The sequence below is a fragment of the Cricetulus griseus genome, chromosome 4 (assembly GCF_003668045.3).
Source record: "Cricetulus griseus strain 17A/GY chromosome 4, alternate assembly CriGri-PICRH-1.0, whole genome shotgun sequence".
Lineage (NCBI taxonomy): Eukaryota > Metazoa > Chordata > Mammalia > Rodentia > Cricetidae > Cricetulus > Cricetulus griseus.
Genome location: NC_048597.1, coordinates 169421640 through 169493307, shown reverse-complemented (window position 1 = coordinate 169493307; position 71668 = coordinate 169421640). Strand labels below are relative to the sequence as shown.

The window sequence follows — 71668 nt, the reverse complement described above, 5'->3', positions numbered from 1 at the left end:
TTTTCATCTCCCAAATGCTAGGATACAGGCATATAGTATCATAGATCGTGTGTGTGTGTGTGTGTGTGTGTGTGTGTGTGTGTGTGTGTGTGTGTGTGTGTGTGTGTGTATGTGTGTGTGTGAGTGTGTGTGTGTGTGTATGTGTGTGTGTGTGTGACTGCAAGTGTGTGAGTGTGTATGAGTGAGTGTGTTTGTAAGTGTGTGTGACTCTCCACTATAAATGACGGAGATTTGCTCCAGAGTCACAAATTGAATTTATCTTAATAAGTTCAATCAGCCCTTTTTATTGTATTTGTTGTTATTATTATTTTGTGTATGCCTGCGTGGGTACATGTGTGTTTGTGTTACATATGTGAGTGCAGGTGCAGGTATATGCATGCTGTAGCACACATGTAAAGATCAGAAGACAACTTTTGTGAATTGGTTCTCTCCTCCACTAGAATTAAGGGATTGAACTCCAGTTGGGGAAATAAGTACTTTTATCAAATGAACAATTTCATTGGCTTGCCAATCTTTTTCTTTACAGTGTTTTTGTTTTCTTCTTACTATGTATTTTAAAGGTACATATCAGACTAATCATATATGTATTAAAAATATTCTGTGAACTACTTAAAAGTAGTACCCTCAGTTCTTGGTGGCCTGCCAGAAAAAGCCCCAGCCTGCCTAGCATAAACCACACAGTCAGTGCCCTGCAAGCTCCATGGCCCCATCTTCTGGCTCTCTCCTCTGCACTTCTTCAGCTGTACTCAGTGCTATGTATTCACATAGCTCTGCACTCTACCCATCTGGCTTCCTGGAAACAGCAGTGTGTCAGTTCCCATGACACACCCCTCCCTCCTACCTGCCCCGATTTTCTTTAGACATACGATTCCTGTACATAGCTTAGCACTTGAGGGAGCATCACTGTACCCTGAACTACAAGAGAGGCATTATCTGATCACATGATCCAATCATAGTCCATGTTCTTCCTGTCATGCAAGTGGAGACCAGTTCTGACTAAGGGATGCAAGGGGTTCCTAAGAAAGTTGTCCTTGCTCCTGCCAAAGAGAGCAGAAAGCTTTCTCATGCTGGTCCCTCCTCAGGACAATTTTCCAATGTACTTGGGACAGCAGGGTACAGAGGTTTGTCTGAAAGAATATGAGCCTTTGATGCCACAGAGTGCCAATGATCATACAAGGCATGAAGGACAGCTTTGTGTTGGTCTATACTCTTTAAAAAGTTTTACTACCTTTTATCTATTTATTTATGGGGGCACAAGTGCCAGAGCACACAGTGGAAGTCAGAGGGCAACTGTGGGAGTTAGTTCTCTCCTTCCACAGTGAGGCTGAGTTCATGGGACAAACTCAAGCATATGGACTGGGAGCAACAGTGACTCACATACTATTGAAAGAGCCTAAGCAGTTAGGGCCAGTGCCTGATTCCCCCAGATCATTCTCTCCCTTGGTTCAGCAATTGTGGAGGGCTTGTGTTTACATGGTGGTACCATGAAATGGACACTCCTTAAGTCACCACATGGAGAACAGCTGCCCTGACAAGCTGCCCATCTTGCATGAGCATGTGCATTCCCAAGAATACACATCTCTGTGTGGTCAGGAACTGAGATTCTAAGTTGTGTATGTTAGTAGAACATAATTTAGCCTATCTTAATAAAATCTTTCCAGAAATGGGCTTCACATATTCCAATATATCAAGGTACAGTTTTATTGTTTATAAACAGGTCCACTGTGGAATATTCTGGAACTCCCCTTTGTTATATAACAAAGCATCTTTGGGATTTTTCTACATCAGTATAGAGCTCACTCATTTTTACAAAAGATTTACAAATTACAGCATGAATGCACTTCAGTGTAGTTAGGAGGTATATTTCCTTAACATTTTGAATAGATCTCACATACATATGTTATAAAATTTAAAGACTTCTAAAGAGTATATGTGGTGGAGGGGGGACCCTCCCTCCCACTGATGTCCTGAGCCAACAAATTCTCCTCCAAAGATAACCACTATTTTCTGTTCCATGTATATTTCCAGAGATATGTTGCACACAGGATGTTTATAAACTCCCCTTGCTTGAGATCCCAAAATGATAAGGTCACATTTCAAAGTTAAGTGCAGGTCCACCAACACAGATTTTGAAAAGGAGATTGCAGGAAGCCAGTTTTTACTCACCACCCACCCACAGCCTACAAAAGATAAAGGAAACATAGGCAACTCAAAGTTTTTAGAGAACTCTAATAGTGTGCTGAGTCATTGCTACCATCCCTCACCTCACCCTTAGGGCATATGTCACTTACCTCATGCTAATATAAAGGATTTTACTGGAATAACCTAATATAACATATGTTTCTTCCAATTTAATAAACACGATGAGCTAATGCCTCAGTTATGCCTAGAATGCATGGAGAGAAAAATAAAACTCTGATGCAGAAAATCTATGGGTAGAGATGGGATGCAGTAGAACTAACAACAATAGATCAATGAACATATTTTCTCTAGCCAAAAATAGTAAAACCATGCCAGGGTGGCTGGGGGTGTACTTGGTTGGTAGAGTGCTTACCTAGTATGCACAGAGCCCAAGGCTTAATCCCCAGCACTATATAAAGCTGGGGGTGATGGTGCATGCCTATAAACTCAGCACGAACTCAGAAGGTGAGGCAGGAGGATCATAAGTGCAGGTTACGTAGTAAATTATGCTACTGCACACTTCTCATCCCAGAATATAGAAGTTTAAATAAGGTCAGCTTGTTTGTGCTACACTTTGAGTACCAGGTGACCCACAGCTACATGCCAGAATCCTGTTTTTAAAAAAACAACAATAAACATGCAAAGGAAGCTGCACAGATGGCTCAGAAGTTAAGAGAGCTTAGCTTACTCTTGCAGAGACCCTGGCCTTGGTTCCCAGCACCCACGTGAGATGGCTCACAACCACTGTAACTCTAATACCAGGGGAATCCCACGCCCTCTCCTGGCTTCTGAAGGTACAACATGCATATCATACATACACAGACAAGTAGACACACACAAATAAACATAAATATGCATACACATAAAAATTTAAAACATGCAAAGTTTCTAGAGAAAAGTTGCCTTGGGTCCTATTCCTTTTTTTTTTTTTTTTTTTTTTGTTTTTTTGAGAAAGGGTTTCTCTGTGTAGCTTTGAAGGCTGTCCTAGAACTCGCTCTGTAAACCAGGCTGGCCTCGAACTCACAGAGGTCCCCCTGCCTCTGCCTCCCTAGTGCTGGGATTAAAGGCGTGCGCCACTAATGCCCATTGGTTCCGATTCATTAATGCTACCTAGAAACATGAGTAAACTTCATCAGAAAGAAGGTGGAGGCATGTCACCAGAAAACTAGAGTTCAAGAAAGAATGATAAATAACTACAAGGTAATACATTCAGCTATGGAAATGATGCTGCAGAGATGAGACCTCTCCCTAGGAACACCAGGAGGGCTCTCCAAGAGGGGCAGGGTAACTAAAAGATTAAGATACTTTCTGATTCTACTCCATAGTTGAGTCTTGAAGCTCACTGCTGGTGAGCACTCTCTCTAAACACAAAGGCTTATTTCTCACCATCCTTTGCAGCTGATCTAGCCTTCTAATCTCCTTCACTGGAACCTGAGGTGGGTTATAGTTAACATGCTGGATGCCTAGCCTATAAACACCCTGTGAAAGTCTTTGTTTTCTTTTCTCTTTTGCCACATTGATGAAAATGATCAAGAGAATTAAAGTAGTGGCAGACAGAAACAATGAAACAGAAACTGAAACAGTGGCCGTAGAGGGACACTGCTTACCGCCTTGCTTTCCACAGCTTCTCAGTCTACTTTCTTATTGCAACTCAGGACCACCTGCTTAGGAATACCACCACCCACAGTGGGCTGGGCCCTCCTGTTTCAATCATTAATCAAGAAAATGGCCTCAAAGACAGATCTACAGGCTAATCTAATGGAGTCATTTCTCTCGGTAGAGGTTCCCTTTTCCTAGATGACTGGAGCTTGTGTCAAGTCGGCATAAAAACTAACCAGGACAATGAGTACTCTATATAATGTTTAAATGATGATGGAAAAAATAAATATACATTTCTCAGAGCAATACCAAATGTTAAGTGACTTGTGAGAACTCATGTGTGTCTCATGATTTAGCTTGTTTAATTTTTAGTATCAGTTTTGGTTTGGTTTTCATTTTTTCTGATTACTGAGAGGGATAAAAAACTGAGACATCTACATTAAAGGTGATACTGTACATATTTCAAAAGTTATTGTTCTTGTAAAAAGTGTGTTGTAGAATATTAAGGTGTGTTACATTTGTTCCTGTTGTGGAACATTTATTTAATAATGTAAAGATGTGTTGTTTTTGTTTACGCTGCATTTGTTTAACTCTGTGAAACTGTGACCCATTGCCTGTCTAAAACACCTGATGGGCTAATAAAGAGCTGAACATCCAATAGCCAAGCAGGAGCAAAGATAGATGGAGCTGGCAGGCAGAGAGAATAAATAGGAAGAACATGGAGGAGGGAGCATGGAGATAGAACAAGAGGAGGAGGATGCCAGGGGTCAGCCACCCAGCCATGGAGTAAGAGTGAAAGTAAGATATACAGAAGTAAGAAAAGGAAAAAACCCAGAGCCAAAAGGTAGTAGGGATAATTTAGTTTAAGAAAAGCTGGCTAGAAACCAGCCAAGCTAAGGCCTGGCATTTTTAATTAAGAATAAGCCTCCATGTGTAATTTATTTGGGAACTAGGTGGAGAATCCCCAAAAGACCCCCAAAAAGACCAAAGACAAAAAAACAAAAGAACAAAGAGCAAAAAAATTAAAGACTAAAAACAACAACAACAACAACAAATGTGTTCATCTATCTAAAAAACCAACTAACAAATGTGTTCATCTAAATTGGAATAACCACTGTGGGGATATGAAGTCTAGCAGCTCCTTAGCCACTGTGAAGTCTGTGACTATTTGACCATTGCTTCAGTTCATTGAGAAAAGAAACATACTATTACACTATTACCAATGCATATCTGTATTAGTCAGGGTTCTCTAAAGGAACCCTGATTGTGTGTGTGTGTGTGTGTATGTGTGTGTGTGTTGTATATGTGTGTGTAGTGAGTGATTTATTGGAATAGCTTACAGGGTATGGTCTGGCTACCCCCAATAATGGTAACATAAAGTCCAAGAATCTAACAGTCATTCAATCCACAAAGCTCTATGTCTCAGCTGGTCTTCAGGATATGTTGGAATCCAGAAGTAGGCTGAAATGCCAGTAAAGGAATGCCTCACCAGCAGGATATATAAACTTGTCAGTAAGAATGAGGTCAAGCAGGCCAAAAGCAAAAGCTTCCTTCCTCTTTGTCTTTTATAGGATGCCGTGAGGTGTGGCCTCCAACCTCAAATGATCCAGTCAAGAAAAATCCCCCACAGATGTACCCAGCTGCTTGGGTTTTTAGTGAATTCCAGATGTAGTCAAGATGATAACTAAGAATAGTCATCACAATATCCATGACTCACACAGGAAAATCATTGCATGAGGTCCCCTTAGAGGTGCTCCAAGGGTCTCTTAAGATAAGACTCAATTTCTGCTTCACCCTTAGAAGGTTTCTGGTGTTACATTGTTTACAAATGAGCATGAATTGGCCACATCTGAGTAGAAAAGTTTTTCACCAGTTACACCCAGTTCTCATGGAGAACCATTGTAAGGCCCATTTAAAGTTTGCTAGTGCTACTGAGACAGATTAGAGGGACTGCCTCTCCCTAGCGCTCTGGGGCAGGAGTTAAGCACTTTTAAGCATTGTTAAAAACCATCAACTACTGTGAGCTATTAGAATTGTTAATTCTGTGTTGAGCTTTTGTTAAGTCTTTACTGTAAACGCCCTTTGAATGCTTTCTGTGAATGGCTAAAACTGTCAAGAGCAGGCATTTGACAGGCCATTCCGCTATGCCTGGCAGCCCCGAATGGGGGAACTGTCAGCCATTCCGCCCCTTTATTGGCAACTAGCCAGATTGCCACAATGGCAGCCTGGTGAGTCTGGACACTTTACAATTTCTCTGAGGTTATTTTACCAGATGCAGAGGGTCATTATAATGACAACTGAAGAACTCTGCTCAGAACCACTCCAGACAGTCTTGGAAAGCAGAACTCCAAGCTAGACAAGGCTTGGTGAATTCTAAGTGACCCTGCAGCCATTTTCACCGAGGCCAGAAGGGAAACACCTCCTCTGACCTGAGGCTGGTGCAGAGTCCTTCGCTTGCTTGAAGGACTGTGCCAGGATTGATACAAATGCCACTCTTTATTTGTTTAAGGGCTATGAAGGTTGCAAACACCCTTGCCACACTCCACTTGCAGCTTTCTATGCAGGCTGTGTGGCTCAGTTCTTCAGCTGGGAAACACTCTCCTGTGCTGCCCTCTGGTGTTAAAACATTAGAAAAGTCTTTTCTTGCCACATTTTGCTCATCATTAGAAAAGGCAGGCTGAGAGTAGCACAGGGACGACAGCAGAAGTAGCAGGGTGGTGGTGGTGGTGGCAGCAGCAAGAGCAACAGTAACAAGAGCACTGAAACAACAGGGGTCAGAGGTGGTGGAAATAGAAAGAAGGCAAGAAAAGCTAGAGAGCCAAGACTGAAGAAAGACAGAAGGTTATGAAGAACCAAAGAAGAGAAACTATAGAATAGGTTCTGGTCACCGGAGGAGGTCTAGGGATCTGCTGTGCATTAAAGACAAAGAGATACCCTAGTACAGGAAAATGGAACACTAGTCACTATCTAGGACGGAGTCTTAACACTCTAGTTCAGTGTTATGCTAGCCACCCAAAGTTGAAGTCCGTGTCACTGTAGGTCAGTGTTTCTCAACCTGTGGGCCATAACCCCTTTGGGGGTCCAATGACCCTTTCACAAGGGACACCTAAGACCATTGGAAAACACAGATATTTACATTACAATTCATAACTAGCAAAATTACAGTTATGAAGTAGCAACAAAATAATTTTATGGTTGGGGGTTACCACAACATCAGGAACTGTGTTAAAGGCTTGAAGCATTAGGAAGGTTGAGAACCACTGTTGTAAGGCAAAAGTCCCAGCATCTTACACCTGCTCAAGAACTGTCATGACAGCTATTGTCTGTGCCTGCTGGGTGCAGACTGCTGCTGCAGCTACTCACTGCTCCTGGAAGCAAAGGATCATAATAGGAACCAGGTGTCAGTGCTTGTGGAGGTTCCGACCTGAGTGCCTGTAACTACCAGTGGAGCTCCAAAAGCCTGGAACAATAGGCCCCTAGCTCTCAGGCTTGGGAGACTCTGTCTGCTTCTGTCCACCTACACTCCCATTCCTGCGCACACAAGGATCTGGGATTTCCAGAACCAGAAGAGCTAGCTCATCCTTGCCTATCCACAGATCCTATCTAAGTGAAGAAAAGGCCCTCCAGCCAGTGCATGAAGGCTGTCTGCCAGCATCTTACCTGACTTATTCATATGTGATGGAATTCTTGAGCCTCATCCTTCAGTTTGCATGACTCACTCAGTTTTTAATTTAAGCCACAGGCTTCAGGCAAAGCATCTTGTAAGTATTATGTGGAAAGTATTTCTTTTATTATTTTTACTGTGGGCCTCTTAGTGACTATTGTCTCTAAGATGTCCAGAAACTTACTCATTTGGTGTGTGGGTGGCTTAATGGGTAAAAGCACTTGCCTTGAAAGTCCAACTGTCTGAATTCAATCCCCAGACCCATGTAAAGGTAGAAGGAAAGAACCAACTCCTCAAAAGTGTTCTCTGACCTTCACATGCCCACCCTGAAATAAATGCCACACAAGCACCATGTGCTCATGCTGGTACACACACACACACACACACACACACACACACACACACACACACACTATGCACGCACATAAACTTTAAGAATTTAAAAGAAGCCAGGCATTGGTGGTGCACGCCTTTAATCCCGGCACTCGGGAGGCAGAGACAGGCAGATCTCTCTGAGTTCGAGGCCAGCCTGGTTTCCAGAGCGAGTACCAGGATAGGCTCCAAAGCTACACAGAGAAATCCTGTCTCGAAAAACAAACAAACAAAAAAAACAAAAAAAAAGAATTTAAAAGAAACTCACTAATTTGGTGTCTAACAATAGCAACACAACATTGTTTTCCCTGTGATACTCATGAGTCACAACTTTGTACTGATTACTCTTCTGTGCTGTGTTTAACAAGAGACTTGAAACAGAAATTCAAGCAAGAGCTTCCTCGTTCCAAAGTGAAATGAATCAGAATTAATTGAGTCCAAAGATGGGTCTTTCCAGGGATGGAGCAGCTACAGAACTCCAACAGCAAACAGGTTTTGAAAGGTAAAAGTGTGCCAAGATATGGCAACTAATCCAAGGAAGTCAGCAGTAGTGCAAAGGACAGTTGGAAAAACAGCTAAAGCCTGATGTTCCATACCACCTCACAGTAATTGTCAGGACTATAAGAGAGAGGCATGGAATAGAGAGATAAATAGATGCTGCTATTTGTATCTTAAAAACAACAACTGTGGGCATCATTTCTAACACAAGGAACAATCTTGGAACAAATAGGAACAAAAGGTTTCTGAGACAATTAGATAGAAATAACTCTACCCACATTTGAATACACAAGTTAAGCCATAAAGCATCACCTGGCTATACAAATTCCACCACCAGGAAGTATGCTGTCACAGCCATGTGTTCCTTGAGAAGAGCAGGAAAGTTGAGGGTTAGGAAGAGCCCGCCAGAGGGCAAAACCAGAGATAAGAACAATGACAAGAGAATTTTCCTAAAAGAACAAAATCTAGAAACTTCCTTCACAGCCAGAAACAGTCTCTTGGTAATGTGTGTCTAGTAGTATTTCACAAATATGTGAGATGCTGTGGCTGTGGGTTCTTGTTCACCCCACACACACACTTTTTTTCTTTTTTCTTTTTGTTTTTTGTTTTTTGTTTGTTTTTTGAGACAGGGTTTCTCTGTGGCTTTGGAGGCTGTCCTGGAACTAACTCTTGTAGACCAGGCTGGTCTCGAACTAGCAGAGATCTGCCTGCCTGTGCCTCCAGAGTGCTGGGATTAAAGGTGGCGCCACCACTGCCCAGCTCATGCCTTTTCTAGATAGTTTTATTGGCATTTTCCTGACCTTGCTCCATCACTGCATATTGGGTAGGTGGGTTTATCGGGGTGATGAGAAAATGGCTGCAACCTGGCTCTTAGTTCATAAGGAAATTCATTCAGATCAATTAGGGAAAAACAGCTTTTGGGGCAGTACGTGGGATTGAACTCAGGCCATCACACATGCAAGGCAAGCACTTTACCACTAATCTGCTTCCCAGATTTTGATATGAGTGACATAACTGAATAGTATTTTCTGTGTCTCCCTTATAGAAGGATGAGTCTATTTGGTGGACAGACTGACTGCAGCAAAGACCCCCTACTCTCTATCAAAGCCACTACTCTCTTTATCTTTCCCTTTGAGGTCTCAATGTAGCTGAGTTTTCTCCATTGTAATGAAGTAATATGTGTACTTTCTGACAAAGGTATGATAGATCTTGAGATGAGTGAAGTGGAACCTGGAACTTCAATGGTGATTTTTTCATTGGCATACAGAGCATTGGATATTAATGCAATTTCATCTCCTTTACCCTACTGCTGCTACCCCTGACTCTCCCTTGTATCTCCCTTCCCCCAAGTCTCTTTTCAGCTTTCATGTGTTTCTACAAATGTCCTTTGGCCCTCCACCACCCCCACCTCCCTATAATGGTTAACTTTGCTTGTCATCTTGATGACATCTGAAATCTACTAAGAGACACACTTCTGGGCATGTCTGTGAGAGCATTTTCAGGAAAGATTAACTGAATGTCGAAGACCCTCACTCAGAGTGGACAGTATCTTCCAGATAGAACATAATCCCCTGCCTACCTTATTTTCTTGATAAGCGTGACCATCCCTCCTTCTGCCTCCATCCTCTGCTGGCATCCAACTCTACCTTCTTTGGCCTCTCAACATGGACTGAATAACTGACTCTCCGGGAAGCTTCCAAGTCTTCAGAGAGACTCTTGTGGCATCCAGCATCATAGACTGATGCTCCCAGGCTCTCCAGCACACAGATGGTCATTGTTAGACTACCCAGCCTCTATCATGTAAACCAATCTAATAAACTCCCTATTGTAGCATGTGCAGTCTGTTGGTTCTGTTTCTCTAGAGACCCCTGCCAAATGCAGGTTCCAAATGCAAACAGTGGGTGGGAGCCTAGATACCTACCCAAGAAGACCTGCTGAAGAAGCAATTAAGTATCTTGGGGCTAGAGAGATTGCTCAGCACTTAAGAGCACTTGTTGCTCAATCATGAGGGTCAAAGTTCAGATTCCAGCACCCACATCAGGCTGCTCACACTCTCCTTTAGCTCTAACTCCAAGAGATCTGATCCCTTCTTATGTCTTTCTCTGAGGGTTCCTGCACACATATGTGGGCAGAAACACATACCCACTCATAATGAAATAAAAATATTTTTAAAAAGAAATTTTCGGGCTGGAGAGATGGCTCGAGGTTAAGAGCACCGACTGCTCTTCCAGAGGTCATGAGTTCAATCCCCAGCAACCACATGGTGGCTCACAACCATCCGTTATGAGATATGGTGCCCTCTTCTGGTGTGCAGATATACACGGAAGCAGAATGTTGTATACATAATAAATAAATAAAATCTTTAAAAAAAAAAAGAAATTTTCTTGTTGAGTCATGTTTTGAAGATATTTGTTGCAGTTTAGAAAACATTAACTGATAAATACCCTAAATCATACTTCCTCAACATAATTGTTAGTATTCAGGCATCTGTACTGGGCGATCTTTGGGATTCTGACAGGATATGCCCTCAGCTGCAGCCACTAAGAGCACCACCTGTGCATATTCACTATGTTCCCTTTTAAAAGGGCTCTGCCCACTTCCCATCCTTCTTTCCCTGTCTGTCTGTCCCTTTCCCTCCCCCTCTTTCCTCTCCCCACCTTTCCTTTCTCCTTTCTCCTACTGCTCCTGTCTCCAGAGGCTGGTCTCCCCTCCCTCCCTGTCCTCTTTTTATGAACTCTTTCCCTAATTAAAAAAAAAAAAAACCCTCTGCTTGAACCTTGTCGCATGGCGTCTTTCTCTCATGTACTGCTTTTCTTAAATTACAACAATAATCAATAATTATATGTGCATACATATATATATAATACAATTATATATATGCTTACATTAATTATTAATACTAAATACCCTGTAGTGAACCTTTCTTTTTGTTTTTTCCCTTTTAGCTGTTGTTTCAAGGTAGACTAGGATGGCCTTGAACTCACTATGTAGCCTGTGATGACCAGTAACTTCTGATCCTCCTGTCTCTACTCCTCTCCAGTATTTGGATTACAGGTATGTGCCTCTCCACAGAGTTTTTGTTTTGTTTTGTTTTTGGAGGGAGTGTTTAACTTCTTTTTTATTATGGGTCTCTGGCTGGCCTGGAATTTGTTATATAAACTAGGGTGACCTCAAACTCAAAGTGATCCACCTTCCTATGCTTCCCAAGTACTGGAATCCTATGTGTGTTCTAGGAATGGTGGCACACACCTAGCATTTTCATAAAATTTTATAGAGAATCAAACCCAGGGCCTGTGCATCCTAGGTAACAGTCTCCCAATTGTACTACATTTGCTTTATTTATTGATTTACTTCCTTTTGGTGCTGGAGAAAGAAGCTAGAGATTCATACTAAGCATATACCCCTGAGCTACACCCCTGGTCCCTATTTGTTTTCTGCATAGCTTAGGTACCACACATTATTTACCAGTTTCCTATGGATAGACATTTAGGTTGTTACTTATTTCTCGATACTCTCCTGTGTTCTTTCCACTGGAATTCTGCAAATGCAAAGCCTGGTCAGCTTCATGTCCAGCACAATTCAGTTCAACCCACTAGCTTATAATTTCTTTTAGTTTTTTGACTAATTATAAAGCAAATATGTGCCCCTATTATTATCCATTGTCTACTATTGCAAAGTATATATTGGAGAAGATATTTAAGTGATTACAAGGCAAATATTTACACTGGTAGGAAGACTATAGAACAGTGCCCTCAGGGCTGGAGAAATGGCTGAGTGGTTAAGAGGATTTAACTGCTCTTTCAGAGGTCCTGTGTTCAATTCCTAGCAACCACATGGTGGCTCACAACCATCTATAATGGGATCAAATTGCTTTTTCTGGTGTACATGAAGACAGAGCACATAAACACATGAAATACATGAATAAATAAACCTTTAAGAAAATAATAAAGTTTGCCAGAAGCTGTAAAGATGGCTTAGTGGTTAAAAACCCTGGCTGCTCTCCCAGAGGACCTGAGTTCCAAGGACCTGAGTTCGATTCCCTACACCCATACAGCTGTTCATGCTTGTGGTACACATCCATGTAGACAAAACACATACAATGTGAAAATAAAGAAAAAAAGAAACAAACAAACAAACAAAAAAAAAAGCTGGGCGTTGGTGGCGCACGCCTTTAATCCCAGCACTCAGGAGGCAGAGGCAGGTAGATCTCTGTGAGTTCGAGACCAGCCTGGTCTACAAGAGCTAGTTCGAGGACAGCCTCCAAAGCCACAGAGAAACCCTGTCTCGAAAAACAAAAAAAAAAAAAAAAAAAAAAAAAAGAAAGAAAGAAAAAGAAAAGAAAAAAAGAACCATGTCCTCACACTCACAGCATGAATCACAGTGAAAGGCCTCTGGGCACAAATCTCAGCTTACCACCTAGAACATGGGACTTCCCTTGGAACTTCAAGCAACTCACTAAATTCTCTCAAGGACTAGCTTTCTTGAGAAGTGAAGATTGTTGTGAGAACTAAATGATATGAAGTGGTCTGTGCATGGTAAATTTCAGTTAGTGTATACTGGAGGTTTTTCCAAAATACATAATTTTCTCAATTACCAAGGAAAGCAATATTTTACCTCTAGTTTAAAAATAGGACATATGTCATAACTGTCTTTATTGTTAAGATGGAAACTTTTTGTTGTTGTTTTGAGAAAGGGTTTCTCTGTGTAGCCCTGGCTGTCCTGGAACTCACTCTGTAGACCAGGCTGGCTTCGAACTCACAGAGATCCTCCTGCCTTTGCCTCTGCTGGGACTAAAGGCATGTGCCACCACCACCCAGCTGAAAATTATTTTTCTAAAGGCTGAATCAGGGTGAAATATTTTTCCTTTCCAAAATGACTTTACATACTTCTTCTATCTATCTGGTTTCTAATTACTTTTGTGTGTATGTGTGTGTTCATGTTCATGTATGTGTGCATGCTTTGACACAAGTGTGGAGCTCAGAGGACAACTTAAGGAACCAATTTTTCTACCACCTTGTGGCCCCAGGGATCCAACTTGTGTTCTCAGAATTGGTGGCCCACTGGTTTCTTTTCAGATTGAATCACTGATACTGTCCCATGTCAATAGATGTGTAGTGACTGACTTTTGTTTACAGGTATTTGCAGAATGCCCAGTTTATTACATGGATGCTGAGATGCAATACAAATTCTGGTCCTCATAATTCCATAGCAAGTGCTCTTAACCAATGAGCCATCTCTCCAGTTCCTAATATTTATGCTGTGTGTGTGTGTGTGTGTGTGTGTGCGCGTGTGCGTGTGCGTGTGCGTGTGTGTGTGTGTGTGTGTGTGTGTGTGTGTGTGTGTGTGTTTGTGTGTGTGTGTGTGTGTGTGTGTGTAGACTTACATGGGTGGAAGTCAGAGGCTATCTTGCAGGAGTTGGTTCTCTCTGTCCACCATGTGAGCTCCAGGAATCAATCTCAGAATTCAAGAGATAAGTGTTTTTACCTGCTTAGCCATTTTGCAAACCCCATTTTGGCTTTTTTTGTTTGTTTCAACAGAGCCTCTTGTGACCCTGGATGGTCTTGTACATAGTGAGGTTGGCCTTGAACACATTAACCTCCTGCTTTCACCTTCCAAGTGCTTAGATAGCCATCATGCACCATCATGCTTGGTTTGCCATCTATTGTTAATAAAGAGAGAGTCTTTAAACTTTGTGAATACTTATTTGGATTTTGTAATTAAACCACTAGAACTAGAGTTCTCCAGGGCAGATCCTACAATGGAGGGACAGGAAAGTCAGTTGTTGATGAAGCCTTATTCATGCTAAAACAATCCACACCCTCACTTTGCAGTGGGTGAAGGGAGGAAGTTGTAGGAGTACAAAAGTAAATGCCATTCTTCTTCACTTGGATTTCAGAAGTGAAACTGGCTGGCTGAACTGCCCTTATTAGGAAATGACTGGTGAGTAGATAGTTGCACTGTTAAACCAAACAATTCGATCCTTTGCATGGAGTGTGTGTGAAGGGAAGAGATACAAGAAAGAGTTAATCAGAGTGGTTTTAGAACAGTTATCTTTATAATCACTCTATTCTCTTTCAAACCAGATCTCAGTATACTTGTAAGTTTATAAAAAATCAAACTTAATTAATGTTTATAAAACTAAATAAAAAAAATATATAATGGAACTTTCACTTCAACTAGAAAAACTGAAATCCCAGTTCAGTTTCTAAACGTAGTGTTTCTGAATCAGAGTCCCAGATGAGCTTATCCATTGTTCCCTGGAATTGGGTTAAAAATACGTTGTTGATTCCAGTGAACCTTATATTCAACATGTCCTCTTTCTATAGACCAGTGAGCAAAGGCCTGGAGGACAGACAACTTCTTAATTTCTGTGGTATTGAATAAATTTCATCTTAATAAAATTTTTGTAGCTCTCCTGGTCTACAGATTGAATTTCAGGACAGCCAGAGCTGTTACACAGAGAAACCCTGTCTCAAAAAAGAAAACTACACAACAACAACAAAAATTTTCAGTAGCTCTCATTATATGTAGCTTACTTTAGCAAAAGTCTAGGAATAAAATAGCATTAATTTTGCAACAGGTATATATTTGCGGTGTACAACAATGAAGACAATTGGTCACCAAACAAAAACAAGCACTCCCATCCTGTACTGGGGGGGGGGGCACATTTCCACTGAACTTTCTCCATGGTGTCCTGAACTCTCTGATAGCAAGGTTCTAAAATATCAACCTCAGGAGAATTGTGATTTTGAGATTAATCTGGGCTACCTAGTGAGATTCTGTCTTAAAACTCACATTATGGGCTGGAGAGCTGGGCTCCGCAGTTAAGAACTCTGGCTGTTCTTTAAAAGTACACCCACATGGCAGCTCACAACTGTCTGTTACTCCAGCTCCAGAAGATCTGAGACACACACATGCAGGCAAAACATCCACACATATAAAAATAAAAGGAAAATTTAAAGCACACTATAAAGCCAGGTGGTGGTGGCACACACATTTAATGCCAGCATTAGGGAGGCAGAGGCAGGTGGATCTCAGAGTTTGAGGCCAGCCTGGTCTACAGAGAGAGTTCCAGGTCAGCCAGGACTGTTACACAGAGAAACCCTGTACTCTAAAAACAACAATAAAAAACAAAAAAAATCAACAACAACAAAAACAACAAAACACATTATAAAAAAATACCTGCGTAGTATCCTTTGTTGAAATTGACAGTTAGTTCTTTGTTTTTTTTAAATGTTTTTGTTGTGGGGTGGGGTTGAGCTTTTTTTTTTTTTTTTTTTCAGAAATAAGGAAATCTAGCCAACCTTAACAACAGAAAATGTGTATCAGGCCTATAATCACAGTGAGGCAAGAGGATCACAATTTCAAGGAACCTTCCTGGGCTACAGAGTGAGTTCATGGCAAACCTGAGAAACTTAATGGACCCTGTCTCAAAATGAAAAATAAAATAAAATAAAAAGAAGGTTGAAGATGTAGCTTAGTGGTAGAACATTTGCCTAACACACACACACACACACACACACACACACACACACACACACACACAGATCCATACCCTATTCAGTGTTGATTCTTGAAAATAAAGAGTTCTTTTGTTTTAAAGGCATGTTTTTATTAATTATATGTAGGGGCGTGTATCTGCATGCATGTAGGTATGTGTACATGTGTCCAGGTGCCCACAGCTCTGGCCTCGGATTCCTGGAGCTTAAGTTACAGACAGTTGGGAAGCACCAAGACATACTGGAAACTGAATTTCCAGTCCTCTGGTAGAGCAAGTCCTCTTAACCTCTGAGCTATCTCTCTAGCCCTGAAAAAAAAATTTATGGTAAATGGAAAGCCCAAGCCCATGTAGGTGTCTGTGGATACATTTATACCAATGGGTTAACCCTCCAATACTTCCAGCTAGCCAGCCTCACTGCCAGTTTGAGTACATTCTCTCCTTAGTCTTACCAATACTTCAATGGCATCTGTCTTATCGGGGCTCTGCTGGTTTGGAAGCACAGTTCTGTGGCCAGCTATTTTGTTCTAGGGCAGATGTTGAATTTTGTCCTGGCTCCCTTTTGCTCTGATAGTTTGTAGAACCACTGTGCTCTAGCCAATATGGAAATCTAGATGAATATTACAAAGACAACTTTCGGTTAAGTATCAAGGAGAGTGAAACAATACAACATTGTTGCTGTGAATTTTTTTTATAACATTTTATTTACTTATTTGGGAGTGAAGTTGTGTACCACTTCTTATGTGTGGAGTTCAGAGGACAACTTGCTGGGGCTGGTTCTATAGTATGGGTTCCAGAGATCAAACTCAGGTCATCAGGTTTGGCAGCAAGAGCCTTTACTGGCTGAGCCATCTCCCCAGCCCCGAAACACTACAATATTTTAAAAGATTATTGATTCATTTTAGGACTTGCCTTGTGCTTGTCATACAGGTCTGATTTCTATTCCCAAATAAGAAAGAGAATAAGGTCAAATTACATCTTCAGAATGTTGGCAAACCTCAGATCAAAGCTTGAAAAGGACCTTGGCAGGGAAGAAAGTGTTTGAAAAACAAAAACAAACAAACAAACAAACAAAAAACCCAAAGGAGTTCTGGTCGGCTCACGCTGGCACCATTACTAACACACGCTCTCTCTCTCTCTCTCTCTCTCTCTCTCTCTCTCTCTCTCTCTCTCTCTCTCTCTCTCTCTCTCTCTCTCTCTCTCTCCAGGGTCTCACTCTGTAGCCCAATGAAGCTGGCCTGGAACTTACAATGTGACACATGCTAGCCTCAAACTCACAGCAATCCCTTTGCCTTAGCTTCCCTTTAGCACTGGGATTACAGGCATAAACCCCTACACCTGACAGGAGTTGTCACCTGGAAAAAAAAAAAAGTTAGCTTTAGATCTCAGTGAGCAGACACTAATATTTTCCCCAGACTGAGTGGCTAATGCAGGCTGCTTTGTCGCACAGTCAGGTCACCCAGGCACAAAATACCAAATGTCTAATTTAAAATCCAAGGAGAGTCCAAGAAGCAACCTGATGGGACATCCCTCCCTGTAGAATAACATTTTGGAAGCCCAGGGAAGCTGCAGATGACATTACCGAGACTCCACCCCACACACAGAGCCCCTGGTGAATATGTTAGCTTGATGCACCACCCCCAGGAACCCCTTCTGTCACATTCTTTCTCTACACAGGTACTCTTAATACTAATTACTCAGCAGAGGCTTAACACATGCCAGCAGAGGCTCCTGAGGGCATCCTTGATCTCATGACCGGAAGAAACCTTCATCTTTTACTTATATTTTCATTTTCCATGATGGTGAAAGGTACAGCAACTTCACAACAGTCTTTTCCAGTCTTGCCAAGGCAATTAATCCCAGAATTATCCCTTGAGGACCAATTCAAGCTGAAGATGCAATAACTATTAATTCAAAGGCAATGCATTGTATATGTTTTGTGGGTCCCCAAACTGATACCCACTCCTATTGTACTTTTGTTTTTCTATTAAACAAAGTACTTTATGCTCATTGGCATATACAGACCATCATCATCACTATTTTTGTGTTTGGGAGCCATTACTAAATGAAACAATGGCTAGCTGAACACAGCACTGACACTACAACAGTAGATGTAACAACTGGGATGGCTACTAAGAAGCATATGCAGCATGGATACCCTTGATAAAAAGGATGATTCATATCTTGGATGGGAAGGGACAAGATCCTGCAAGATTTTATTATGCCAATCAAAAGAACAATGTAAAATTCTTGCACCGTTTATTTCTAAATTTTATCCTTTGTAATTGTGGGTCCAGACTCATCACTAACAACTAAGTAACACAAATATGGAAGCCATAGATGAAGGGCACGACTGTAATAAAACCAACGAGAATTTTTCAAGGGACATGTGAGAGACATGATGTGTAAGATGATCTATCCTTCATATGTATCCCTTAGGTAATTTTTTGTTGCAAAAAGACAAAAGTGTAAGAAATTTGATGAGAGGGTGTCAGAACACAGTCCAAGAATGGAGTCGTGTGAGAGGAATTCTGAGTGCTTGTCAGAAAACTCTAAGAAAACAAGACTAGAGTCTTGTGACCTCAGTTTTTTCAAAACACAGAATTGTTCTTGGAATATGCTTTCATGCCCTCTCAGGTGTTTCAGATAAAAGTGAGTTACTTCAGATTATTCATTACAACTGGCTATTTTATTTGTTTAAATGCCTCTATGGAAAAACATGTTTTTGCCACATGCAGCTTGTCCTTGTGATTATATACTCTGGTGAATTTTCTTAACCCTCAGGGTATAAATTGATGGCTGGATACAGTTTCTGCATTTTTAGGCTCCATTATTCTAAGTTCCACTGCCTTCAAAGTGGTAAATAGGAGAGAAAAAATTAACTGGGGGAACTTAATGAAACTAGGTCAAATGTAGGAGAGTGAAAAGATGTCTGCTGTTCTGTTCCTCCAGTACTCAGCAGTTCCAAGAAGCGAATCAACTGAATCCATCCTGACCAATGCAAAACAAAAAAATAAAAAACACTTCCTTTATCTTTTCTTTTGTTGCAAAATAAGCCATCTCAAAACTTCCTGGTTTAACCATAGGACAAGAAATGGTTTTTATTTTTCATTAGTCAGGGAGTTTGGTGGGGAATTCTGGTTCTCAGCTCAATCAGGCCTGGAGGGTCTAGGATGTAATGGTTCACATATCTAGTGATCCAAAAGCTATTTGTTCTAAGGGCCCATGGTTGAATACAGAGCAACTGATTAATGTCAGATGGAGTGATGTCTTTGCATCTGTTGGCCATTAGGTCATTGGGAGTTATTTATGTGACAGTCAGAGAATGCCCAGTAACAAGAGAGGATAGCCCCTGTTACCATGTTTCAAGCATCTCTTATATCACATTTGCTAATACCCCATTTCTAGGCTAGGAAAAAGAGTAGTCTGTCTCAGCTATTGACATCATTGGGGTTGCTTTCCTGGGCCCAATACTATAACCTGAAGAGGAGCTAAAACCAAAGATCTAGATCTCCCTAGGGTCCTCCAGGCTATGTGAAGAAATCTAGGCCTTGATCTCAAGAGCAATGGGAGCCATGAAATGTTTTAGAAGGAAAAAGATCAATTTTGGGTTGCAAAGAGAAGAGCAATACTTCTAAGTTTTGACAGGAAGGATAGTGAATATACACTTTAGTCACACAGAATGTTGGATTAAGGGGAAAGCTTTTTATTTTCTTGCCCCTTTCTCTGCTCCTTCTCTCTCCTCTTCCAATAAACCTCCCATGTGAGCCCTTTGCACTGTGTGACTCCTTCCCACCATTTCTTTTTTAAATTATAACAAAGAGGGTGGGACTTGGATTTGATTGAATACTGAAAGATCTAATATTACAAAAGGCTAAATGGAGATTTCTGAGAACTAAGAAGGGGAACTTAAGGCTATATAAAATTTTTTTGCTTTCAAGGGAAAAAAAAAAAAAAAGGCCAGGCAGTGATGGTGCACACATTTAATCCCAGCACTCGAGAGGCAGAGGCAGAAGGATCTTTGAGTTGGAGGCCAGTCTGGTCTACAGAGTGAGTTCCAGGACATCCAGAGAGGGCTACACAGAGAAACCCTGTCTTAATAACAAAACAAACAAACAAAAATCACAACTTCAGACTGGAGAGCTGGCCCAGTAGGTAAAGCACTTGCTGTGCAAGCATGAGGACTTTAGTCAAATCCATCAAACCTCAGTGCTATGGTAGGCAGAGACTGGAGGATCTCTGGGGCTTGCTAGCCACTAGTGTAGTTCCAGATTCAGTGAAAGACCCTGTCTCAAGGGAATAAGGTAGAGAAGGATAAAACAGGACACCCAAGTTTCTCTTCTGGGCTCCATGCCTATATGTCCACCTCTCAAACTAAAATTAAAAACCCTGTGATGGCTATTCTTGGTTGTCAACTTGACCATATCTGGATGTACTATAATCCAGCAATGGAGAGTAAACCTGTGATTGGATCTTGAGGCAGGAAGACAGCATGCCTTTGATCTGGGACTTGAGGATAGAAGACACGAGCTTTTGATCTGGATCTTGAGGCAGAATGACACACACCTCTGATCTGGATCTTATGGTGGGAAGACATACCTTTAATATGGGCTACACCTTCTGCTGGAAGCTTATATGGAAGAAGGAAGGTTTAGTTCTTCTTTGCCTGCCTGCCCTCACCTTGATAGTACACCCATTCCTTCACTAGCATTGGAGCCTACTTCTTTGGGATTCCAGCATACACAGAAGACCTGCTGAAACACCCAGCCTTGTGGGACTGAACAACTAGTAGATTCTACTAGACTTTCACAGCCAGTTATTGTTGGATTAGTTGGACTGCAACCAGTAAATCATTCCAATAAATAACTTTTACATATATAGAAAAAGATTCATTCCACAGGTTCTGTGACTCCAGAGAACCCTAATAAAACCCCAACAACAAAAAGGTTTTCTTTTTTGCTACCCCTTTAAAATCACCATTCCATATTTTTCTAGTTTCAAGAGTGTAATTTTGTGACTGACTTGTTCACTCAACAAAATGTCTTTATTGTTATAGTATCTAATGCCAAGTTGTTATGTAATCAATTCTGCATCCCTCTTTCTTGCTAATCATGTATCTGATAACATCCCCCAGGTACATGGCATGGCTATCCTACCAGTTAGTTAGTTGGGTTCCAAACCTGACATCGTTCTTAATTTCCCTCTAATCTACACAACCAGAATACCATCAAATCTTGGCAGCTTCACTTTCAAATCTGACTACTTCTCACCTGCTGTAATGACATCATCTACTTCGGGACACCATCTTCTTCTTCCAGGATTAGCCCCCCCCCCCCCCCCCGCCAGACAGGGTTGCTCTGTAACTTTGGAGCCAGTCCTGGAACTCACTCTGTAGAACAGACTGGCCTCGAACTCACAGAGATCCTTCTGCCTCTGTCTCCTGAGTGCTGGGATCAAAGGTGTGTGCCACCACCCCTGGCTATTGCTTCCCTTTTAAATTCTCTAGCTTCATGATCCACAGTTAGCCTCTGTGCCACAACTAGAATGGTTCTTTAACAGTTTTAAATCTGTTTTTGCTCAAAACTTTCCATTGGTGTTAGTAGTGACTGGCAAAGTAACTTTTATGTCTACAATGGACTGCATGGTTGAGCACCCGGTTACTTCCTTATGCAATTTCTACCTTGCCTCTCACTGAGCCATAAAAGATGGTTTGCTATGAGGGTTGTTCCCTGGTTACTGTTAGTATTCCTCTTCCTATTAACCTGCCAAACATGTTCTTACCCTCAGAACATTCAAATACTGTTTCCTCTGCCTGAACATTCTTTCTGTAGATATCCACTAGACATGGCTCATCCCTCTCAAGTTAGTCCATTTTGGTTTAAGGGCACCTTATCAAGGAGTTCTTCTCCAGAATCTAAAAATAGAAGTTGTCTGACAAAACTGTTTAATCTTTACCTTGCTTTGCTCTGCATAGCACTTATCTGATACCATGTATTTTGCTTTCTTTCTCCAGAACCAGTGAAGATCACTGAAGGCAGGAAATGAGTTTTGTCTATTGCTCAGCAAATACTGAGGCGAGTACCTGGCCAGGCATGTACAAGGAATTTGGAATTTTTGATTGTGTAATTTATAAAGGGAAAGACAGGCTGGGAACACATGCAAGTAGATTTCTAGATTTTAAGGCATTCTACATTTTCTGTTACTTATATGGTAAGGTAATCAGTGGAAGTGGTATGTGAATACAGAGTTAGAGATTCACAGAGATAGTGAGGATCAAGCTGAGTAGAAGAATAAACTTTAAAGCCACTGTTTAGAATTCATTTTAAATGAATAATTTAGTGATTCCAATCTGTTCTATCAGATCATTTTTTTATGGCAAGACACAGGTATGAACATTCTAAAGTCTCTTCTGGGTAGAGATCTTAGTTAAGGAAAGGGAATATTGGGGGGACTGAGAGACTGGGGTTGCAATGATATGTCATTGAATCTAGGATAAGGAAGGAAGTAGAGGAGGTTAATGTAGAAGAGATAAAGTAGAGGCTTTTAGCAGATTGGAGTTTCTGATAATGTCAAAGAGTTATGTTACAATTCTTGAGCAATGATAAAGTCAAAGAAGAATTATGTTACAATTCTTGAGCAAGGCAGGAGGAAATGGCTCAGTGCCCTGATACACACTAAAAACAATGTAATTTTTAAAAATTAAAAAGAAAGGCTTCAACAGGGACTGAAGAGATGGATTAGTCAATAAAATGTTTGGTGCCAAAGAATAAGGGCCTAAATTTGGATATCCAACACCTAAGTAAAAAGTCGAGTGCTATGCACACCTGTAATCCTATGCTGGGGAGGTAGAAACAAGGGTATTCCTGGAGATTGCTGGTCAACTACTTTTGCTAAATAGGTGAGCTACAGATTTAGTGAGAAACCCTGTCTCAAAAAAAGGAAGGAAGAAAGAAAGAAAGAAAGAAAGAAAGAAAGAAAGAAAGAAAGCTGCTAAAATGCCAGATTTTTGGCTAGGGTTGGAAAGAGAAAGAAAGAAAAGAAAGGAAAGAGGAAGGGAGGAGGGAAGAAGGAAAGAAAGAAGAAAAAAACTGCTAAAATCCCAGGTTTGGGGCTGGGATTGGAAAACTAGCATAAGGTTCAACGTTAAATAGACCTTATTAGACTCTGGATCAAGGAAGATGGTTACAGGGAAGTTAAAACACAGAAGTGCACTCATAAACTGATGTTCACCACAACCAAGCGTCGCAGAAGAGAGGTGTTTGTTGTTTTGTTTTTTGTTTTATAAGCGGTGCCAGGATTCGGCACATAGCCTCTACCTTTGAGAACCTGGGGAAAGAAAATTTTAACTCCTGTGACCAGGGTGGGGTTGAAGATGGAGGTGGTGCTCCAGGGATTGCAGCAGTCCCCGGGGGCAGGAAAATCTCAGTCTAATAAGTTCAGAGGAAACGTGATAAAAAGCGGGAATGCTTGATGAAGACTGGCACTTTTAACTCCTCTCTTTAACTTACTGGAAGCAACGTCCAATCTCCGCATCCAGAAAACAGCAGACGTATTTAGCGCTGCTTTTTTCAACTCCCCGCGAAAGCTCTCCCACCGGAACTCCTCTGTGTCTGTGCTTTCCCATTGGCTGAAGCGTCCGCCCGCCTTAAATAGCTTCCGCCCACGGTTCCAACCGGAGGGCGGTCCCTAGGAGTCACTTCCGCCTCGTCCCCCACTCCCCCACCTCCTTCCCTTTTTAGCTGCTTCCGGCCTCGGGCCCCGCCCCTATCCATGGGGCCCCGCCCCTGCCTGCCCCTCCCCCGCCCCGGGCCTGCGGCCCGGCCCCCGCGGCACCGCTTCCGGTGTGGGCCCCGCCCCGGCTGTGGCCCCCAGCTGCGGAGGAGTCCGAGGCTCAGCTGCTGCGCCGGGCCTGAGCGGCTGCCTCCTCACCACCCGCGAGCCAGGAACGCCGCGCATAGGTGAGCGGCGCGGGTCTGGGTTCTTTCAGCCGCGGCGGGAGCCGGGCTGTGGCAGGTGGAGGGGACCGAAATGGGAGCGGAGGCAGGTGTGTAGGGGAGATGCGGGCCAGCGAAGCAGGGGAACCGCTGAGGAAAAGTGAGAGTGCCGGGAGGAGCCGGATCCTCCCGGTGCCCAGGAGTGGTTTGAGATAAAAGGATGGGAAAGGTAAGGGACCCCCGGGGAACCTCAGGGCGAGCTTAGGTGGGGTTGGGGTGCTTGGAGAAGAGCCTGGAGATTGGCAGAGAGGGCTTGGTGCGAGTAAAAGTGATAGGGCTCCATTGGGAGGGGGGTAAAGAATGGTAAGAGGGGTTCGAGAGGGTCGGGGACAGAGCGGCTGGAGACGAAGGTAAGGGAGATGGTCAGCAAGGCCGGGCTCAAGCGGCAAGCAGTCGTTGCGCCCGGTTTGGAGGTCCGGGAAGTTTAGAGGACAGAGCGAGGAATGAAGGGATGAAGTGGTTTAGATTTCTGAAGCGTTAAGTTCTCTAAATGTTGGTAGTATTGTTTGGATCATTGGCTGCTTAGGGGTTGGGATGAGATGGGCTCTGTGAGGGAGAATGGCCAATTGAGTTGTAGAACCGAGTCATCTCTGTCTTACTAAATAAAGAGGTTATGGGATACCTCCCCCTCTGCTGAGGGCAGCCTACGGAGGAGATGGTACCAATCAGACAAGAAACATTTTACAGTGACTGGCAGGAGTTGGTTGAAATATTCCGGTTGTGTTGGTTTGACTTCAATGATTATATATTTTCAAATGACCTGTGAATTGCTTGTTACTCTTCTGTGGTGTGTTTTGTTTTGTTTTGTATTTTTGTCCCCAAATTGGTTTTTATTTTAAATGAATACTTCTGCCCACCGGGTGTAAATCCTTTCAGGCTTCCTTACGGAATAAGAACTAAAGCAGAATGAAAGTATTGCTGCAGGCATAACTTATACTTTCTAAACTGCTAAGAGGAAGTACAGGCAGTAAGAGGCAAATTGGAATTTGAATCTTTTAACCGCTTCTGAAAGCTACAACCAAGTGCTTCTAAGAAACAAATTGGAAATTGTCTACCATGGCTCTAGTTGTTTTTTGTTTGTTTGTTTTTTTCTGAGCTGTAAAAATTGTGCCCCTATAAGCATGTAAAAATTTATAAATCAAAGCCATTTTCCTTGTTAAGGATTACCTCCCCGTGAATTTTTAAAGATGGCAAAGATTACCTTTTCTTGTTCATTTCAAGATGATTTCATTTCTCTTCCAACTCAGTCCTAAAACACTGGGACAATGGAAATATCAAGTCTCAACCTGCACAGTGCAGCTTCCCCTTTCATGTGGCAACAAAATTGCACACCCTGTTGCCAGTGCTCTTCACCCTAAAATTTGCTCTGGCATGGTAATCCGTTCACTTAGGAAGACCTGTGAGAAAATATAATTTAAGTGAGGTTTGTTGAAGGTGGGAGCCTGGGAAGGGTTAGAAGTGGAAGGGTGTGAAAGGGGTTTGTGTTTGGAGACCGGTGGGTAAGAATGCAGATAAACCTGCCCCCAGAATACTTTGGGACTGGAAGCATTTTCTTACTGTATTCATAGAATAAATATAGTTGAAGTGAATCAGAAAGAAAGAGGATGTGAGGAGATTTACCTGTGGTTTATTTAAAAAAAAAAAAAAACATTGACTTGTTTAGACAATATTGGTACCTGTTTTAAATTAATTAACTTTAAAATCTCCAGAGGAATTCCCCCCACCCCTGTTTGTTTTTGAGGGATGCTTGCAATTTGAGACTCTTGCCTCCTTGCATGTTTCCTTCTTTCATGTTGTTGAAACCCGATTCTTTTGGAGGCTATAATGTCCACTTAGCCTGGTTCAGTCCACTCAACAAGCTGACTGGCAATTTGATCTGGGAAATTTGTGAAGTTTTAAAGCAAGGGCAGCTTGCTTAGTCTTGTTTTTTCCATCAGAAAAGTCATTGTCTGTGTGCTATAATTCTGTGTCTAACTTGAGTAGGAATCTCCTTCTCCAAAGGGCTTGGGAATATAAGCCGTATTCTTTCTTTTGCAGTCAGGCCATTTTTTTTGTCCTTGTTAACTGCAATTTTTATAGTTATTATAACAAATTTCATAATTCACATCCCTGTACAGTGCAAGCCCAGTAGATAACTGTGTGATAATGTAGAGAGTAAAAGATGAGAGCTCAGTTGTTAGCAGACTTAAATATATTCTGGATTTCCTTTTTTTTTTAAAACAAACAAACAAAAAACCCCTTAAGTCTACCATTCCTGAGATTTGTCTCCTATTTCCCCTCTTTGATACTGTTCTCTTCTTTATAACTTTCCCTCCCCACCCTCCAAACCCCTACAACTTACTCATCTTGAAAATCAGGTTTAGGAGCATTTAGTTCAGAACTTTACTGGAGAAAATAAAATCTTTTATACCTGTTTTACATATTTTCCCCCCTTGTGGTTTTGGTTACTCACTTAAAATATAGACCCAGTGTGCCTGCTGGGCTGTGCCCAGGTTGAGAGCCATGCCAGTCTGTGGGTGAAGCCTGAGACAGTAATGGAGCCTCTGCAGCAGCAACAAAAGCAGCCACACCAGGCTCCTCTACAGATGGATGCCAGAGAGAAGCAGAACCCACAGACAAGAGAAGCACAGTTCCTGTATGCCCCCAAACTAGCCACCCAGTCTACTCTCCTTTCTGTCACACCTGGGAGACCTTCTGGTAGCCCTGTTCTGGGTCCCTTAGCTAGAGTTACGACAGCCACACCAGTGACCCAAGTATTTGAGCAGAGCAACATCAACTCTGAGCCTGAGGAAGAGGAAGGAGGTTTGGAAGACGAAGATGGAGATGAAGATGTTGCAGAAATGGTTGAAAAAGAGGCCCAGGCTGCATCCAAATATTTCCATGTGCAAAAAGCAACTCGCCAAGACCCCAGAGCAGCACCCATGTCCAGCCTGCTTCCAGCACCTGGACTCCCACCACAGGGACAAGCAGCTAAGGAAGACCATACCAAAGATGCTTCCAAGGCCCCAGCTTCCGTCCCCACAGCTGGGCAGCCGAGCTGGAGTCTGGATGAGCAGCTTAAGCAGGTCAGTCTTTGTGTTATGGGAGGCCATTTGTTCTACTTATAGGTCAGCTATAGGGGGTGCTGGATGGGCAAGAGCTGGGACTATGCCTTCTCACCCCATGTCACTGCCCTATGTATGAATAAACTGAAGTTTTTCTCGGCATTTGTCTGTTTGAACTGAGGGTGTAGCTCCATGATAATGTAAGGCACTAGATTCAATCTCTAGGATCCCAAAAATATTAAGCGATGGTTCTTTTTTATTAAAGCATTAGAGTGTAAAAGTTACTGTTAATATTGTTTGTTCCAAGTTTCTGTTAAATAATCTCTCATTTATTTATTTATTTATTTATTTATTTATTTTTAAGGAAAGAATGAGGTAGCTAGCAGCTGTGTCTCATTAGGACTATCTAAAAACAAAGTGGTTGGTTCACACTTGTAATTCCAGCATTTAAGAGGTGGTAGTAGAAGAGGCTCACCATGAGTTCTAGAGTGAAACCATGTCTCAAAAACCAGAAGATAATATAATAATAATACTAGTAGTAATCATAATAAAAAAATGTGGTATACACCTGTAATCTCAGTACTTGGTAGGCAGAGACAAGCAGATCTCAGTGAGTTCAAGGTTAGTTTGGTCTGAATACTAAGTTCCAGGCCAGCCAGGACTGTATAGTGAGACCTTGTCTAAAAAATTTTAAATAATGAAATTCATGGTTCTAATAAGTTTTCCTAGTAGGAATGTAGAATAATTTTCCCTACAAATTTCTTCGCTCCAAGTAAACCAAAGATCATGTATGTTCTTTTGTTGTTTTGAAGTTGAATATAGCTGCTAAAAAGCACTTATGTGTATTTCTCAACAGAGAGCCTTATAAACATGATTCTGTTTTATCTTTACTTTATCTAGTTAGAAAGAGGGAAGGGCTGGACTGTGGTGGTACACGCCTTTAGTCCCAGCACTATCACATGTCAGAATCAACTTTAGGGTGTTTTACTTGTTTCTTTGGGAGGGTGGGGCTAGAGTTTGATGATGCTAGGAATTGGGCCTCTGGCATGCTAGTAGGAAGCTTTTTATAAAGGCAGACAGTGGAGTCCTAGTAATGAATTGTTTTGGAGGGTGGGGCCTAGGGGATCTCTTCTCAACTAAGCCTTTGTCTTTATAATTTCATTGTGACCTACACTTCGGGTTTTTTACTATTCAAAGTCTGAGAATAATGGTAAGTAGTTCCAGGGTAGCTTGTTGGTAATATAGACAGGATATTCATGATAAGGCCACTAGAGCCTAGATATTCTGAGTTTACACATACACTGTCTGTGTAGTCCAGTAGTGCTACTTAGAAGCCATTTGTGAAGAGCTGTAGCTTTAAAAAGGGCACCTGGGAAGTCAAAGTTGAAAAGGTCCTTTGGAAGCCGAAAACTAGGCATCTTTGACTCAAGGTGCCCTGTGCAGTTTACCTGAGTTTTATAACAGCAGTGTCAACAGTAGGGTCTAATCCCATTGCTTCTGTGTCTGTTCAGTGATCTTTTGGTAGCATTCTAAATTGCTCTGAGCCAGTGTTTTATCAACTGCAGGTTGAAAATAATGAAGCTAAGTATGGTTTATACTCATAAACTCAAACAGGAGGGTTATGAGTTTGAGGCCATCCTGGGGTACAGAGTAAAAACAGTACTAATACTGCTAGTAAGAAGACATTTCTCAAGGATGTTGTAAAGAGAGCCAGTGAAAGATGTGAATGCCTGTCTGGTGCCACATGGTAGATGTGTTGCAGGAGTCGTCTTGTACAGTTGTTGTGCCTTCCTTGTCCACATCCTAATGGGCATCCCTGTGAAGCAGAGAAGGTGATGGGAGACACAGATCACCCAAGATCTCCCTTAGCAGCAAAGCTAACACTAGAATCAGCATCCCGGCTTCCACGACAGCAGCACCCTGGCCACCAGCCCAGATCTGCCTCCTGGCTGATTTCTTTGGTTTAGTAAAACATCTGTGAATTGCCGGCAGCCCCTGCACTGCTGTGTGGTTGGCACAGTTCCATGCTGGCCGCTGAGTCAGCTCATAGCAGGAACCGCCCTGACAGCGCTGGGAAAGTTCAGGCCCGAGGCGGCTGCTGCCCCCGCCTTGGCAGCTGGCCAGCCTCTGTGTGTGTGCGGTCATTCCTAGAAAGTGCAGCCGTGTGTGAGGAACAAGTGGAGCTCCAGAGCCTGTCTGTCTTCAGGAAGTGCAGCAGGTGTTGAGGTCAAGCCATTAGAGCTTTGAAAACAGAAACTCTTCAGGACTGGCGTGTGCATGCACACGTGTATGCTGTGGCAGGGCGCCCAGCCCAGTGTTCTGTATGGCAGCCGCCCCGTGGCTGCACAGCTCAGTGCTCTGGAGGCTGCCTGTTGACAGTGCAGACCCTTTGAGTTCATTTAAGTTTCTGAGACATACATACTAAATATAGACTGTTTGGCAGAACACCTGCCAAAAATGTTTTCATAAATGCCAGAGTAGCTAAGGCCTTCATACTAAATTTACCTTCCTTCTGAATAGAGAACAACTCTGTCAGGAAACAGTGAGTAACAGTGCCTTAAAACCTTTGGCCATTTCTTGTTCCTCTTGTAAATTTAGTTTTTCAGTTTTGTTTGTGGGCTCCTCTGTTTTGTTTTGTGTGAGTGTTAAATTTTTACTACATTTTACTGATTTTGTGTGTATATATGCCATAGTGGTATATGGAGGTCAGAGGACAACTTGTAGAAGTCATTTCTCTCTTTACACCATGTGGGGCTCAGAGATTGAACCCAGGCTGGCTTAGTGACAGTTGCCTTTATCAGATGAGCCATCCTCCCCACCCTCTTCCCTTATTTTAAATCTTGCTTTAACTAACTTTTGTGTGTGTGTGTTGTGGTATAAGTAGGTATATGTGTGTGGGTGCCTCGGAGTCAGTTCTCTCTGTCTACCATGTGGATCCTAGGGATTGTACTCAGGTTGGCAGACTTGGTGGCATGTTCCTTTACCTACTGAACCATCTCACCAGCCCTTAAACATGTTTTTAAAGAAGTAATGTATGGGGGGGCAGGAGAGGGAGAGAGAGTTTAGTTAAGCTTTGAACAGAAGAATAAAAATGTAGCTTGGAGAGAGCCTTTAAAAAGCCATCAGACCATGAGGCTGGCTGTTTTTGTTCTTCAGTCTTTTGTTCTTTAAGTAATTAACTTTTGGAGAGAAGAAGTTAAGTAGCACTTGCTCCAGCAACAATTCAAAGACCTTTTACAGTTGACACAAGATCTTAATTGTTAATGAATTATAGTGTCCTTTATTCTAAACAATCTATTTGGGCAGAGTCTTTATGCCAGGGCTATCTGCTGCATGTCTCTCCTTGAAGAGCCAGGTGTTTAGCAGTGGTGCTGCAGTAACTTAGCTCTGTGATGCAGATATTCTAAAACAAATGTTGTTTTTCAAACATTCATATACATACCAAAGTAGAAGAGGTGATTTTTAACCCCCTCTGTATAGCATAGTGTAGAATTATCAGGAAGTGTTTCACAGGAGTTGGTGAGGGACTGGGTAGGCATTTGCAAACCGAGAAGCTTAAGAGGGGCACAGTTATCCTTTGTTTCTGAAATCCTGTTCTTACAGCACATAGAGTCAAAATTACCTCATGGATTCTCTTCTCAAAGAAAGTCTTGCAAAATATTTGCTTCTAAGGCCCAGCTCATTCTCTGACACCAGGGTGATGGGAAGATGGATAATACTATGGACCCAAGCATTCTAAAACCCGTCAGATTTCTATGGGCAGAGTAAATAATTGTAAAACAAGACAACAAAGAACTGAGTGTCCTTTTTCTCAAAGGAGATCACACAGCCAACTTTGGGGGGTGGGGTGCTGGTCTTTAGGGGTGGTCTGCTGCTGCCTGGATAGTGGATGTTTCAGCAATACAGGCTTTGTCTTGAGCCCATTAGTGGAGCCAGGTTTCCTTTCACAGAACAGGAAGATGAGGGATAGTTTGATAGGCATGTAGGGACTAGAGTTTATATGTCTGGTTTTCTGCATACTTTGCCAGACACTTTCGTTGCCCTGTGTGGCTTTGCATTGCCAGCTCAGTGCAAAACACTGAAATTTACTGGGTTCATTGCTCAATAAAAATTGACCCCTCCTCAGTCCCTTGTGTTGTACAAGGCTTTGTTCATAGGTGGTTTCTGGGATGGAAGAGTTTTATTTCAGAAAACTTGCGACTGAATAATTCCCCACCCTTCTTAAAGCTGGCCGATCTCTTAATGAGAACAGGGCATTGTCAGATCTGAACATCTGGGAGCTGTTTGCTGTATCTTCAGCCTGTGACAGCACCTCTGCAGGATAGAAGCCAAGGAAGCTCCAAGGCAGGTGGGGAGGATCATTTAGTTTGATGTGTACTGGTAGACAGAAAGGAGCATGACTTGGTTTAGAGTTAGTTTTTTTGTTTAGCTAAATCGTTGAATTTGTGTACAGTTAATAAAAATGCCGATTAATGGCATACAGAAATGGAAATTGGGCTTGAATGTGATTCAGTTGGCAGAGTGCTCACCCAGCACACATAACCCTGAGCTTGAGCCCCAGCATCCCATAAATGACATGGTAATAGACTTCTGCAGTCTAGCATTTGGGAGGCAAAGTAGAGCTTGAGGACAGACTGTGCTACATGAGACTTCGTCTCAAAAAATCTAATTAGTGTTGTTTTACCATGTGAGATTAATTCCTACTGGGTAATTAGCTTACAGTGTGTCATCTCTCTTTTTCTTCTAATGCTCTGACAAACTGCTTTCCAGGATCTATCCCCCTATTGTGTAGGCCTATCATTAGGCCTGCTGTGTTCTGGGTACATACTTGGTAAGTACTTCATGAAAAACATTTGAAGCACTTTGCAAAACTTGTTTAAACTGTTGACTGGAAAGGAAAGGTGGTAAGCTCTCTCCGTTTTCTCTGTAGTGTGTCTACATGCCCCAGTTTCTGGAATCATGGTCTGTCTAAAGCAGTAGCTCTCAGTGGGAGCTGATTCTTCTTTACTGCTCCATTGACACTTAGCAGTGTTGTAGTACCTCCAGAAGCAGAGGTGTGCTCCTAGCATCTAGCGAGAAGAGCCATGAAGGCTGCTAAACACCACACAGAGTATTGAACAAGACTTCCTCACTCCCAACAAAGAATTTTCTGGTCAAAAGTACTAAGGGTAAGAAGCCCTTGATGTTCATGCATGGTTTCATTAGGCAGAACCACTGTGCTTTCAAAGATTGTCATTTGTGCTTTACTCTTACTAGCTGAGGCGTTTGACAGCCTTGAGTTTTCTTCCTTTCTGGTTATTTTTGCTGTTGCTTGCCTATATATTTTTTCCTTTGGTTTGATTTGATTTTTGAAACAAGGTTTTTCTGTGTATTCTGGCCTCCAACTCAGAGATATGTCTGCCTCTGCCTCCCAGGTGCTGAGATTAAAGGAGTGCAACAACACTCCCCGATTCTTTCCTGTTTTTAAAAATCTTACTAATTAATTAATTGGGGGTAGGGTCTCACTATGTAGCTTTGGCTGGCTTAAAACTTGCTGTATAGACCAGGCTGGCCTCCAATTACAGAGATCTATCTGCCCCTGCCTCTTGAGTACTAGGATTAAAGGTGTGTGTCACCACACATGACTTAATTATAATCTTAATGTCCATTTTGAGTAGTCATTACAGTGAATACATTATACCTGGGAGAGTTTTGTGATCTAAACCTTAAGGTCTCTTATTTGGCTGTCCCAGCCCAACCCTGTGTACTCTCCATGATATTTATCGCAGTTTATGAGAGAGGTTGGTTGTCCTTCGAGACGTTAACCCACAAAGATTAAGGCAGATACTTGACACACCTGTTACTAGCAGATTTGATTATTAGATGAGTCTTTGTTTGAGAGGCAGGAGGTGTGGATCTAGATGCTAGCTCTGTCGCTTGTTTGTTACAGTGCTTTGAACAAGCACTTTAACTGCCTGCACTGGACCAATGCATATATCTGTCATAGGGATGAGAGTCCTCTCCCACCATCCTTTGGGTTGTTTTATAGATGCTACAAAGATAGAAGAAAAATAGAAATGTGAATGATCTTTGTAAAATGCATATAATGTCCAAAGTTAGGGTGAATTGTCATTAATTCCTAGATACTTTTTTGGTTTTGGTTTTTTGTTTTGTGTTTTTCGAGACAGGGTTTCTCTGTGGCTTTGGAGGCTGTCCTGGAACTAACTCTTATAGACCAGGCTGGTCTCGAATTCACAGAGATCCACCTGCCTCTGCCTCCTGAATGCTGGGATTAAAGGCATGCACCACCGCCCGGCTAATTCCTAGATACTTCTTAAGGCTCTAATTTTTAGTACTTACTGCCTTGGTAGGTAAGATGCTTGGTAAATCCTAGATATTACTTGAGGACAATTCCTTTAGGTTTTCTAGGGCTGTGGCCAAACATAGTATTCTAGAGTCCCCTGAAACCTTCCAGGCTTGTGGAAACATAAACCATGGTGTTTTGCTCTGCTTTTCGTATTAGCATAGGGGTGTGTGAGTGCTCAAGAAGTGATAGCTGGCTTCATTTGGTTCTCACCCCTCAAAGACTGTGTCCTAGGTGCTACTCTCTCCTAGACTTCTGGGGACTTGTCCATCAGTGAAGACTTCTATTTCCTGATTCTTTAGACTCCTCTCTTCTGAAGCATTCTCTGCAATTAAACATCATCTCTCAAACTTTAAAACAAAAAAGCTGTAGTATTCAAATTCACACATCATGTGATTGTTTAAAAAAAAAAAAAAAAAAGCCTTGCGTTTGCTTTTTAAAGAAGGCCTGGATTGCACATTTCCCCAGTCATGGTTTCTCAAAGGACTTGTACACCTTACATTTCATTTTGGCACACTTGCCAACACACTCCAACCAGAACCCTGACCCTTCCATTTTCCTTTGCTAAAGTTTCTTATGACTGCCATGTTGCCTAGTCTGGGCTTCCCTGGCCTCATTTGATATTTGAGAAGAGGATTGGATACTACTGACCATTCCCTTGAAATATTTTCTTCTTTCTGTTTGTTTTTGTTTTTGTTTTTTACACCTGTAATGCTTTCTTTTTACCTGGTTCTCTTATTCTAAACCTTGTCTGTGTCATCCTTGAGAGGCTCTTTTACTTGGGTTTCATTTATGTATATGAATGAAACACACATTACTTGAATCTCTGTTTCTAGTCTGAGATTGGTGTATATAATCCCAACTGCCTGCTTAACATTTTCATTCATTTCCTGCTCACAACTGGCAGTGGTGGTTTATGTCTTCAGTCCCAGCACAGAGGCAGGGGGATCTCTGAGTTTGAGGGCAGCCTGGTCTACAGAATGAGTTCCCACAGAGCCAGAGCTACACAGAGAAACCCTGTGTTGAAACACCAAAATAAATAAATAGATAGATATCCAAAACAACTAAAAACTTTTTTTTTTTTCAAAGACAGGGTCTTAAGTCTCAAGTAGCCCAGGTTGTTCCCCAGATTGCTATATAGCTGAGGCTGCCCTTAAACTCCTGATCGTCTTGCACCCATTCCCCAGTACTGGTAAAACCGAACTCTTAATGTTGCTACCCTCCCTATATTCATTTTTTCTTTGATTTTTCCTTCTCAGAAAATGGCCTTGTTAGGCACTTAGTTAGTCATTTATACTAGAAACTTTGGAGTTGGGTTATTTCATACCTGCTCTCGTCATCCCCTATTTCTAGCCCATCACCAAAGCTTATCAATCTTCTCATCTAAATATCTAGAATCCTGCCACTTATCCGACATCACCTACCTGCCTCATCCAAGTCTGTGCCCATCCCACTTTCTAATCTGCTCTATATAGCCTGTAATAATCTTCTAGAAACCAAATCAGATTGTGTCACTGCAGTAATGCCCTCTATATATGTCAGGTGTTCTAATCATAAAATTCAAAATCTGCATATCTAAGACCTGCCTCACCATCTGTAGTCTTGACTTTAGTAATCTGTCTTGTCACTGTTTTAAGCACAGTGGCCTTTGCTTATGGTGATCATTCTGCTTGGGCATTCTTACCCACTCAGAAGTCTTATCTTTGCCCTCAATGCAGGATCAGGTTCTCTCTCTATATGCTGTCATTGAGCATTGTGGTTTTCATATTTTTATGTTTGTATTGGTTGGTTGATACCTGATTCTTAGGCTAAATCAGTGGTTCTCAACCTTCCTAATGCTAGAACCCCCCACACACACACACACTTTTTTTTTTTTTAAGGCCTTTAATTTTATTTATTATGTATACACTGTTCTGCCTACATGTCAGAAGAGGGCACCAGATCTCATTATAGATGGTTGTGAGCCACCATGTGGTTGCTGGGAATTGAACTCAGGACCTCTGGGAAAGCAGCCAGTGCTCTTAACCTCTGAGCCATCTCTCCAGCCCAGCTACGACCCTTTAATACAGTTCCTCATATTATGACGACCTCCACCATAAAATTACTTTTGTTGATACTTCATAACTAATTTTGCTACTGTTATGAATCGTAATGTAGATATCAGAAACACAGGATATTTGATATGTGACCCCTGTAAAAGGGTTGTTCAACTGTCACAGACTAGATGAACTGCTAGACTACAAGGTTGGTCAGCTCCATGAGGATAGGAACCACACTTATTTTGTATTCCAGCAGACAATATAGTCATAACATAATAGGCATTCCATATTTTGCTGCTTCTACTGTCTCTTAATGTACTCTGCTTTGTTTTTTTTTTTCATTTACCCTGCTTTTATGTGACTGGTTCCTTTTCTTGCTTGTGGCGTAGGATAGGTGGGTAGGGAGATGGCAATGTTAGGGTGTCTGCCTCATCTGTTCTAAACTTTTTTTTTTTAGATTTATTTGTTTATTATATATACAACAATGTTCTGCCTGCATGCATGCTTGCACACACCATATCTCATTTCAGATGATTGTGAGCCACCATGTGGTTACTGGGAATTGAACTCAGGACCTCTGGGAAAGCAGCCAGCCAGTGCTCTTAACCACTGAACCATCTTTCCAGCCCTGTTCTAAACTTTTTAAAAAATTATTATTACATTATTTTCTGTGTTGGGGCAGAGAGCACATGTGGAGATCAGGGGACAGCCTGTGGGAACTGGCTCTCACCTTCTACCTTGTGGGTTCTGAATATCAAACTGGGCCCAGAGACAAGTGCCCTTTCCTACTGAGGTATCCTGCCGACCACATTTTTTAAAAATAGAGCATCTATTCAGAGGATTTTCTTTTCTTTTCTTTCTTTCTTTTTCTTTCTCTCTTTTTTTTTTTTTTTTTGGTTTTTTTTTTTTGTTTTGTTTTTCAAGAACTTGCTCTATAGACCAGACTGACCTCCAACTCACAGAGATCTGCCTGCCTCTGCCTCCCAAGTGCTGGGAATAAAGGCATGAGCCACCAATGCCTGGCCAGAGAAATTTTTAATAGCAAAATTAAGCTGAAGGTACAGTGATTATTTCTCCCTGTCCTTCATCACTATCAAACTTTGCATCAGTATGTTTATTATCAAGGAAATTACATTGACACATTATTATTACCAAGTTAGTTTGTACTTTACATTAGGGTGAATTCTTTTTTTTTTTTTTTTTAAGAAATTATTACAAGGGCTGGAGAGATGGCTGAAAGGTTAAGGGCTGCTATTCCAGAGGACCTGAGTTCAATTGCCAACAACCACATGGTGGCTCACAACCATCTATAAAGAGATCTGGTGCCCTTTTCTGGGCAGAACACTATGTATATAATAAATCTTTAAAGAAAAGAAATTATTTCAAAATAGATTTCATGTAATTTTGTGTGTGTGTGGGGGGTCTGAATATGTACATCCCATGGTGAATATGTGGGGATCAGAGGGTTAACTTGCTAGAGTCCTTTCACTGTATAAGTCCCAGGGATCAAACTTGATCATCAGACTTGGTGGTGACCATCTTTACTCTCTGAACCATCTTGCCAGCTTTTGGGATACATTCTTATTGTACATTCTGTGGGTTTAACAAATGTATAATGACATGTGTATCCACCTTGATACAGAACAACTTTGCTGCCCTGGAAATCATGTGTTGCACTGTTTCAACCTTCCTTGCCTGCTGGCCCCTGGCAATCACTGACCAGTCTATTTTCTTGAGGTTGATATGATCTGCTGGTCTTATTTAACAAATACATCTTTTGCTATAAATACTTTTCTTGAATCTATCTCAATTTTGCTGTATTCTACGAATTTTGACCCTTGAAAACTGGCATGCTTTTGAATCTGAAATTTAAGATACTCTCTCAGCCTTATGTATGACTAGTTTCTATAAATGTCCTTGAAAACAATGTGTGTTCCCTACTTGATAAATAGTGCTATCTTTATTGGATTGAGTTTGTTAATTTGTGTTTACTTAGGTCTTCCTTATATTCTAAGTTTTTTGTATGATCAGGTTTTAAGAGAGCTTAATTAAAATATCCTAATACAAAATTAGACCTTTTGTTATTATTTGATTATTGGGATTTACACATGTAGATTTGTTTCTTGTTCTTTTAAAATTCAGGATCTGTGCATGCCAGGCAAGTGCTGTACCACTGAGCTACACATCCAGAGTCTCACATGTGGATCTGTTATTACCCTCTTGTTATGATTCTGATTTAAGAATGCTCTTCTTGTTTTTCTCCATTCCTGTCTTCATTTATTTAGTTGTTGTCTTTATTCTTTATCTCTTACATGGTTTTATAAACTATACTTTTTATTCTTTTATTGGTTACTTTTTAATTCTTTTATTGGTTACTTTTTATTTTTTGAAATATTGGTTTCACTTTTCCTAGATTGGTCCTTAATTCTGAGACTTGAGTCATGTTCCTGCCTTAGCTTCCTGAGTAGCTGAGATGACTGGCATTTTTTAAATTATATTTATTTAGAGTGCAAGTGTACAAATACATGCCATGGTGTACACGTGGACATCAGATGTCAACTTGTAAGATTCATTTCTCCCTTTGTACCATGTGGCTCCTAGGGATTGAACCAGGTTGTCGGGCTGGAAGGCAAGTGCCTATACTCACTGAGCCACGTCCCACCCTCCATTTACCCTCAGTACATTTTTATTGGTTACTTTTAGATTATAATTTGCATCCTTTATCTTCTTAGCAAACCGTTGTGCCTAACAGTTCTGTTTTTAGCTTCTGATACTCCAGTTCTGACTAGGAGCCTCTTGGGATTTGTGCTTTAGTTCCAGTTTGTTTTCGATTTTCTTCAATTTTTTTCCCATTAACAGTCAATTCTTTATAATTACCAAGTTTATTTATGTTTTTCCTCACCACTACTTGTATTCTACTCTCTAGCTTTACTTTCCTTTATTTCTTTACTGAGTTTCTTTGTTTGGGGTTTTTGTTGTTTATGGTTTTTTGAGACAGTTTCTCTGTAGTTTTGGAACCAGTCCTGTAACTCACTCTGTAGACCAGCTGGCCTCAAACTCAGAAATCCACCTGCCTCTGCCTCCTGAGTGCTGGGATTTTAAGTATACTTAAAATACTGATATTTTTAAGATACTGAGTTTTTAAGTATGAACTGTTTCTTCATATCTTTATTTTGCCCTTTGGTACATATTCATAGCTCTTTAGATCCTGGGTCCCTGCACTGACCATTGTTTTGTTTTTCTTAACCCTGTTTTTCTTGTTGGAGAGTGTGGTGTATTGTGAGTCTGTTGTTTATCTTTGTAAATCTTGGTTTTTAAGATTTACTCTACTATCTGATGCTTGACAGTAGTGTTCTAGTTCTGGGTTCTCTTCTGTCTGTCCCATTTGAACCCTGCTCTGTCCCATCAGAGCCCTGTTCTGGTTTGTGGTCATTTCCTCTCCTTCCACTACCACTGGGTTATTTTGTTTGTTTGTTTTTTGTTTTCTTGGTCAAGTATGTGTGTGTGTCATCCACAGGAACACTGGCCAACTGGCCAGTAAGCCCTAGGGATCCTTCTAACTCTACCTCCCCAGTGCTGGGAACACAAGCATGTGCCACCACACCTGGCATTTGTGTGTGGGTTCTGGGGATCCCCGTGCTTTCAAAGCAAGCACTTGAAATATATATATTTGTTCGTTTCTTTTTTTCTTTTCTTTTTTTTTTTTTTTTAAGACATGGTCTCTCTACATAGCCCTAACTGTCCTTTGTAGATCATACTAGCCTCTAACTCACAGAGATCTGACAGTCTGCCTTCTAAGTGCTGGAATTAAAGGTGTGCACTACCAGAGCCTGGTCAAAATTTTAACAGGAGTATTTGTACTGTATCATTCTGTTTTCTAGTATCTTTTACAGCTTTCACATTTTCACATTCAGTTTTTTTGAGACAAGGTTTCTCTGTGACTTTGGAGGCTGTCCTGGAACTAGCTCTTGTAGACCAGGCTGGTCTTGAACTCACAGAGATCCGACTGCCTCTGCCTCCAGAGTGCTGGGATTAAAGGCATGCGCCACCAACGCCCGGCCACATTCAGTTTTCTAATTTCAAATTCTCTCTTCATCTCTTTATTCCACTTTTTAAAAATTGTCTATTTTAATCATCATGTTTATATTTTTTGGCGTTTAAAAAAGAATTCACTTCTTTTAACTATTATTTGTATTCCTTTTTGTTGTTGTTTTTGTTTTTCAAGGCAGGGCTTCTCTGTAGATTTGGAGACTGTCCTGGAACTTTCTTTGAAGACTAGGCTGGCCTTGAACTCAGAGATCCTCCTGCCCCTGCCTCCTAGTGCTGGGATTAAAGGCATGCACCACCATGGCCTGATTTCGTATTCCTTCTTTTACATTTTAAGATGCCTTTAAGTTTTTGTCTGCTTATTTGTTTTTCGAGACAAGGTTTCTCTGTGTAGCCCTGGCTGTCCTGAACTCTGCTCTGTAGACCAGGCTGGCCTCAAACTCAGAGATCCACCTGCCTCCACCTCTTGAGCACTGGGATTAAAGGCGTGGGCCACCCCCAGCTAATTCCTTTAATTTTTTAAACTATGAATCATAGCATTTGTTACAACTTTTTTTTTTTTTTTTTGTTATGGAAACTTTAAGCATACAAAAGGAGTGAAAGGACTTTGCTTAACTTTCTTTAAATATCCATATTTGGCCATCCCTATGATACATGCTTTTAAGTTCAGATACATGTTTTTCCTTTGTCCTGTCCTCCTGCATAAGTGTTCATTTCCTCTTGTGATTTGCTCTGTTGTCTTGGAAACTCATGTTGTAGGAGTTTATTTCTGGAAGACTTGTCTGCTTAAGGATGTTTGTTTTGACCTCTGCTGGGGCTCCACCTGCTTAGCTGGTTGCTTTGGTGTGGCTGGTGTGGATTTGGAGTGAAGATTTGTGCCTAGTAAGAGGCACTTCATTACTTTCAATGAATTTTCTGTGGTGATGCAAAGTCCCATGCTGTTGATCTGGTGTGCAGGTTTTCCAGGGTAATAGTAGGTGTAATCTTTCATGGTTTCTTCTTTTTATGTAGTTATTTCAGTTCTGGTTCTTGACATGCCTGAGACCTGCAACTTGAATTCTAGGTGTGGGGGGATGATTAAATCCCAATCCTCAGCCCTGTTAAAAACTATAGCTGGGGGCCCCAGGCATGGTAGCACATGCCTTTAGTCCCAGTATTCAAGAGGCAGAGGCAGGCAGATCTCTAGGAGTTAATTTTGGCCCTCAAGGATCCACATTGTGGAAGGAGACATGGGTCAAGGCTCGAGTGCCCCCCCAACAATAAATATATAAAAAGTAGTAAATGATTAAAAAAATAAAATTTAAAAGCTAGTTGGGTGACATTCTTTAGCCCTTAACATTAGCACTTGCTCCTGTTTCTACTTGTGAAGCCCTTCCTCTGTGTGGGAGGTGTAGAGTTAAATTTCATCTAGCATTTCTATAGGTTTTTGTTTGTTTGTTTGTTTGTTTGTTTTAGAATTGGGGGAAGTCAGCAGAGTTCTTCCACATCAGATTATCCTTGCTATAGAGGTTTAATTTGTTTCTTTTTCTTTTTTCCTCCCCCCACCCCTTTTTAAAAAAAAAACCAAAAAACAAAAAAAAACAACTAGGACTTCTTGACCTGCCCTGTGACAATTACTGGCTTTATTTCATTGAGCTGTATGTCAGGCAAGCCCTGCCATCATACCCATTTGTTCTGTTTTATTGACAGCTGAGGAAAGAGGGAAGCAGGCTGTCTGTGGTCTCACCAGAGGGAGGCTGGGCAGTGAACCCAGGCTCTGGCTTGCAACTCAGTGCTCCCTTTTGAGAAGTATAGCCTCTCAAGTGTTTCATCACTTTAAAAATAACTTTGTGGTCGGGAGCCTCTGCCTCTGCCTCTGCCTCTGCCTCCCAAGTACTGGGATTACAGATTTGAATCGTGTTTGTCTAATGTATTTTAAAACATTTGAGAAGGAAAAAGGATAAATAGTTTTAAACCGTGTGAAGTAAAAGTCAGCAGGACTTTGGGGTGGTTTCTTGATAAGTCTGTACCTTTTTAGACTTTTTTTAAAAAATCACAATTTGTTTGTATTTTTAACAAAAACAGGAACCCTGTGTATTGTACTTCAACTTTCTTTTTTCTCAATATTGTGACTGTCTTTATGTAACCCTGGCTGTCCTGGAACTAGCTCTGTGGACCATATTGACCTTGAACTCACAGAGATCTGCCGACCTCTGCCTCCTGAGTGCTGGGATTAAAGACGTGTGTCATCAACACCTGGCTATGAAGATGGGTTTATGCATGGTTTCTTTTTTATTTCTTTTGCAGTACTGAAGGCTGAACCTAGATTCTGGTACATGCTAGGCAAGCTCTTTTAACCACAAAGCTACATTTCACCCCTTACTCATGTTTATATAGTCATTAACCTCAGAATAAAAAAAAAATACAAAACTGTTTATGAATAGGCACTTATAAAGAACAATTATAAGAAAATTGAGAGTACAAACATAGAGTTCAGAAAGGCCAAAGAGATGGCTCAGTGTCAGAGAACTTGCTGCTCTTTATGTAAGGACTATGCACCATGTCAGGTGGCTCTAGCTTCTGGATCTGATACCCTCTGTGGGTACCCCTCGCACGATGCACACATACCTACACAGGAACATGAACATAAATAAAATAAAAATTAACCTGGGCCTGGTAGCTCATATCTGTCCTTCCAACATTTGGGAGGTTGAAACATGAAGGTTGAAAGTTCCAGCCCATTTTGCTGCACAAGAACCCTAACCAAATACATAAATAAGAGAGGCTTTTTTTTAAAAGACATTTATAAACTGATGCATGATAGATCCCCCCACCCCAAGTGTTTGCTTCGTATATATTTAAATTGTGTGTTAGGAGACTTTCAGAGCAGTGGCTGTCCAGGCTCCTAATCTCCTAACCGTTTCTCCTGTTACATCATAGTTGTCCTCACGGGCTCTGTAGTTCTCAGTAAACTCTAGTGGCCACGTCAGCAGTCTTGTCAGAAGCACAAGGAACAACTCAGAGGTTGGAAAGGGCTATAGTGCTGGGTTCTGTAGAGAAAAGGAGCTTGGGTTTCCTCCTCCATCAGGCCTGTCTTGCATTTATTTCACCCCTTGGCATCAGGTCCTCTCATCACCAACTTGCATTTTCATATTTCTCCTTCAGTTCATAGAAACACCTCATTTCTGCCAGTCTTCCTGATTTCATGGTGTGATTGCATGATAGGATCATGTCCTCTCCTTTCCCCACTCTGCCCCCTTTGTGCTGCTTAAGCAGAAGTGTCACTTGGCTCTTTTTCCAAGCCACCGAGTTTGAATGATCTTTGTTGCTAGTGGGAGGTGGGCAAGCTCTTTCTGGTTCCTGCTAAAGTTACCTGACAGCGGAAGGTGAGCATCTGATAATTATAATTCCAGTGCTTACAGGGCTAGAGTGATTTAGTTAAGAGCAGTAATCCTGATCTTATCAGGAGGGTTTTGTAGTCCAACAGTGTAGCTTCTAACAGTATCTGTTTTACTTCCTGGGGCTCCTGTCTCCCCTATGGATTCTCCTGTAATCTTGCCCCTTACCCTTCTGTATCTCATTGCTTCCTGCAATCAGTTAAAATTAGGAAGAGAGCAGGAGTGCTTTTCTTTCCTTCATCAGCCAGGTCATCAGTAAAGCTGTCACATGCATGTCACATATAATACTGAGACATAGGTCTGAACAAAGATAGTTATGTGTTGCTTATTTTAGGGGAAAAAAAGCTATATTCTTTAGATAGGGACTGTATTTCAGAGCAATTAATTGGTATCCAAGAGCTTGAGATCAGTGCCTTTGAAGCCTGGTGACTTTGCTAACTACTTTGAGGGTCAGTTCCTAGGAATTTGCCTAGATCCTTGCCCTTGGGGCTCATAGCTGTTAGATTATAGAGGAGACGGGAAATGCATTACAGTTTTGTCTTTTCAAAGAATGCTTGGCAGTCTTCTAAGAGTTATCAGTTTGCACAGAGGAATTAAGGAAGGAAGTTTTTCTTCCTACCTTTTTTCTTTAAGGACAATTTCTTAGGTGTCAGAATGTAGAGACCCAAGTGAAGAGTTGGTGGTAGCTTCACCCTTGTACTTAACCCTAGGGAAAAGGGTTAATTTTTGCCTTGAGGAAAATTGAGGAGTGGGGACTAAAATTGCTTTGGACATCTGAGCTGTGCTTTAATAAGATATTCCAGGTGGTCAAGGAGTAATCCTAAAATAGCCTAGATACTTAATTGCTTTTAAAGTCAGGCTCCTGTCTCTGGGGAGGTAGGGCTCTGAGGAATGCAGTGCTGGCTCCTGAGGTCTTAGAGGCGTGGTCTGGTGGGGTTATCCCCCACCCCCAATCCAAGTGAAAACAAAAGCCAAGCCTTCTTGGGTCTAGAGGCATTTGCTAATATTTCACCTTTTTTCACACTTGGCAATTAATAAGCCTTTGGCTTCTGCTTCTGCTTCTGCTTCTGCAGCCTGGCTTTCTTCCTAGCTGTGGGATTGGTATTGTCACCCCATCCCATAGACAGTGGTCTGTTTTCATTAGCGCTCAAAGGCTTCCTGCTTGATCCCCTGCCTGGCTTCTTTCTGTTTGCACAGGAACATATTTCTCTCCCTTAAGAGTTCAGTCATCCTCTCTTTCATCCCCTCAACCCCATCCATCTGATTCCTTGAGTTGGCTGCTTCTTAGGAGAGTCATTTTCCCCTGGTTCTGCCGCTCCCCTCCCTAACACAGGTTCTTAAGAGTTGGCATAACCCACCCATCCATCACTATTTATGCAAACAATATATTGACATTGTAAATTACCAATGGGGGACATTAAAAAGATGTTTTATAAATGAAGAGTCAGACTATCCATTTGCCTGAAAGACTAGCTACTGTGAAGGAGTTGTTTCTGGGATGGGTGTTCTATCCTTTCAGTATGATCTAAGTACTAGTTTTCATTATTGGGTTGAGAGACAGGGAGCATACAGTAGTCTTGACATGAGTCAAAAGTTAATGTAGGGCTAGGCATGGTGGCATGTGCCTTGAATCCCAGCACTTGTGAGGCAAAGACAGGCAGATCTCTGTAAATTCAAGGCCAGCTTGGAACCAGTGAGACCCCGTTTCAAAAGAAGTAAGAAAGCTAATGTAGAAAAAAAAATGAATGATTAAAGAAATCGTGGACAAGAGACTGGAGCAGTGACTCGGCAGTTAAGAGCACTGGCTGCTCTTCCGTAGACCAGGGTTCCATTCCCAGCACCCACATGGTGGTGAAAAAACATCTGTGACTCCAGTGCCAAGGTTTCTGACACCTTTTTAGTCTGGCCTCCAGGGACACAAGGCACACATGTGGTATACAGACAAACATGTAGGCAAAACACCCATACTTATTTAAAAAAAAAAAAACTTATAAAAACTCATAAATTCAAAACAGACAAACAAAAAAAACCTCCTAGATGCAAATGGGATTTGTTTTGTTTTTTGTGTTCCTCCTACACAGTTAGGAATTGAACCCAGGAACTAACATGAGCAACAACCACCAAGCTACAGCCTCAGCACAGATACTTTTTTTGTCTATCTCCCCACATGAGACTCTAAGCTCCACTAAGTCAGAGGCTTTGATCTGCCTTCTGTTTTTTTTCCCTTGATACTTCTTAGAAACTCTAGTGTGCCCTAGGAGAGCAGAAGTTTGTATATGAATGAACAGAATAGGGAAAGAATGAAAAGTGAAAGACACCCACAACCCCAGCTCCATTAGGTGTTTGTACATCCATATGTATAGTTTATGTTTTCCAACAAAAATAGTTTGTTAAAACTATCCAGAATGTTGATTTCATCTTACTTTTTTCAGTTCAGAAATTGCTGCCTCCCTCCCCACTGTTCATAGTTCAGAGTTTAAATTTCCTCTTGGTATTCAAGGCATTTCACAGCCTGTTTCCACTTTAACTATTAGATTTGATGTTCTTACATCCTCCTGCCAAAACATGCCTTGTTTATCCTCTACCCCAATGCTCATTTGAACTATAAATCTCCCCTCAGTCCATATTCCTCAAGGCCACCTTAACCTCCAGCTCTGAGCCTCAGCCTTCTACCTCCCAAGCATTTTGTGGTTTGATATTTGTGGCTTTACCATGTGTATGTTCAACTTGTTTTTCCAACTCCTTGGTAACCCTCCTGGTGCTGGAGACCGCTTTTGTTTTGGAGAGCAGGGCAGCTATTTTCCTCATTGGCTTGCTCTACCTGGGGTGTGTTCTCAAGGAAGTCTGGACTGAATGAATTTGTCATCAGATCTTTACTTCACCAAAAGAGAAAAAAGGCCACATGGTCCAGCCCTGTCTTGTGTAAGATCCCAAACCCTGAGGTCCCAAATAGTTGTGCAGAACCAAGCAGCTGCTCCCTTCCTAAGAAGACTTTCTCCATTGCCAGGCAGTTCTGTTAGAAAAAGGCCTTCATCCGTAGACCTGAGGTTTTCTACCCAGCTGCTCTAGTTTTGCCCACTGGGACTGACTGAGGACTGAAAGATTTCATTCTAAGAGAATGAATCTGTTCGTTTTCCTTCTCTCTGCTTTGTTGATCTTCTAGGACTGAGAAGTTGGAGGTTCCTTGTTTTAATTTGAGTAGCAGTCGGGTAGCTTAAGACTTGTTTTATTTTGAAGCCTTTATATGTATATGTCACGGTGCTAGGTGCCACATTCCTCCCATCCCTTAATTGTATTCTCTTGTCTTCCTCCACTTCCCTTTTTCCTGTTCTGCCCCCCTGGGGGAAAGAGGGTCATCCTAGAGTAGATGGTCGATTTTGGAGGTAGAGGTAAAGGTTTCTTTCCCCTTTTGGGTTTCTCCAGGGCAAGTGAGGGCAATTTCTATGTGGTTGAAATGCACAGATGAAGCCAGTGAGAGGATCAAGAATAATAGACCCTCCCATTAATGAGCCACTGAGGCCATGATTTAGCCATTCTGTAGACAGACTTTTCTCTATACTGTTTTCTCTCTTTTTTTTTCCATCCTTAATTTTTCTGTGCAGAATACATTTTGCTGTTCTTTGCAACCCTAGAGGCAGCATGATGTCACCAAGAAAGCAAGGCAAACCCAGCATTAGTACTGCCAGTTAGGAGCTGTGAGACCTTGGGCAAGTGGCCTCTAAGTTCTTTGACCCATGCTTTCCCCAGATCGAGGCATTTCTACATGTACCATTAAGTGAAAAAAGTGTGTCTGGAATACAGAGTACACTATAACACATAAATACTAGCTTCCTGCCCCCTCACACCCCAACACCCCTCCACCCCGGCAGTCTTCTTTCACTGTGCAATCTTCTTTCATTACCTTTTGGAAGAAGTTTAAAGGCAAAATAGTCTGGTTTCCCTGGGGGAAATGAGTTAAATGTGGGTATGGCAGCTAAAACTAGTCTAAGGTGGGTATTTGGAGACAAACTGTCAGTTTCCTGTGAGCTCCTGGTGAGATCAAAGATGTTAAAAAGGGATTTCTCAAGTAAGAGGAGGCTGTAAATGGCAATAAGTAACCACTGGTTACTGTTGACATCTACTCTGATTTCCCCTTAACCCCCAGTTCTGGGATGTTTAATACTGATGCCTGTACAAGTGGCTTCAAAGCCCATTCCTGGATGGATAGATCTATCTGCAGTGACTCTTCAACTTATGGACCCCTCTGACTCCCCAAAAGGTTGAGATGTCTCTTCGCACATGTTTTTCTCATTCTCCATCCGTCTCTACTTTTCCCTATTTTTTCCCACTACTGCATTCTGTCAGCCACACTTGGTATCTAAGAAAAATTATTTTGGGGTTGATAACTTTTTAGTTAGTCATATCCACACTCTGATCATAGGTGAAGAAAACTTGAGCCATTTATAGCAGCCTGTCAGAGTTGTAAACAAAGAACTGTAACCACCCCTCTCAGCACAGGCAGGAGGGGGGAGACTGGGACTGCCTCTCAGCAGGCTTCAGTACTGTTTCTGTGCTGAGGGCTGGGGATATCCTCAAGAAGCTTAAGATTAGAGATGAAGGGACACAGGTAACCAGAACATGAGGTGACAACCCAGAAGGAAACCAGGAGGCTTCATGAAGAAACTGGCATCCCAGCTGGACTGTGATGGGCAGGCAGGCTAGAGGATTAGTCTCCCCTTAACCCAGAAAAGCCTGCAAAACAGAGTAAGTTTAATAACTGCCTCAAGACAAAATAATAATATGAAGGATTCTGTATAGGTCCCAACCAATTATTTTAAACTAAGAAATGGATTATCGCTGAGCAGTGTGGTGTACTTCTTAAATCCCAGTACTTGAAAGGCAGAGGCAGGTGGATCTCCGAGTTTGAGGCCAGCCTGGTCTACAGAGCAAGTTCCAGGACAGCCAGGGCTACACAGAGAAACCCTGTCTTGAAAAATCAAAAAGAAAAGAGATGGAATGGACTGCCCTTGCCTTGGAACAGGAGAAGGAAAGCTCACACACACTCAGGCAACTTTTTTTTTTTTCCTGGCATTCTTAAAAAGTAAAGGTCAGTGTCTCGTTTCTGTCCTGTGGCTGGTGTCGTCCTCTGACATTGGATAAGAGATGTTTCTGGCTAAAATCCTGTCACTGTAGAGTACATTGGCATCTACTTTGTAATGTAGTTTTCAATTCTTTGTTTTCCACTCTCCGCTCCACCCCCTATTGCTGACTCCTCTCTGGATCAAGCACATTATAAGCTGTTTCTTACTTCATGGCAATAGCCAGTGCTTAGAATTCCTTGCAACTGGGGCAGAGCTGGAGAAAGTAGAGGAGACATAGTGGATACCAGCCTCTTTCCCCACCCCCATCATTCTTCTCTTTTCTATCTGTGGAGCTCTGGTGTCACTTGGGTGTTTATTTTCACACATAGCCCTAAGGTGGCCACACTGGCATGCTTGTTCTCACACCCCTCCCCCACTTCGGAAAGCCTCACTGATTCAAGGTTGTGGATTAGGTCCTCTCCCTCCAACTGAGAGTGACATAGTTTCTGAGCCTTGGGAGTGTCTGCAAGTTACCGTAATGAGCAAATACGCAGTGTTTTCATCTTGGTGACTGATAAAGAATCCTCCTGTGAGAATCAGCCTCTGATCTCTAGCTGCAGAGTTGGAAATTGAGCTGCCACAGTAAACAGCTGACATAACAGAAGCACAGTGATCCCCCATTAAATGTCTTTCAGCCAATAGGAGCTCCCAGGATAATTGACTTTCCAGCAGGAATTACTGGCTCAAACAAAATCATTGGGCATTAGGGCAACCTACTGCACCCTTTGAAAGGGGTTCAAATGTAACTGTCTGGTTTTGCTGACCTAACAGGCATAATTCATCTTGATATGCATTGTGCTAGTTGCCACCAGATGATACTAGATTTCTGGTGACTATAATTACAGTGTTGGGTTGAATTTAACAACAACAGGGGGGAAAAAAGAATGCTGCTTCTGCTTGGTTATTGGCTTGAAAGGACACTAGTAACTGTGTGTGCCTCTGGGCCTGGTATGTGCACAGTCCAATCCCTGACCAAACACTTTTTTAACACACATCTTTAACTAGATAAGCGGGAAAACAATTTGTTATAGCCTGTTTCCTTTCAGCTGACAAGGTGTCACTTCTGTGTTAGACTTAACCTCACTGTGTGTCGTTGATACTATGGGGGAGAAATGGGTCTCTATCTCAGAGTCAACTTTTAAGTAGGGAAAGCAAAGTGTGGCCTCAAGGTATAGCTAAATAATGGCCTCTTGCTTTCAGGCACAAGGGTGTAGGGTATGCATATGGGTACAGAGTAGAATTTGCCCAGGCTGTCATTTCATGGTTTTAGAACAAGATTCCTGTACAGTCTAAAGAGTGTTCTCCTGAGAAATCGATGCTCCTAACTGCCATGCCATCTCCAGCACTCACACATTCCTGATAGCAGGGTGGTGTCCTTACATGTGCCTGTGGTCCAGGAGAGGGGAGAAAGGAAAGTATGTCACAGCTCAAGGTATTTAGTTGCATCCACCAGGACAGAGTGAACAGAAAACTACACTGGGAGATTTCATACTTGCTGCTGGCACAGAGGTGGCTGGACTGTCTCTATGGTATATGTGTTTGTGTAGTTGGAAGAGATTTTTAGTGCAGATAGCAAATTGATTACGTACCAGGCAGTGTGATATTGTGCTAGGGTACAAAGAAGATAGTAAGATTGATTTTCTATCAAGGAACGTTCCTTCTGATGGAGATGACATAATTCCAAAAAGACTGTGAAATTCTGAACTAGCAGCAGACAGAGATTGCTTCTGAGGTTCTTAATGCACCTGGGTAAAGGGTGAGTTTCCTATAGAGAGGTAAAGAGGTGGCTGCCTAAGGAATAAGTTACCCAGCTGAAATAAAGAACATAAATACAGGCTCCTTCCCCTTGTCTCCTACTCCACTGAATGGCGTTGCTTTGATCTAACCAAAGCTTGGGTTTTGTTTGTTTTGTTTTTTAATTTCCTAATGAAAATTAATTTGTGTGCCTAATCTGTACGTCAGGCATAGTCTCAGACTATGGTATCCTGCAGCCACTCAGGCATTCTCATCACTAACCTTCGGGTTTCTGATGGTAGACTGGGTTGAGACTACAACTTGTCAATCTTTGCCCTGCTGGCTTGGCCCTTCAGTTCAGTGCAGTGTTGGGAACTGAGCTGAGCATCTTCTCACCCACTGCTCAGTGATGTGTCTCAAAATGGCAGTTTGTAGAAAATCCAATGGGATGGGGGTTCTTGGGACTGTGAGCTTTTGTGTCATTCTCAGCATTATCAAGCATGAGTGACATCCATCTTTGCCAATGAAGGGAGATGGTTCTTTTGAAACCCATCCACAGACCCAGTTCCACACCATATTTTGAAACCATCATCAAAAGCAAAGCAGCAAGTCCCTGGAAAGGTAATAGAGGGTCCTCAATAGACTTTTCTAGTGTGAGCCAGAAGAGCAGAAATGCTGAGGGTGGTCATCTTTCCCTGAGTGAAGGTTCCCATACCCCTCTCAATGTTGTATTTTGTCCCCTTCAGAATGGTGCTTTGGCCTGGAGTGATGATGCTGATGGAGGCCGGGGAAGAGAGATCTCTCGAGATTTTGCCAAGGTCTGTAATGTCTTTGTGATAAAGATAGAAGCAGTTCTGCAGTGGGCTGTATCTTTCCCCATACATACAGTTGTGAGTGGCAGATGAGTCACATCTGTAGTTACTCAGATGTCTGTGGTAGCTCTGGGGTGACACCTGCAGTGAGATGGGATGTTTCATTGTGGTTTTTTCTTGGGGTCTGACCTGCAGCTGTATGAACTGGACAGTGATCCTGAAAGGAAAGAATTTCTGGATGACCTGTTTGTCTTTATGCAGAAGAGGGGTAAGTGTGTTGCCTCTCATTCTTCCAACTAAGTGCTTACTGAGTGACTGCTGTGTTACTGTTGCCCATCCTCTTTCACTCCTCCATGTCCAAAGGTTATTTAAATAATTGACAGCCAAATTGAAGGGAGCAGAGAGGACTTTAGCAAAAGATAGATTTGTCTCTGTCTTATTTTTGTCTCTTCTAATTAACTAGTCTCTGGAGACATTTCAAATCCAAGTATGTTTTTATTGTAGCCTTATAACTACCTCAGGTTTCATTTAGACAAGCATGTGGCATGTACTGTTGGTGTAGTTAGTTCCACATAGACTGAGAAAGGTAAGTGAAAGTGTAGGAACCCTTCTGGTTGTTCTAGAGAGTGTGAAATGTTCCATGAAAAGGAAGGGTCAACATTACCTGTTGGATCTCTTTGACATAGTTGGACTATTCCTGCAAGTTACCAGCTAAGTGTGTAGACATCCATTTATAATCCACTTCTCAGTTCTTTGTCCTCCTCTCCCTTCACACTACCCCCTATAGCTGGCTTCACTCTGGACCATGTCGTGACTGACTCTTGAGCCCAATGACTCAACTTCCTGGCTTTATATCCTGTCACAGCAATGGGTTCACCAGCTAGGTCAGGCCTCAGGAAGCATGGCCAGGACTTCAGCCACTCTGTGAGAAGACCCTTAACAATTTATGTAACTCCATGTTCATCACCTTCAAAATATAGGCACCACCAGCCCCTTCCCTAGAGCCCTGCTACTATCTAATCACACATTCCTTGAGGTCTGTCAGCAACTTAATTAAAATCTGGGAATGATTTTTTTTCTTTGTTCTAGGCTAAGCAGCTAAATAGTCTTGAATACACAACTCCTGTTCTCTCCCTCTCCCTGCTTCCTCTCCTTACTCCCCCACACACACACTCCTCCTTCCATTTTGCTCTTTTCTGAAGCCTGTGCCTTCAATGTAGTGAGTGCTCACTGGTGGTTTGCTTTAAAAGACAGTAGAAAGGTTCAAGGCTTTGTTCCTCTGTCTTCAAGCCTATCAGAGCAGTATATGCAGCCCTAATTAGTTTACTCCTCCAACAGTTATCTGGAGCTGGTATGTGTGAGTGAAAAACAAAAATACAACCCTGAAAGATAATGTGACTAGCACAGGGAAACTCCCTGTGCCCTGAGAGAGAGAAATCCACTTAATACTTTGGGCTCGCCTTCCAATTACCTTTTAATTATTTACAAGCTCCACAAGCCCAGCTGGTGCGAAGCCAGGCGCTGACCCTGTCTCAGAGGGGCTGCCATAGCAATATAGATTTGAATCAACGGTGGCGCTCCACTGCTTTCTTTTTCTACTTTATTGTTTTTCTCTCTTCCCAGAAGGGTTTTAAAAAGAAAGTGTAAGCGAGGCCAGCCTAGTCATGGGTTTACTCCTTCATGTTTGTTTCCTTTAGACTTGTGACTCCTGGAGCACAGTCACTTTGTCATACCTCTATCTCTGGAGCCAGGCAGGTGGTGCTTAGGGTGTTTGCTGTCTGAACATCTTGTTGGTTCTCCTGACTCAGCTTGCCCTGCAGGTGGCTGAGATGCCTGGAGCCTGATCTGCTTCATTTCCATAGCAGTACTGTAGCTTAAATCAGTGGCAGGGAGCAATCTTCATGGCCTTGCTATCCTTGGCCTCCAGCTGGTCATCCAGCATGCATTTGGTGATGTCGGTCTACAGCTCTTTGGGCCTGTGTTCAGCACTTTGCCAGATATTTCACCAAGAGAGTAAAGATAACTGAATCTCTTGCTTGTTACTGTGATGAAGATTTTCTTTGCCTTAGCAGCTGTTGACTTTAGGGACTGGGTTACCCTTTCTTGTGCAAGTAGACTTGTATACTGTAGAATATGAACAGTATCTTTAGCCTCTTTCAGTAAATTTCAATAGTGAAATGCAGTGCTCAGTCATGGTAGCTAGAAATGTCTCTAGAAGTCAGGTGTAGGCCACTTGCAGGGGAGAAGGCCAGCCTTACTACATGGTGTTTTGGAAGCCAGCCTGGGCTACAAGAAATCCTGTCTCCAAGAAATGCCTCTGTATATTGTAAATGGCCTTTGGGGGAAAGAGCCACTGCCATGTCACTAGAAAGAGTAAGTAGGAAAACACCTCCATGGAAATCATCTTACCTCATTTTAGGGTTGGCTTTTGTCAGGCAATGTGTCTCAAGCTCCAGGAGCTCACGTTGCATTGAAGTACAGAGTCAGTCTCTGCGACAGACCCATGACCTCTTTCCTGGAACACTGTTGGCTACTAGTCTAGGTTAGAGTGGGGTTCCCAAAAGCTGGGAAGAAGGTTACATCTTTAGTCATGAGAAGCATGTTGTCTCTTCTTACTTGTCACTCAATAAGTAGAGTGTTCTCCTGAGCTGGGATCTCAGCAGCAGTCCATTCCACTGGACCTAGTATACAAACCTTAAATTTAAAGTCCTGGTGATGCTCCCCTGAGCTGGGAGCTGGGCTGGACAACTTCCATATAGTAAGCACTCAGAGGAAGTAGACAGGGATCTGAAGGAGGCAGCACACAGCAGGCTGCCCCAAATGACTGCAGCTGCAGGTGATAAAAACAGCTAGTGTGTGGGAAGGGGCACAAGTTGTAACTGCTGCTTTGTGTTGTCTCCCCCTGTTAACACATTTGGGTGAATTGACTGCAGCAGATGGGCCTTTCAGCCTTTGGCCTTTAGTTTCTAGGCCCAGCTCAGTTACTTGCACCCTGGTGGCCACTCCCCTCCCAATAGGTCAGTCTGTCAGGAGAGGATCACAGTGGGTTGAGCTCCTGCTGGCCTAAGGAAATGAGGTCCTTGGAGACGGAAAAGGCTGTGGATTGTGCAAAGCCAAGCAAACATCCACCCTTCTCCACCATCTCAAGCAAATCCTCTCCTTGGCCACACCTTCCTTATCTGTAAGATGTTGAAGTTTCACTTAGTCAGTCTGGAAGCTTCTGTGTTCTCCTTCCATGGCTGATCTGCTGAGCTCCCTACAGCACTCCGACCCTTGGGGAGAAACAAGAAAAGAAGCTCTGTTGGCAGTTCTCCATCAAAATAATTCTATGAGAATACCCCAAGATTCTCTAAGACCAAATGTTGTTTCTTCTTCTTCTTCTTTTTTTTTTTTTTTTTTTTTTTTTTTTTTTTTTTGCTAAATAACATATTCTTCTTTTGTGGGCTGAAGCCAGGTTGAATCACACACATTATGTTGCATTAAGAGTCTCTTTTCCAAGCAGAACATTGTTCTCAGAATGAAGCTTAGATTTCAGAGCTCTAGTGTTCTTTTTTTTTGCTGCATGTATATGCCGAGGTGTGCGTGTGTTTTGCCAGAAATAAATCCAAACAGTAAATAAAATTGTCATTAATTTAACTCACTGAGGGTAGTTTCTGAGCTCTCATTCTTTTATAAGTCCATTTAGTTTTCCAATGCCCAAGGGAAGGGAGGCTAATTTGTAAGTCTGATAAGCAAAGGCCATGTATAGGTAGTTGCATTTTTCACTTCAGTAAGAAAGAAAAGCTCTTTCCCTGAAAGGAAAAACAGAAGTGTGAGCTCTGGTGATGGTGATAGTGGTGTGTGATTTTACAGTTATTTTTAATAATTTTCCATGCACTTGGCAGAACATTTTCAATCTCAAGCCCTGTGGGATAGGAAGAGCAAAAGTTAAGCTGTGACCATAAAGAATCAGTCCCAAGGTTAGGGGACTTAGCATTTGGTCTCCTAAGTCTTGGGTCAGTGCTCTTGTTACACTGCCTTTGAGAGACTTGTCCTTAACACCAGCAACCCCATGGCTTATTTTTAGAGACTCAGCAAGCCTTGTCCCTCCTGTAGCATAGGGTACCCACCACTTCACTGACCACTGTCTAGGATTTGCTTAACTCAGAGTAGAACGTTGCATGCAAGGGTAATCCTCCTCTCTAGGTCAGTTCTGTCTCTTGAAAGGACAATGTGATAGCTCAGCAATCTGCTATTTGCTGAGGCAGGAAGAGGCAGTGGACTCAGAAGAAACACCCAGAACACCCTCTAGCAAGTTACCCTTTCTGTCTCTACGTGCCCACCCCCACTCTTGACATGTAAGGGTAGGCAACTGCATGGTCACAAAGAAAACTTTTTTGTCAAGACCTTACTCAAAGATTTGCCCTCATGCCAGTTCTGTCCCCAGTGGATTCTTAGATCTGTTTTTGATGTGCATATACAAAGAATTTACTGTGGGAAAAGAGCTTGCTCTGCCTCAAAGTGCAACTTGAGTGTTTTTTCTTCTGTTGTGTACAGATCTATCCATCTCAGGCAAGGAAATGTTCCTGACATAGACTGCTTTGCCTTTTGGTAGAGGTGGTTTCTCCCATGCTCTGGTATCTTGCCATAAATGTTCTGTGCCCTAGACACCTTTTCTAATAAACTAAGGTATTGTCTGTCAGATGGAATGGGTTTGGAAGCTTTATCTTCAAAGTTTATCCACAAGTGAGAGCCTGAAATGCAAATCTGTGATAATTTCAAGGTTTAGTCTTTGAATTAGAGCCTTTTCTCTCCGCCAGGTAATCCAGCTGCTGCTGCTAAGTACACTGTTTTTTTTTTTTTGGGGGGGGGGGTTCCCTTCCATTTCTAATTGTCATTTGATACCCTAGACCTCTCCAGCTATCCACAATAACGGGAAAGGGAGTCTATTTTTTCAATGGTACAATTTGAGTTCCTCACTTTTATTAAATTCACCACCTTCTTTCCTCTTAAATCTTGAATTGGTGAATTAGTGAATTAAGTTATTTATAGTATTCTGTCCCCTCTGTTGTAGTGTGAGTTAGCATTTTAAGGGTTGGCCTAAAGAAAAACCTGATCTGAGGTTTTGGTCCACTTAAACCATTAGGACAAGGTAAGGATCTGTGAGGTTGTTAACACAGATAGCAGAAAAAGCAGATAGCCGCAAATGTCCCAGCCTGGCTACTATCCCTCTCCTCTGAACTTTGGCAAGATGTGATCCACTAACAAACAAGCAGAAGGACCACAGCCTACCTCCTTCAAACTCTTTGCTAACCTTTGAACTCAGGGATTTGTGCATTCTGAGCTGTCACTCTGCTGTCAAATAAGAGATGGTATGTTCATAACCATGACTTTATTATTAACCACAGCCTAATGTAACATCACCTAAAGCAAACCAAAGCTGGACTATCAAAAAAGGCTCATTTAAAATTAGCTACCCAGGTTGTAGAGCAGCCAGAATCTCCATTTCTGATGAGCGTGTAAATGTGAGAAATAAGTCTTGTCTCAATCAGATAATGTGATACCACACAACCATAAGGATGAACTGCTGCGGGGACATCCAGGACAATTCTGACATACTATGTATGATCCCATTTGTATAAAGTGAAGAAAATGCACATCAGAATGATGGACAGCTCCAGCACTAGTGTAGGGTGGGAGGGTGAATGTTATTAGGAGGGAAGGGCTTTAAGGGAAACTGGAAATGTTTCATATTCTGACCTGAGGGTGCTTGTGGAAAATCCTTTGTCTACTCAGATTAGTGGACTACACCATGAGTAAGTTACAGATCCATGCTGTGGGCATTTGGTCATTTTAATAATGGATATTGGCATGTCCTTGCTTTTGACTTTCCTTGTGGAACACCATGGCACAAACTGCTGCAGAGTGCTGCAGACTGCTGAACACTGCTATACAAGCTCCTATTGGAAGATATATTCTTCATAAACTAGTCAGAGGAAGAAATCATCAGTTATTTCTCTTCTTATTCCTGAGGTGCAGGCCAAGGATTAATATACAGAGGAATGATGGGGATGCCAGCTTGCCTGCCTGCCTACATTCCTGGTCTAACATGGATTTTAACTCCTCTGGACTCCCTGGTTGACTGTGTTGACAGTCAGGCTATGGAAAGCCAGGAAAAAAAGCAGCAAGGATCCCTGGCAGGGCCACACCCTATGTCCTGGGCCCTCACCCCTGACCAGTAGGCAGGAAAGCAGTCTTTGAGTTTCTTTGCCCAGATTGTTGCTGATCTTCATTGGAACAGGCCATTCTCTGTGATGGTTCCTTACCCCTCAGCGTTCTTCTAGACTCCCATCTTTGTGTTGAGAGCCAGAGGCAGCTGTCTCTTTTTGCCTATTCCCCTACTCTAGCTACATCTGTATCACCTGAGTGATGCAGAAGGTGCCAGGCCAGGGAGCAGCTTCTGCCCAGCTATCTCTAAAGTGGAAGCTCCTGATGACAGCTCTAGCCTGTTAGTACTGTGTCCAGCAGCATTCCTACCAGCAAGGGTTAAAGCCCCAGGAGTCTCAGGCTTTGCTTGGGTCCCTAGCCCTCATAAAAGCCTTTACATCCGTCCCTGGGGCTGCCTTAGGCTCCCTGCCTGAAATCTGATAAGGGCCCTCTTTGTTGCAACTGTCAGTCTCCTGTATTGAGGAGGGAACTAGAGACCAGTGGCATTTCTTGGGGTACAGATAAGGCCCTGGATTCCTGTCAGAGTGAGCATGATTAATTACCCTCAATCCTAGCTCTTGCTTTGATAGCAGTGACTGACAGTCTGCAGGCTTCCCTGTCAAGTGCCCCCCTCCAGACACCCCCTCCCCCATTGCAGTAGAGATCCTCTCCTGCAGGGCCAATACAGCTGACCCACAAAGTTCTTTTCCATGGGAGTTGGCCTCCTTGCTATAGTTCTGCAGTTGCTTTTGCATGCCCATCTCAGGCAAAGACTACTGGTATAGAGAAGGATCTAACACAGCTAGAGAGCAGCCAGAGACCCTTTCCCCTTCTCCTAAAATCTAGGGAAGCAGCCATTGCTCGTGGACATGAACCTCTTAGACCAGATCTTAAGTCTCATAGTAGTCCTTCGAAAAAGAAGAGTCTTAATTAACCATTTCAAGGTCATTTGGCAGCATTAGTCCCTAATTCAGACAGGCTCCTAAAACCAAGCCCCCACTTTAAATAATAATCACAAGTACCAATTTTTATTTTAATTTTTGACTCATGCTTTCTTAAGCTTTGAAAACTGAAAGTCATCTAAACCATATTTTTCATTTCTGCTCTGGCTAGTTTATGTCTGCTTGACACAAGCTAGAGTCATTAGAGAGGAGAGAACCTCAACTGAGAATATACCTCTATAAGATTGGGCTAAAGGCAAGCTTGTAGGGCATTTTCTTAATTAGTGATTGATGGAAGAGGGCCCAGCCCACCGTGGGTGAGGACAGTCCTGGGTTCTATAAGAGAGTAGGCTGAGCAAGACAGTAGGCAGCCCTCCTCTTTGAACCCTGTGCTAGCTCCAGCCCTCCTCTTTGAACCCTGTGCTAGCTCCTGTCTTCAGTTTCCTGCCAAGTTTAAGTTGCCTTGGCTTCCCTTAGTGGGCTGTGGTTTAGGATATGTAAGCTAAATGAACTTTTTCCTTTCCAAGTTGCTTTTGGCCATGATGTTTCATCACAGCAAGAGAAACCCTAACCAAGACAATTTCACAGATGAAATTGTGGCCTGAATCTGTGATCTCCCATGTACACACATACACTGATATTGACACAGTCTCCTAATAGACTTCCCTCTGTCTTCATAATAGCATCTCCTTTGGACAAGGGAAACGGCTGCCAGGTCCACTCAGTGCAAAGCAAACTGCCGAGAGACCAGCCTGAGGATTCCAGTTGGTTCTCCTATTTGTCAGGAAAATCAAAGGCAAGGCAGGTTTTTGTGTCTGGTTTATCTAGATAATGTAAGAAAAGCATACCATGTCTTTTAGGGTGCTCAGGAGCCAGCCTACTCTGGAAGCCTTGTTAACACTAATAGAGGGCTAGCCTAAAACCAAACAGAAAGTACCAGTCCTCTTGTGGACTCAGTACCAGGAATCTCTTCTGGAACCAGGGTGCCTAGGCAGTGGGAGTTGATGGAGTGAAGGGAAGCAGAACCCTGGCTTTTGGTGCACATAGCTGCAGTCTCTGGTGTGAGAAGATAGTTGCCAGGGCTGTCCACTCTCCCTGTAGGGGAGTTAGGTGAAGTTCCTAGTGAAGGTATAGCTTTGACTTCAAACACTGCTCTGTCCTTTTTTACCTTCTCAGGTCTGTTTTCTTCCCTAATCAGTTCCCAGTCTAATACCTGAGTGTGCCCTTCACAGACATCCAGTGGCCAGAGCCTAGCCTAGTGACTACTTCAAATGACATGAAAATCCTTTCTGAGGAACTGCCAGCAATGGCATTATGAACTACAATAGAGTCTGTCATGGCTTGTAGCCATACCTCATTTTTAGTCAGAAAACAGCGTAAGCCAGGAGATGGTGGCACACACCTTTAATCCCAGAGGCAGGCAGGTCTCTGTGAGTTCAAGGCCAGCCTGGTTTATAGAGCAAGTTCTAGGACAGCCAGGGTTACCCAAAGAAACTGTGTCTCAAAAAAACAAGGGAGAGAGGAAGAGCACACAGAGTAAGCAGCCTGGCACCTTCATCTTGCCATTTCCTTTTAAAAAGTAGGACACATTATTTCTGTTGGAAGTTGTATTAATCCAGAAGTTGAAGTAATCCAGAAGAAAATAGTGCTATTCAGACATGATGATCTGAAATGTATCTGGCTCTCCACAGACCTTCTAAAGAACAGTGCATCTCCGGATGGTAAACCCTGCTGTGCTGTCTAAGTGCTCAGCTACAGGTGACCCATGTATTTCATACCCAGCCATCTTCTCTCTGTACTTCCTTTCCCTACTCATCCCACTGTTGGAATAACAATTGCTTTGCCTTGCCTATGCCCTACCTCTGCATCCAGTCTTCTCCTGCTAGTCTTGGTAACCAGGAGCCAGAGCAAAGGCCTTGCTCATTCTGAGCTTCTGTTCCCCACGTCTTCAATAATGGCTGTAATCCAAATGATCAGGGCAGGACCTGAGTAGGGACAGCCTGTTCAGGCCCGTCACCATTACACATTCAAAGCTAGTGATGGGTCTCATTGAGTGGGTTTCATGTTGTCCCAGACTGGCCTATGTAGTAGAAAATGAAGTCCAGACTTTCCTGCCTCTGCCTCCCATGAGCTGGGATTACAGCCATGTACCCCATCACTCCCAGAAAGAAACATTATTGTTTAATCTGCCTGATATGCTGATCTAGCCACAATAATATTAGAACATGAAGGAAAAATGACCCCTGCTTTTACAAAGCTAACAATCCTGGGGAACCATTTGAACAGATATGAAACAATGAAAGCAGATTGCTGAATTCGGAAGGGTATCACAGAAATCATGAGAGGGAAAGAAACTGTATGAACTGGAGTAGTTAGAAAGTTCTCTCAGGTCTGGAGAGATGGCTCAGCAGTTAAGAATACCACCTGCTCTTCCAGAGGACCCAAGTTAAATTCCCAGCTCACAACTGTCTGTAACTTCAGTTCCAGGGGATCAGATACCCTCACACAGACACATATAAGCAAAACACTAATGTACATTTAAAATATTGTTTAAAAAATTTTATGGAAGTCCTCCCTTGGGGCAGTGGCTGCTGAAGAACAAATAGATGGAGTCTTGAGAGAGATAGGTCATATCAGACCTGAGGATGGTTAGTAGAGGCAAAAGTGGGCTTGGCTTGAGGGTGATGTTAAGAAGGCTCAGCTGAACTCGGGAGGCAGAGGTAGGTGGATCTCTGTGAGTTCGAGACCAGCCTGGTCTACAAGAGCTAGTTCCAGGATAGCCTCCAAAGCCACAGAGAAACTCTGTCTCGAAAAACCAAAAAAAAAAAAAAAAAAAAAAAAAAAAAAAAAAAAAAAAACAGAACAAGAAGGCTCAGCTGACTAGAGCAAGAGCAGTTATTCAGATTTGCTGAAAATAGACCATTTTTTGTAGAGCATTGGTGAGTGAGGATCACATGACCTAGTCGTGTGAGGTTGGATAAGCCATGAGCTTTGTAGGCTTTTAAATAAGCAAGTGAGGGGCTGGAGAGATGGCTCAGAGGTTAAGAACACTGGCTACCTGGGTTCAGTTCCCAGCACCCACATGGCAGCTCACAACTGTCTGTAACTCCAGTTCCAGGGGATCTGATATCTTCACACATGCAGGCAAAACACCAATGTACATAAAATAAGAATAAATAAATCATTTTAAAAAATAAGCAAGGGAAATACCTAGTAAAAGTAGAAGATGATCTGGCCACCGTGTGCAGATCATAGGTGTGAATCCAGAATGCTGCAGGTGAGCCATTGACCTGACCCAGGTTGGTGGCCCAGGCCAAAAAGGAAAGGTACTTTTGAGAAGTACCTCAGAGGAAGAGGTAGTGGCGCCTCCCAGTAACCTGAAAGTGGGTGATGAGAACAGCCAGGACCAATCCAGAGGTTCCTGTCTAACTTGTAAGAACTGTGGTATTGCTGGGGGGAAGGGGCAGAGAGAGGGTAAGGGAGCCCAGTTAAGGAGGTGAAGGTGAGGTCAGTGTGCACATCTGTGACTTGGAAGTGACAAGCCATTCATGTGAAAATACCTTCAAAGCTTCTGGAGGATAGGCCTCCAAAGAAGGTGATACCAGCCCTGACCTGTACAACTCTACCATCTCAGGCATTTTGTCCTCATGATGGGAATGGGTTCGCCATTGAGAGCAACACAGAAAAACATTGCTCCACCTGGAGCTGTGAGTCTTGGGGGTGGTCAGGGATCTGGTGTTTTCTGCATTAATTTGTTTGGGTTTCCTTTGTCTTTTTACTTATATATTTATAGACAGTGGCCAGTGGTCTGTGTAGCAGAGACTAGCCTTGCATTTGAGATTCTCTTGTCACAGACATATGTCATTTTCCTTGGGTTACTTACACATTTTTGGTTGTGGGCCTATCCTTAAATGGCTGAGCCATCTATCCAGCCCTTACCTATGTGTTTTCAAGCCTAATTCCATGATCTTTTGCCAAAGTGGTCAGAAAACAGCTGGTCAAGACAAAGGTTTTGAAGCTCAGTAGCCTTCCCATTCACATGAAGGCACTCTGGACTACCCGGGTAGTCTCCCATAGCTGTGTTCACACCGCTTTCTCTTCAGAAATGGGGACCTGGTACAGGCATTCCTGAGTATGGTGATGATGTCCTCTGGCCTCCACATACACAAAGACAGATAACTTTTTAAATTTTATTTATTTTGAGACAGTCTTACCATGTAACACTGAATGGACTGGAACTCTCTTTGTAGACCGTGCTGGCCTTGAACTCACAGATCACAGAGATCTTCACTTCTCCTTCCTAGATGCTAAGATTATAGGCATGTGCTACCATGCTCATGTATTTTATTGTATGTGTGGGAGTGTTTTGCTGTGTGTCCATGTACCATGTGCATGCAGTTCTCACAGAGACCAAAAGAGGGCATCGGATCCTCTGGGACTAGAATTATAGATGGTTGTGAGTCTCCATGTACATGTTGGGAATCAAACCCAGGGCCTCTGGAAGAGGCCAATGCTCTTAACTGCTGAGTCACCTTTCCAGCCCTTATATAAGATATTTTTTTAAGCAGGGGAAGCCCTTCATTCCATTCTCCTGTTTGGATTATCCTATGAAATAGCTGATGAGCTGGATGTGTTGTCACATCTCAGGAGGCCAGCACATGGGAGACTGAGGCAGGAGGGTTTTACATTGAAACCAGCCTGGTCAACTTAGCTAGACCCTACCTCCAAAAAAAATTATTCTTGGTGAGGCTGATGTTCAGCTGAGAGATAAAGTAGCAGCACTGGAAAGGAGCAGCCTCTGTTCTCGCTGGCTTGCCACTATGAGGTAACTCAGTAAGATGGGGGCAGGGAAGGGGTGGGGCAGGAGCAGCAGCCCATGTACAGTAAGAGGAGTTTGCCATCAAAAGGCAACAAGTCTCATTCGCTGCCCCGGATGCTGACCCTTCCCTGTGGAATTCTCCCCTCTGACCTCCAGATCATTAATCCCGAGGCTGCCAAATGACAGTCATCCATCACGCCTCCTGACGAGCATCCCAGCCTTCTGTGAAAGGACCTAGCCCCTCCCTCACTCCTGTCCCCGGGTGCTCATTAGTAGCCCTTCCTGCCCAGTGCCAGGTTTCCTAATCAAGTCCCTGGCTCCCTCTCACTTCCCCTCTGGGCCAGTGGGCGGAAGCTGCTCTGACCCTCCCTCTTTCAGAGGCCAGGGAGGGGGTGGAGTGATTAGTGAGTTGGGAAAGAATTGTTGAGTGGCTTTTTATTCCCTGGGAGACCTTTATGTCCAGTAGCTACTTTGACTTGGCTAGTCATAAGAGAAAAAGAAAACATTTTCTCCATCCTGTCTCGGGAGAGAAGGCAGACAGTCTGCATAGGAGCATGTTTTCCAGCTGTTCTCAGCACTAGCAAGGCTCTAGGCAGGTGGATGGTAGGCAGGGCCTGAGCAGAAATGGACTCCAAAGGCTCAGATCACACTTCTGAGTTTCACAAGCTTTGTGTTCAGCCTGCTAGTGGTGAGTATGCAGATTTGATGCCTTCTTCCTCAGCTTGACTGACACAGCCCTCTCTCTTGTTGGACAATCACAGGCACCCCTATCAACCGGATTCCCATAATGGCCAAACAGATCCTGGACCTGTATATGCTGTATAAACTGGTCACAGAAAAGGGGGGCTTGGTGGAAATCATCAACAAGAAGATCTGGCGGGAGATCACCAAAGGCCTGAACCTGCCCACGTCCATCACCAGCGCTGCCTTCACCCTCAGGACCCAGTGAGTGCCCGGGGCTAAGAAGGATGCCAAGCACACATCAGGATGCTTGGCCCTTAATTTGAGGAAGGGAAGAAAGGAGTCAAATTCCTTCCTCAGGCCTGAAAAGCTGCCCTCATCACTATTGTATGCCAATATTTTATTATTCTGTGTGATTTAAACTTCATTGTCAGTCCTGACAAATAGATACCTTCACATTTGTGTCAACTATAAAAACTAAACCCTGGGCTAATCAATTTAGCCAATGCTGTACTGGGCTAGTAGGCCTGAAATTCAGACTTGGGCTCCTTGTCCCTGCATTCTACACTCTTTCCGGAATATGACCACCCAAGTGGCTCCTCTTACCCTATATTCAGCCTCAGGTCAGTCCAGCCTCATTGGTTGCTGACCAGTTTTGTCACTGATTGACTAGTTAACAAGGGTTGACAGAAACAGTAAATCTGAAAGGAGCCATGTAGAATGAAAGCCAAAGTGGAAAGTATTCTTTTGTGATGTTCTAGTTGCTCTGTGAATAAACAGTTGGCATGTTTGTCAAGTATCATGCCCTGGCCTTATTGAAAGATGGTAAGGGCTGGGCAGCTGTGGTGGCACACGCCTTTAATCACAGCACTCAGGAGACAGAGGAAGGCTAATCTCTGTGAATTTGTGGCCAACCTGGTCTACAGAGCAAGTTCCAGGACAGCCAATGCTGTTACACAGAGAAACCCTGTCTCAAAGAAAAAAGAAAGAAAAAAAGAAAGGTGGGAAGGGTTTGGAGCCAGAAAGAAGGCTTGGTGGGTAAATGCTTGCTGCCACACCTGACTACCTGTGTTCAATCCCTAAGACCTAACCTGTCACTGTAGAAGAAGAGGACTGCTGCAAGTTGTTCTCTGACTTCCAGACCAGCATCATGCCATGCATGTGCTTATGCCCATAACATATGCACACACTTAACACACAAAATAAATAAATGTAAAAAAAAAAGAAAGGCTTTATCTATCGGGACTATTCTAGTAGAAATAGCTGTAATTAGAATGTCAGTGTTTGAGGGGGAAAGAATGGCTCCTTTGGACAGATGACACACACAAAGAAGGACAGCCCTCCTGGGTCCCATCCAATGGGAAGAATTGCTCCTGTTTGACCAGCCTGACTGAATCATAAGGAACCAAGAAAGCACTACAAAACACAGGCATCTAGGGGCATTCCAAAGGTATAGAGGCCAGTGGAGAAGATGTTAGCTAAAGCCTTAAGGTTCCCTTTTTGACTGATGCTTCACATTTAAGCAGTATATATACCTGAGTAGTGCTAGAGAAGCCTGAAGGGATGTGTCCAGTGAGCCCAGACTTTTAATTTCTGCTGTACATACCAAACCCTAGCTCTTCCCTGATCAAGGCTGCTTCCAAAGACACATCAACTTAAACTAGACAGTCTCTGGTACTGTGGTTTAGATTATTCTTTCTTCCTGCAGGTACATGAAGTATCTATATGCCTATGAGTGTGAGAAGAAAGCCTTGAGCTCCCCAGCTGAACTACAGGCAGCCATTGATGGCAACCGTCGGGAAGGTCGGAGGCCCAGCTATAGCTCTTCCCTCTTTGGCTATTCTCCTGCTGCTGCTGCTGCCGCCGCCGCTGCTGCCGCTGCTAGTGCTGCCACTGCTGGGGCCCCTGCCCTTTTATCACCCCCCAAGATCCGATTCTCCATCCTTGGGCTTGGCTCTAACAGTGGTACCAATGCCAGTAGCCCTCGGATATCCCCAGCATCTACGCTCAGGAAAGGTGAGCAAAGCCTTTGGAGGAGGGAAGGGATAGAGAAAAGAAGCCCATCCTTTGCTTAGGATGGGCATTGAGATAGAGGGATAAGTCATTGTGGACTAGTCTAGCTGTGTTTCTTCACAGGTGATGGAGTCCCAGTGACAACAGTACCTGTGCCAAATCGCCTGGCTGTGCCTGGGACTTTGGCAGGCCAGCAGGCTGGCAACCGGACAGGTACACTGGAACATTTACGGGAGCGTCTAGAATCAGGGGAGCCCCCTGAGAAGAAGGCATCAAGGTTGTCGGAGGAGGAGCAGCGCCTGGTGCAGCAGGCCTTCCAGCGCAACCTCTTTAGCATGGCGCGTCAGCTCCCCATGAAGATGAGAATCAACGGCAGGGGTAAGCATTAATGTGTAACTCCATCTTTCCTTCATAATGTCTGCCACACCCCCGCTCCACCCAAGGCCCTGAGGCTGAGTGGCTCTAGGTACATCCTGACCTCCTGACCTAGGAAACATCCTCTTCAACTATCCTTCCCACTGCCCTAGAAGACTCTAGAGGCCAGAAGAGAGCCACTGGAGGTTCCGTGCCTGCCAAAATCTCACCACCCTGGTGTTTTCTAGATTAGAGACACTTCAGGCAGTGAAGTCCTTGTTCTCTAACAAGAAGGAAAGTAATTATTCATGGAGGAACAGATGCTGTGTTCCCCCAACCCTTCCTAACCTTTTGCTCTGTCTAAATGACAGGGTTTGCATCCATCCCATCCACCTTCCCAGACGTAGGCTGCGGTCAGGTCTGTTATTCCTGAGAAATAACGAGGCCACCAGTGGCCTCGGGAATAAGAAAAGAAGTAGGCAGTACAAGTGTAGCAGTGTGTTTGACAGTTTTCCCCTTACCCCTCCCCATTTTTCTAGTTTCCCACCTTCTCTTCCTAAAACACACGTTCCATTTCCCTCATTCTTCTCCCTGCTGTCTCATTCAAGCCCCCTTTCTATGCCATTGTTGCTCTTGCTCTCTATCAAAGCAAATATGGGCAGTTGTATGCTGGGAAGGGAGGCAGGTGTGAAAGGAGCCGTTGAGATTCTCAGGCATCCCTCCTGGATGATGGGCAGAAGGAACCATTTAGAGGCCAGTGGAAAAGGCAACTCACATGGAACAATGTTTGACTCTGTGGAGAGAGAAGGCAGAGGTCAGTGAGCCAGGCAGAAGCCCTGTGTGCCAGCTGCCCCACAGGGCAGGGAGGGCCCGGTGATGGACACAAAAGATCCTTTTCCAGAGATCCTTACAGTTCAGATGCACCAGGGGCAGGAGGAGGCCAAGACTGATTTCTGGAACTGATATATATAGTGGGTACTCAATTAGGGTTAGATGGCCTGTTGTCCCTTCACTCTAAGAGTTCAGAAATAACTTGACAGGAAGTTGATGAGCCTGACTCTGCTGCCAGACCTATGATGAGAGGTAATAGAGACAGAGGTTGTAGAGAGTGACCACAGACCACTTGGCTAAGCAGCACCAGAGGACATCAGGAAGCATGACCAGGTCCACTGTCTCTCTTGATTCCACAGAAGACAGAGCAGAGACTTCAGCTGCAGCACTGAACTTGACTACAAGCAGCATTGGGAGCATCAATATGTCTGTGGATATTGATGGCACCACCTATACAGGTAGGACCCTGACGCTATGGGGAGACCCATGCTGGCTGCCGGTCCAGTGCAGCTTCCCAGCTTGCCCTATCTGGCTCCTTCAGATGCCTTGGGGTATGCGTACGTGTTGGGGAGAGGGTGTCTTTTTTTCACTGACTTAAGATTACTAAGATACAGAGGTCCTGGACTGTAGGTGCACAGATTGATAGGATGACCAGTCTTCTACAGTGACAGGAACCCTTCCAGTCAATGGCTGGTTAGTTGAAGATGTCATTTCGTATGATAGTTTATTTGTCAACAGCCTTACACACACATTTCAGCATACATTATAAGCTAGATCACCATTTACCATGCACAGTCTTCCAGAGAAGACTCCTTTCCCTGACTTCAAAAGACTCATTAAATTTTTTGTTGTTGTTGTTTTTGGTTTTGTTTTTGGGGGGGTGGGAGCATGTTGAGACAGGGATTCTCTGTGTAGCCCTGGCTATGTAGCCCTGGCTGTCCCTAGAACTTACTCTGTAGATGAGGCTGGCCTCAAACTCAGAGATCCTCCTGCTTCTGCCTCCTGAGTGCTAGGATTAAAGGCTTGCACTGCCACACCCAGCTCCATGTCTTTTTATATATATTTTATTATTTGTGTGCATGAGTGTTTCATCTGTCTGCATGTATTTCTGCATGTGGGTGCTGGGAATCCAACCCAACTCCTCTGGGACAGAAGTCACTGCTCTTAACTGCTGATCTATCACTCCAATCCCATCCCCTATCTTTTTTAAATGAAGCAAGGACTATGACACGAGCATAGCTAGGTGCAGCAACACATACCTGCAGTTCCAGCACTCAGGAAGCTAAGGCTATCACATCATGAGTTCAAAGCCAGACTATACTACAGACTGAGATCCTGTCAAAAATAAATAAAATACACCAGCAGTGAATCTGAGTGCTCTTGACCCCTGGGGGTATTGCCATTTTTTCAGTTGGATCTCCCTAACCTAATAGCCTACAGTATTTTGGTGGGTAGTTGGATTTGCATCTGTAACTAACAGGTTTTTCAAAGGTGTTCAACATAGAGCTTACATAGACCCCCCATTTGTTTGGAGACATACAAGCTCAGGCTGGTGACATCTGTCTGTTTTTATCAGGGCATGAGGTTTGCTGGCTACCTGGTGACATCCACAGGCAGACCAGTAAAACCTTGCATTCTAACCAGCATATTTCCCTAGGATAACCCCTGGCCACCAGCCACAGCTCTAGCAGCCAGGGAAGGATGGGGTTCCTAGAAGCAGCCATGCCACTGTGGCTTGCCAGTGTCTTGTGCTGTCCTGGTGCCGTGTGCTCATGATGTGGCTTGGGTTGAGTCCTGAAGAGAACAGAAACTGAGAGGTGTGGCTAGATCTCAACACCCTCTTGTCATCTTCCTAGGAGGAAGAAGTGGGGAACTTTCTCCTTTGCTCTCAGAATAGGGAGGGTCAGGAGTTGAGGCTCCTAACACTCTGACAATGGGGCCACCTGTCCTGACACTGGCTTTCTCAGTCGGGATGTGGTGTCCAGGAACTTAAGAGTGTTTCTGAGACTCAAGGTCACTATCCTCCGTTACCTGCCTTCGACCTGCTGCTGCTCCTCACACCTGTGCTTGCTGCCACTCCTAAGCCAGTTCCTCTGCAGGCCTCCTAGGACTTGAGCATACTCATCCTCTGACCTCCCAGAGAGCATCCTGGATTCCAGATGTTTTCATGTCCTTCTGCTTTAAACTTTCAGGGCCTCCAAATGAGTTCCTATAGCTATACAAGACCCCTCCGACCTCCTTAACCCCTTACTCTACTGTTGCCTAAAGTGTTTACACTTCTATCAGCCCCAATGGGGTACTCTCTCTTGCTGCTGTGTCTCGGGTGCCCTGGCTACCATCTCTTCAGTTTGCTGCTTTTTCTCTTTCAAGCAATTTTGACACACACTTTCCACCAAAACCTTTTCTAGGCTGCACTTCTGCTCCTCTGTCCACAACCTTTACGATGTCCCCAACAGCAGAGCTACAGCAGTCTCAGAACATTTATGTCATTCTAGCAAAGATACTGGTTACATGCCTGTCCTTCAGCAGCATGTTCTTGATGGGCAGGACAATTGTCTGAGCTTCCACTGACATCTGGCTTGGTAAGAAAATGGAGCACACAGGGTTAAGCCAGCAGTCATGCCTTGTTTAATTGAACTGAGCTAATCTCTCCTCCTGAGCCCATACTGCTTCTCCTCCCACCCCAGGTGTGCTGTTTGCCCAGAAACCAGTGGTCCACCTCATTGCAGGCTCTGCTCCCCAGAGCATTGGCAGCACCAGCAGCAGCAGCAGCTCTCACTGCTCACCAAGTCCTACCTCATCCCGGGGCACCCCCAGTGCAGAGCCCTCCACCAGCTGGTCCCTCTGATGAGCAGCACCCAGCACCCACTCCCTGCTCTCCTGCAGAGAGTAAGGGAGATCGATGCACAAAATTTACCTCATCTCATGGAGCTCACATCAAACACCATCTGGCCAGATGTTGAATTTGGAAGTGTCCATCTGGCCAGGCTCCATTCAGGTTCTGCTGTACTCTGGGGACAAGGAGAGACTTGAGGGGGGCAGGGCAGAGCAGCGTTGTCCAATCAGGGATTGTCCTGGAGAACTGGGTGGGGCATCTGGGCATCCAGCTTCCCAAGGGTTCCCAACCACCTCCCATCCCAGAGCAGTGTATCGACAATCTGTAAGGCGACGTGGGGCTGAAGGCTTTCCATTTCCCTTCCCCTTAATTTATTTCCCTTCTGCTGCCTTCTGCCTTCACCTCAGGATCACCAGTCTCTTAGTCTGCCCAGTCCCCCAGTGTTTAAATCCCATTTGGGGCTCTAGGAGTCAGGAGCTTGTCTTCCTTGCTCTTGTCTACTGAGCATGGGATGGGGATGGGCCTTCCCAGTCCTCCTTGCTTACTGCTTGATTCTTTGGACATGAGCCTCTCAATCCACGTCTTAACTTCTCTCCTCAGGGCCCTGGAATATCCCCTTTGTTATTCTAAGAAATAAATGTGTGAGGGCAGGCTTCAGGTTCAAGGCCTCTGCACATGAAAAGGAGGAAGAGCTCATGGTGCCCGGGCCCTGGTACTTACCCAACAAGACTCCATTCTAATCCCCAAACTGCAGCTCCCTGCCTGCCCAAGTTGGCCAGCTCTCCCAAGATACTACTTGTCCCTGGCCCCTACTGTCGTCTCTTGGGGCCATTTCAGCCCCACCAGCCCCAGACATGCTGGTGTCAGGCTCACTGAAATACCTCAGATTTGTAATTGTTGCTATTTGATTCTTCAGGAAGTATTTGCATCTCTGTAATCTTTTTTATATGTGTTTTGCTGACTTTAATTTTTTTAATTTTTATTGTTGCTGTTGTAGCACCAAAGAAATGAAAGCAGATCACCCCAGCCAGGTGCAGTTTGCAGCCAGCCTCCCTCCAACCTGCCCATGCTCTGGCCAGGAGGTGGAGCAGGCAGGGGTGACTCAGGGATCACCACAGCGGGAGGATGGGATGGAGGGTCCCATGCTTGCTGGTGGGTCCTGAAACCACACTGGTTCTTTCTGCCCCTGCCCCAGCTGACAGAGGAGGGCAGGGTATCTTTCTGCCCTTGGAGCCCTTGCCTTGGGATATAGGCAAATGGCTGTGGGCCCTGCCTGAGGCTGAGCCCCAGGGACAAGAAGATGCTAAGAGAGCTCTGTCTCCTCCTGGCATGTAGCTGGAACAGGCCACTGTGGTAGAGAAAGGGTGGTCTTTACCCAGGTCTCTCATCCCAGTGTGCTCTACTCTGTTACCTAAAGCATCACCCACTGGGACTGCTTGGGTTGTGGCAGTGTAGACCACAGCATGGCTCAGCAGTCCTGTCAAGGACAAGAAAGGGAAACCGAAAGCGTGTGCACAAATATACCTCAGCCTGGCGAGCGCCCTCACTGCTTACTTCTGACTCCTCTCCCTGCCCCAGGACACACACAGTAACTCACACATACACACACACACACACACACACACACACACACACACACACACACACACACACACACACACCCATAGCTCTTAGACTGGGGTCTGACCCTTGTCTGGCCTCAGAAGCCTTACCCACTAGGCACAAGCAGGGTTGGGCAGAGGACATCTGGGGTCTGGCATTGTGAGAAGCCTATTTGGCCAGTGTGTCTCAGGATTTAGTTATGAAAGATAGACCCTTCCTGTCTGGGGGGATGGGGAGGGAGAGACAGGGACAATGCAGGTTTTTCTGGTCATGGGATCCTCTTTCTCTTTCCCCAGGCAGCTTGTCCACCTGTCCCTCTCCATACCCCTCACTGCCCTCAAGCCAGCAGCAGGCTCCTAGCCAGAAAATGCAAGAGCTGGGTACCTGTGTGTCCCCAGCATTAGGGCTCTGGCCCAAATGGAGCTTCCCTTGCAGGCATAGTCCTGAAGGTCACGTGGCAGAACAGTATCTCCCTCCCTTCCATGTCTTGTATGTATTCTAACCAGAAAAAAAAAAAAAAAAATGTGATAGCACATGGTAGCCTAGGCCGTGAATAAATACCTCAGACGTCCTCTCACAGCAAGTGTCTGTATATGTTGTGGTTATTTTCTGTCTTACATGTTCTTGAATGTTTATATTTCAATAAAGCTCTACCTCTTCACATGAGTAGGTCTGGGTTTCTTTCACTGCCTTGCACTTGACAAAGGTCCTTTAGAGTGAAAAAGGACTTCATGAACTGTGCCTCAGGTCCCCAGCTCCTCCTGAACCTGCTTCCCCGAAGGGCTGGACCTCCATTTTCCATTTCTCTGCTGTGCCATCAGAATCTCCTGGCATTATCAGTCACCAAACTGACAGCAGTGATGTGTTAGTATCTGACTGGCAGGGGGACCACCTCCGTGGCTTAGCAGACCCTTGCTGAGTGAGCTCTCACTGGGTCTGATTCTAAAGAGATGTGTCTGAGCCCTGGAAGGGCCTCAGGCTAAGGATTTGTGTGTGTCATCGTCATCTGCATTTTAGAGCATGTGTTCTAACTAGGGCATGGACTTGGAAGGGTGACCTAGAACCAGATGTCAGGCTGGGTGC

General features: G+C 43.4%; 1 protein-coding gene across 2 annotated transcripts; it reads left to right on the top strand.

Moving 5' to 3' along the window:
- Positions 1 to 23665: 23665 nt before the first annotated feature.
- Positions 23666 to 71251, top strand: Arid3b (AT-rich interaction domain 3B). 2 transcript variants are annotated; one of them, XM_027414947.2, is made up of 9 exons: positions 23666 to 23770; positions 26270 to 26871; positions 50257 to 50328; positions 50518 to 50590; positions 63030 to 63213; positions 64658 to 64965; positions 65086 to 65340; positions 66507 to 66605; positions 68835 to 71251. In XM_027414947.2, exons 2-9 carry the CDS (start codon positions 26341 to 26343, stop codon positions 68993 to 68995), a joined length of 1683 nt encoding a protein of 560 aa, XP_027270748.1. In that variant the 5' UTR covers positions 23666 to 23770; positions 26270 to 26340; the 3' UTR covers positions 68996 to 71251. The 2 variants fall into 2 exon arrangements, with proteins under 2 accessions (XP_027270748.1, XP_035299625.1); XM_035443734.1 differs by lacking the exon at positions 68835 to 71251 and adding an exon at positions 68556 to 68828.
- Positions 71252 to 71668: the final 417 nt, after the last annotated feature.

What these genes read in the sequence shown, in the direction of transcription:
- Arid3b (XM_027414947.2), top strand. Translation starts at nt 26,341, where the DNA reads ATGGAGCCTCTGCAGCAGCAACAAAAGCAGCCACACCAGGCTCCTCTA. An exon ending in TCTCTCGAGATTTTGCCAAG is followed by an intron (nt 50,329 to 50,517) that starts GTCTGTAATGTC and finishes TCTGACCTGCAG; the next exon opens with CTGTATGAACTGGACAGTGA. An exon ending in GATGAGAATCAACGGCAGGG is followed by an intron (nt 65,341 to 66,506) that starts GTAAGCATTAAT and finishes TTGATTCCACAG; the next exon opens with AAGACAGAGCAGAGACTTCA.